General features: G+C 42.5%; 1 protein-coding gene across 2 annotated transcripts; it reads right to left on the minus strand.

Moving 5' to 3' along the window:
* Positions 1 to 8,573: 8,573 nt before the first annotated feature.
* On the minus strand, positions 8,574 to 49,886 carry LOC102922186 (pregnancy zone protein-like). Of its 2 annotated transcripts, none has more exons than XM_006987854.4 (36): positions 49,602 to 49,886; positions 46,407 to 46,590; positions 45,433 to 45,586; positions 45,240 to 45,292; positions 44,006 to 44,026; positions 43,322 to 43,490; positions 42,394 to 42,478; positions 40,696 to 40,819; positions 38,767 to 38,881; positions 38,011 to 38,120; positions 35,004 to 35,165; positions 33,041 to 33,268; positions 32,195 to 32,255; positions 31,645 to 31,787; positions 27,663 to 27,812; positions 26,393 to 26,557; positions 24,737 to 24,833; positions 22,132 to 22,279; positions 21,535 to 21,763; positions 20,846 to 20,972; positions 20,300 to 20,421; positions 20,044 to 20,095; positions 16,830 to 16,913; positions 16,165 to 16,341; positions 15,839 to 15,926; positions 15,184 to 15,340; positions 14,438 to 14,512; positions 13,976 to 14,153; positions 13,217 to 13,440; positions 12,172 to 12,390; positions 11,879 to 12,000; positions 11,406 to 11,496; positions 10,804 to 10,872; positions 10,291 to 10,393; positions 9,492 to 9,533; positions 8,574 to 8,744 (listed from the first exon to the last, which is right to left on the minus strand). In XM_006987854.4, exons 1-36 carry the CDS (start codon positions 49,682 to 49,684, stop codon positions 8,722 to 8,724), a joined length of 4,434 nt encoding a protein of 1,477 aa, XP_006987916.1. In that variant the 5' UTR covers positions 49,685 to 49,886; the 3' UTR covers positions 8,574 to 8,721. The 2 variants fall into 2 exon arrangements, with proteins under 2 accessions (XP_006987916.1, XP_076424164.1); XM_076568049.1 differs by having other exon boundaries at positions 22,132 to 22,255; positions 49,602 to 49,761.
* Between the last annotated feature and the right edge of the window lie 8,127 nt (positions 49,887 to 58,013).

Genomic DNA, 58,013 nt, shown 5'->3' on the forward strand with positions numbered 1-58,013 from the left:
ACCATGGAGCAGACAGAGATGAATGCTTGCATTCAATTGACCTTTAATTTTTTTTTTAAAGAGGCTCAACATGTTCAGGTTTTATTTATAAAGCCTTTTCCTGCTGTTGTATAGAGAGTAAAAACGTTGCTACCGTCACAGTGTAACTGGTAGGCACAGATGGCTCTCTATGCCACAGCGAGAGTCTTACATGAAAATATTTACAGTTTTTTCTTTTTCTCTTTTTAATTGGAGATGGATTCTTCTCTCATACAGTACATCCCCTACCTCAGTTTCCCTCTATTCCTCCCACTTCTCCTTTATCTCCCCTCTCTCCCAGATCCACTCCCAACATCTTTCTCTTCAGAAAGAAGCAGGCTTCCAAGAGACAGCAACCAAACATGACAAAACAAGATACAACTGGTCCCTTTCTTCCCTTTTTTTATCCAGTCTGGGACTTATGGTTTGGGGCTGTCCACATTTGGGGAGGTCTTCCCTCCTCCATTACTTCTCACTGGAACACTCTCAATCCCACCCGAGTGTATCTCCACGGGACTCTAAAGCCAGTTAAACTGACTATAAAGATTAACTATCACTCAGGTTCAAGAAAGCCACATTGCTCACTTGTGCCTATTACACCTTTGGGAGCTGGGATGCTGAAAATCACAAGGTGGGAGTGATGTCCTGTGCCTGTTTTCCTTAGGAGGTGGAAACTGGGGGAGTTCAAACCTCTGGGAAATACAATGTTGGACTTTGGCAAACTCCTCCTTCCAGAGAAGTGCACAAGACTAGTTTTTCTGGTCCTCTGTCTTGGTGGCTATCAGCTCAAGACTGCTAATCCCTGCCAATCTGTTTTCCTGGTTCAGACTCAAAGGCTGCCTAATCACTGTTGCAGACAACGATGACAACCCCATAAAAAACCTACCTTTTCTCTGTGTTGTCTTCCCACAAACTCCTCTAACTCACCTTACAAACAGTCTGACTCACTCTTTTGGACAAATCAGAAAAAGTCCAACAAAATGACAAATACATCTTTCAGGAAGCTGAGTAAAAACTTGGAGGTGTTGTGGACACTGATGGTGACCATTTGGTTGGTAGCTCCTGTCCTTATCCTTGACCTTCCCCCATAAACTCCTGCCATTCATTTCTTCCAGAGTCCAACAAATCCAACTCCCAATGGTTTCACATGTGACTATGTCCTCCTGATATGTGAGTTCAGATGCCAGTCTCTGACCCAAGGACCCTCTCCCGGCTACCCACCACCAAACAAGGAGCCCTTCTAATGCAATGCTGCCCCACTTCAGCAGGAAGCAGACCGCTTCATAACTTGCATGCTCGATAATCTTTAGGATCTCACCATTTCTATAAAATTATATATATATATATATCTGAGAATGTTAGGGAACCCGAGTCCTCCAGGTTACCAGGTCATAAGCAGAGAGGGCTACAAGAGAGCATGAACACACCCAGGCTTCACCCCTGCTGCTCAGGGATCAGAGGCAGCCTGCCTACTGTCACGTAATGCGGCTCACACATTAACCAGACCCTATTCCCTTCCCCAGACAGAGCGACCCCTGTCATGTGACCCGAGGATGCCCCATTCCCCTACCTTGGTCTGTAGCATAGGTCACATATTAACTGGGCCTGTTTCCCTTGATGCAAGCCCCTCCCCTGTGTCAACAGTAGACACCTTGCTTTGGATGCCTGGTGGTAGTCAGGCCTGTTGTTGGTACAGCTGTTGGCCAAAGGACGATTTGACACAGCTAATCTCTCTCGAGCCCCGTTTCCTTTCCCAGCCTAAATCAAACAGTAATGTTTTTGAGGAAGGGATGTTTACTCAGTTTGGGGGATCATGTGTAGAAAAGAGATACAAAAAGCGTAAATACAAAATCATTTACAAAACTGAGTAATTGATCAGAGGCGCCTGGACGATGGAGGGGCCTAGGCCACCAGACTCACTCTCCTCGGGGTGACTCTACCTGAGGTGAGGCCTCAGTGTGACTTGGAAATTCCCAAGGTGTTCACTTAGTGAAGCAGGAGGTGGCTGAGCAATGATTTCTGGGATGGGGTGGGATGGGGTGGGGTGGGGTTCGTTCTCCACACCGTGTCTGAGAATCTGTCCTTGACTCTGGGTCTCCACTGTCCCCTGACTCAGGTGATAGGCACATCTTCAGAGACTGTCCTTCCCTTGGCTTAAGGTCAGTGTACCAAGGGGCCTGCTCCCTGCTTGTACCTGAAGCAGCTGAGACACACTGACTTGATTCTCATATGATTTTGCCCAGAGTGTGGGTAAGGGAGCTGGCAAATGAGGGACTAGAGACACCCAAAGTCATCTGTCTCTCCGCTTTGAATCTCTTTTATTGGAGGCTTTATTTGAAATTACAGCCTACATCAAAGATACTTCAGCGCAGACAATACTTCCTGATGACCTGGGTTATTGCTTTTTGATTCTAATAAAGGCATTTTATGCAAACACGTGAACACAGAAGATCCTGGGGAATGCCCCAGTACCCCAAGTTCAGCTACAGCCATCAGGCCGAAACCTCCCTCCTCATCCATAGCTCCACCCACACTTTTTGAAAAGAATCCCAGAGAGTGGATTATCAAACATGCTGGTGTTTTTGATCGTCTTATCTTTGTTTATTTTCTTTTCCAGAACCAGCTTCCTTAAAGGAAAAGTGAGATAAGAGAGGGCGGCAGCGGCCGCGGGGTGGGCAGGGGGTTTACAAAAGGGAAACATGTTTTAAGGAAAAGGAGCCCAAAGACTCCAGTGTGGCTTTTATGTCGACCCCTCCGGACTCCTAGACCTTCAGTGAAATAAAGATCAGCTCGGGGCTGGGAAGTCAGTGAAGGAAGTACTCGTCTATGATGTTTTTCAGGGCCCTGTTTTTCCGATCTGAGTGGAATTTCCAGCAAAGAGACTGCCCTGAGGACAGCCTTCTCCCGCAGCTCTCCCCTGCGGCCGATTTCCTCCTGGTGGAGGGGGAGGGAGCCAGGGACGAGAAAACAGAATGGCTCTTGCGCCCTCTGCTGGCTGCCCGCTTGGATGGCCGGCAAGGCCCACAGCAGGGGTGCCGCTAGAAGAATGTTTCTCGGTCTTGCGGTTCCTCCCGGACAAATAATGGAAACACGATGTGGGGGAGGGTCCCTTCAAAGTTTTACCCCCCCCCCCATCTTATCTACAGGCCTTCAGGGCTCACGGACGGCCAGGCCTCCAGTGGGCCGCAGTGGGCCAGCACCTGTGTTAGCAAGCACAGCAGGATGGCAGGCGGGCCAGGTCTCTCGTCCACAGGAGCTGCAGCCTCTTGGGTGTTTCTGGCATTCTGGATGACAGGCACCCGTGACTCCATCATCCCTTTACGTGAAAAGTCAGTGGCAGCGGAGAGCTGTCCCTGTGGACGCACCTGCAGGACCGAAGAGCACAGGCTTTCGTCACGGGCTGTAGCACCACATGCCGTGGGTCAGGGCCACTCAGCCAGCAGGGGGTGCTGGTGACCATGTCTTCTTCCCACCCCCAGCCCTGGTTCGCTCGGACCCCTTCAGACAAGCTTTCCCCTCTGGACAGAGCAGGCCCCCCTCGTAGCTGATGAACCGCTGGGCTGGTCTTTATCAGAGACACGGTCGGTCTCTTGTTCCTGTTGGTTTATCGGACTTCAGAGTTGAGCAGGAGAGAGCTGCGGAAAGGAGGCAGCTGTGTGGACAGAGCCTGGGTGAGACTGGCCTAGCTGATCTTAGGCACCGTGGCTAACGGTGTGAAGGTCTAGACTTGACTGTACAGGCTCCATCTTAGGGAAAGGGCCACCATCTCAGATCACCTGCTGTATTCAGTTCCAGGAAGGACCTCAGGAATGTGCCATGACAACTGGAATGGATACAGAGCAGTATCCTCCTGCAGACATCCTGTCTGCGGTTTATGGCCCTTGAAGATATCTAGATAATCCTGTTGGGCAATCCAGATAATCCTGTTCAGCGGGTTGTGGTTCCCCGACAAAAGTCTAACCCAATGGTTTCAAATGTGGTTTTGTGCCCAAAGTCTAGACCAATAGTTTCAAAAAATCACCTTGCCCCATATCCCTTCTGCTCCACCTCAAGTTGCCAATTCCCGGCTTGTGGTTTTTCTCTATTAAAAACTCTCTACACCTGGGCTTGTGGCCGCTGCCACATTTCCTTCCATCTGCAGTTCGGTGGCCCAGACTGAAGCTGAATAAAAGGACCCTTTTGTGCTTGCATTGGAAACCGGCTCCTTGGTGGTCTCTGGGGGTTTCGAGAAACAGGTACAACAACAGCTTCCCATTGGGATCTCAAAGATGGCACATTCCACTGTGGAGCCACAACAGGGACATTCTACCAGCCTTGTTACACAGAGGCCTGGGACCCCAAGGCAAGAATTATTTTCCTTTTCAATACACGCCTTCTTTACAGAGACTGAGGCAGTCACAACGGGGCATTTGAACAGGTTTCCTCTGCGGTCTATTCCCTGTAGGGGACTTCACTGAGTCAGTTCATTTTCAGACAGTGAATGGCACAGGAACGTCAACGTGTTGGTTTGTGAACACAGAGGACCTGGAACTTTGCAGCACCACACTCCTGTACCCTCAGTTAGGTAGAAGGTGGCAGCTGATAACGGCCAAGGAAAAGCATTCTTGGGGGCTGGCAGGTGCCTAGGGCTCAGTGTGGTGTCTGAAGACCGTGGAGTAGTGGAGAGCCTGATACAGGCGTCTGAATCTCTTCCAGGACCATAGCTGGACTCTGTTCTTCCTAGTTCTCAAGTGTCCATGACCCCTGACATTTGAGGGCATTCCCACACCCCTCACTCACTCCAAGACTCTAGGATACAGTATATAGCTTCTCTCCTGGTCTCTGCACCTCCTTCAGGCCCCTCCAAGGCCAACAAGAAGTCGAGAAAGGAGGGCTCTGTGGGCGCTGGCCTTTCGCCCCCACATCCTTCCCTGTCAGTTGTTATCTGAGCATCCTACCTCTGCTGCTATCAGAGTCCTCGTGGCGGCAAAGCACATTCAGGCTAAGACAGAACCCACACGCCACCTGAGCGGCAGTGCCCAGCTTTCCTGTCCTTCCAGACACTGCCACTGGGTGGCGCCCGAGAGCACCACCCAGATTGCTCTACAAAAACACCCAGCTGTCCACACTTCCCAGAAATGACTCTATATCAGAAAGTCAATATTGGGCAAATGGATGTGCTTCAACTGTCCATGACCCGAGACGATACAGCAAAGCAGGGTTCCAATGTGGTTAGAGTATAAACATAACAGGGTCCATTCTGCTTATTCTTTCTTTCTCTCTTTCTTTCTCTCTCTCTCTCTCTCTCTCTCTCTCTCTCTTTCTTTCTTTCTTTCTTTCTTTCTCTCTCTCTCTCTCTCTCTCTCTCTCTCTCTCTCTCTCTCTCTCTCCCTCCCTCCCTCCCTCCCTCCCTCCCTCCCTCCCTCTCTCTCTCTCTCTCTCTCTCTCTCTCTCTCTCTCTCTCTCTCTCTTCCTTTCTTTCTTGAGGGTAGATTTCCTGAAATAGTCTAGCCACAGCAAGAACCCTTCAATGAGGCATTAGGCCCTGCTCCATCTCCCCTACTTACCCACCAGGCAGCACAGCACAGACTGTCAGGTGACCTCTTAACGCTATTTGTGTTTCTTCCTATTACGGCCTGTGCCTTTATTCCTGTTAAGTGTCTACCTACTTCACAAAACACTTTGGTTTCATAGCTGGGGTGTGGGTCAGTGTTGAGTGCTCTCCTGGTCTTCCTGAGACCCTGGGTTCAATACCCAGCATTGTAAAGGTAGTTGAGCCAACCTATAATTAAAAAATATAATATCTGAATCTGTGAAGATGGCTCATTGGGTAAAAGCACTTGCTATGCAAGCGTGAGGACCTGGGTTTGAATTCCCAGCATGCAATAAAAAAGCTGAGCATGGCTGCATGCGCCTGTAACCCTGCTGTTGGAATGAGGAGACAGGTGGCTCCTAGGAGCTCACTGGCCAGCCTACATAGCCAGCTCCTGGCTCACTGAGGGATCCTGTCACATGGGAGTCAGATAGAGACCAACAGAAGAGGATACCAATGTCTTCCTTAGGCCTCTGCTTGTGTGGTTGCACACCCACAACTTTATAGTCACATGTATGCAACACACACACACACACACACACACACACACACCACACCACACCACACACACTATGGAGTTCAAAAGCAACTCAAGAAAATTCAATGCTGTGAAACATGAAGGCTTATTTAAGAGGTGCTTTCTAGTGTTCAGTTGTAGCTAATTCTTTGGATTACAACATCAGCATTTTGCTGAATTTAGGAATTAGGTTATCATATCTTAACATAGTAATGATCTCTCCCTGGTGCCTCCTATAGATCCTGGTGAAGATACAATTTTAACATTTCCCAGATAGTCTCTCCGTCTCTAGAGACATTCCTATCAAAACTTTCATGGGGAATCTTTTATGCTTTGCTTCTATTAAGAATAAACTACACTCAGGATATAATGTATGAGAGAAGAATAAATATATAAAAAAGAATATATTGTATATCCAGGTTGAGTTTCATATATCTGTAATCCCAGCACTTGGGAGGCTGAGGCAGGAGGGTTTTGAGTTTGAGGCTAGCTTGTAATACACAGCAAGATTATGTCTCATAAAACCAAAACCAAAACCAAACCAAACCAAACCAAAACAAAACAAACCAAAACAAACCAAAACAAAACAAAACCCAAACCCCAAACTGCTCACCCTCCAAAGCCCCTCTAAGACTCCTAAATCAAGTCAAATCAAAGTATCCCCTAACAAGCACACAAACCGAGGAGCCAAGCCTATTTTGCAATTCTGGACTAGGCTGGGCTAGATGGCACTGGGGCACCACAAAAAGACTCTGCCCAGACAAATGATGTCATCAGACATTTCCAGTATCTCACTGTAGATCTATGCCGTGCCTAGTGCTCTATCACATTCTGGAAGATAGCACACGATCTACACACCAGAGTTTAAAATACGTACAGATCAGACTGAGCTCACAAATCATGAGCGACTGATCTGCTGCTACTCACTCATCTGATGCTTACAACATTGTGGAAACATCAGAGGATGAACAGACACACTCAGAACTGTCTCTCCACATTCTGGCTGGTCCATCTGTGGGGCTCTGTAGCCCATGGGTGTGGAATTCATTGGAAACAAGTGTCTATCCATGCCTCAGTCTGAGCAGCTATGGGTGATGTCACCTTAGAGTTGGGCAGTAATTTCTGGGAGTGAACATTAATGAGACAAGGTACCTGAGAACCAAAAGACAGGTCAGTCTGAAGACAAGAGAACATAGAGCAGGCAGGGCCAATGCTCAGTGCCAGATGTGGCGTCTCCTGAGGCAGAGGCCAGCTCTGTCTGAACACTGATGGGAGAACTGATGTTCTTTTGACACTGCTGCACATGCTTAGAAATGCAGAGAGCAGGGGGTGGGGTGGGGTCGGGGAGTGGGGCTAGAGGGATGGCGCAGGGGTTACTGGCTGCTCTTCCAGGGGTCCTGAGTTCAATTCCCAGCAACCACATGGTGGCTCCCAACCATCTATAATAGGATCTGATGCCCTCATGCAGGTATACATGCACAGCACTCATACATAAAATATTTTTTTTTAAAAAAGAAAAAGAAATACAGAGAGCAACACAGAACTCAAGGGTTTAGATGTAGATTCTCTAGTCACTGAACACAAAGCACCCAAGATGTGTCCTTAACCCATGAATGAGCTCCCCTGCCCCACCACACTGAGATGCTCCTCACTGAAAATGAACAAGTTGTTCCAAAGCTAGAGGAGGAGGCTGTGGAAAAAAAAAAGATATTCCAGAAGAAACCAAGACACAACTTATGGCATGGGAACAAATTCAACATAAAAATATGCAAATAAAATGGAGGCCTGTTGGTTGTCTTCATTTGTAAGCACGTTAAGTGCTCTTACGAGATAGATCAAATGAAATTACATATTGAAGTTAGAAAGTCTTTAAAATAAACTGGAAAAGAAAGACCAACCTAGTTACTCTCACTCCTGACATCACCCCTTTCTCCCTTTATCTGGAATTCTTTTAGTTTATTCACAGACACACTTGGGCAGGTGTGCAGCATGTAATATTGCGCAATGGCACCCCCGGTGTAAACACACTTTGTTAGACCGTCATTGGCCTGTTGAGCATTTGGGCTGTTTTCCAATGTTAGGAACCACGGGTTTATTTCCCCCGTGTTCTTGTGGGCTAACCAAACACTTTAAGACAATTCCACATCATAGTGTTTTCTAGCATATCTCTTTTTGTAACTTCTTTAGGTACTGTTAAAGTGCCATGGAGGAAAAAAACAAAACATATTTCAGAAAATAAATATAATGATAAAAGTACACAAAGAGCCGGGCGGTGGTGGCGCACGCCTTTAATCCCAGCACTCGGGAGGCAGAGCCAGGTGGATCTCTGTGAGTTCGAGGCCAGCCTGGGCTACCAAGTGAGTTCCAGGAAAGGCACAAAGCCACACAGAGAAACCCTGTCTCGAAAAAACCAAAAAAAAAAAAAAAAAAAAAAAAAAAAAAAAAAAGTACACAAAGAAAAGAAAATGTAGTTATAAATGTCATAACTTTATTCAATATATAAATTTTATGTGTCTCTAGTTCCCTTCCATTTATTTCCCTGCCTTTTCTTCTAACAGCTCTTGGTTCTTCATGTCTGGAGAAGTCCAATGATGAGATCTACAGGTTCCCAGTTTTAAGCATTTCTTTGTTCAGAGTCTAAACAGAAGAACAGAAATATCAAAGGAAGTAAAAAAAAAAACCTACTAAAAGAACTAATTTAATATTCAATTCTAAATCTTTAAATTTAATTATCTTTAACGAGGAAACTGCTCTCAGATTTCCTTCCAAGTTTAAAAACAGAGCCAAAGGTGCCATAGAAAGTGATTCATTGTGAAAGACCAACCCTGCAAATCAACCTAAAGGAATGTCTTCTAGATGAGCTCTCTCACGCTGTGCTCTATGGCTAATTGCAGGGACACTGAATTTAACCACCGCACATTTAAAAATGTCTTAAAAATGTGGGTGGCCACTGGGTATAGAATGTAAACATTAGTTGATTTAATTTTATGCTTTAAACATTCTTTTATATATATTTTTAATTTGAGAAATTATATGTATTTCGATTATATTATTTCCCCTCCCCCAACTCCTCCCAGATCTTCCTCCCTACCCAACTTCATGTTCATGTTCTCTCTCTCTCTCTCTCTCTCTCTCTCTCTCTCTCTCTCTCTTTTAAATTTAGTTAAAAATAAGTCACTCCCAGGTACTAGTAATTATATTTCAACAGCATATTTCTATTAAAAATTCTACAATGTGTCTGATATAGTCCAATTAATTGACAATACATTAGATTTTATATAATATAAAATGTTATATTAAAAAAACATCCTAGTATGGAGAACTCAAGTGGGTGCTCATTTATTTTCTTTAGATTGGTATTAGATTTGACTATTTATACCGTACCAGTACTGAAAGGGGCACTGTATTCTTCAATGGCGAATTCATCTAGAACACAGAAATAATTGGGCAGAAAGTAGTTAATTGTGAGTAAACCCTGTAAGCGAAGAATGAAAGCATAAATCACAGAATCAATGAAAATAAATTGTATACTGAGTTATTTTGATTGGGGCTGGAGACTAAGAGAACCAGGGCTCTGGAACAGAACGGAGGGGCGGGCTACAGGCTTGCTGTGCCTCTGTGTACCCACAAGACTCAGAAAATCCCTTCCCGTGGCTGTGATTCCCTGCTGGCATTGTGCCTTCCTCTCTGCGCCTTTCCTGAATTTAACGAGGAGACATCGTTTCATTCTGTTAACGTGGTATGCCGGCAAGTTTCAAGTTCAAAGTCGGGAACAAACGAAAGAATTTCCTGCTCTATCTAGTCTCTTCCCATTTTGTGGGGTTTATATTAAAAAAAAAATATATCAAATGGTAGGTTCTAACACATCAGTAGCAAGATGTGATTTAAAAAAAAAATTGCTATTCTCACCTTTCCAGAATAATCCAGCCTAGAGCAAGCACCTTTAAAGGGAAATTTAGGTAGAACTCTTGACCAATTGTTTCATGATGTCTCCATTAGAGTGGCCTTAAGGCTTGTGTAAGTGAACCCAAGAGATTAATAAACAAAAACATAATTATAAGTGACCATAAACTCACTTTTTCCTTCAGTAAGAGATTGTGGAGTTTTATTTTCTTTAAAATAACCTTTAATTAGACTAGGCATCATTGCCTATCAAAGCTCGGCATATCTGGGTTCCACTTACCTGTCTCGTAATAATCGTAGACTTTTATTGGCGCTGGTTTTAAGTTCTTTACTGGGATGTCTTGTTCCACTAAGAAGGAGAAACTCAGGATTTGGTTGGTTAGCTGCAGAGATGAGAGAACAGATTGGACTCAATGATTAACTTGGTCGTTGCTCACCATTTTGTTTTCTTAAGCTATGCTAAGCTGTAGGAGTGTGCTGTCTCCTGTCTTATAGCCTAGAAGAGATTGGGACGTTTTGTTCTCTATAACATAATTATCAAAAGATGAAAGAACAAAAGTTCTGTGGATGGTCAAGTGTCATAAACAGCTTTGCTGACCAGTCCTGGTCCCATTTTTTTTTTTTGTAGCTATTTGTCCGTGTGTGTGTGTGTGTGTGTGTGTGTGTGTGTGTGTGTGTGTGTGTGTGTGTGTGGTGTATGATAAAGGGGTGGTAGATACTGGTCTTTGGAATCTTGATGGTCTGGTTAAACACTGCAGCAATTCTTACAGACCCCAGAGTCACAAAGTCTTACCTTTTCAATGTAGACTAGAACATGGTTGGTGTTCACTTCAGTCCTCTGAATGTTAGGCTGGGTTTGGAGCTGTTGATAACCCAGAATTATGGAGTGAGGTAGGTTTATGCTAGGAGCAGTTTTCAGGCATTTTTTTCATATAAAAGGTTTCTCTGGAGAATCTAAACTACTGATTTTTTATTTCTTTAGGAACACTAGTCATAATGACAATATTTATTGAATCCTTTCTATTCATATGTATGTATATAGACACATATACTAGAAATTTATAAGGATATATATATATATATATGTATATATATATATGCATATATACAGGTTTTGAAAGTGTGTCCACAAACCTGATAGCTAATGACTTACTAGAATTGGGTATAGGCTAGAACTTAGGCCTCATACCCAACACACTATAGCCAGTATAAACAGTAATAAATGATGAAATCATGCTCTGGAGAGGCAGATTTGCAGGAGTAAGCGTTTTGAAAACTACATCAATAAAATCAAGTAGACAAACAGTATTGCACTGCCACCTGCAAGAGCTGGTGATAACCGTTTCCACCAACGGTTTAGTGTTCAGCCTTTGCTGCTGATGGCGTAGGGTTTACCTTTTTCACGGATGGCTTCACAGGGATGAAGCCTGATACCATCTTCACATCAACAATGACCATGTTGGAGCTGGGGCGTTCTCCAGTATAACTGTGAAGGGAACACACAGAGATAAGTCCTTCTGACAAGGTTCCATGGGATTGACTGAAGCCAGAAGTCTAACCTTCTACTCAGTTTCTCTATCTACCATATCTGTGTAGTTGTTTGGAAATCTCACCATTTTCCTCCCCTCTCTTTAGATAGATTACGTATGTATGTATTTATATGTATATGTATGCATGTATATATATATTCCTGAGATGATATATTCTCAATGCTAAGGCCTTTCAGTAAGAGTTAAGAAAAAGTCCTGGTTCACGAATACAAGATCCCATTTTTGATAAGATTAACTTTGCACAATACATTTCTTTCACAGACATTAACACATTTTCCCCATGTCTTATAAGCAGACTGGTTGCCACTTAGGATTTACCTTATGTTAATGTGAATCTGGAATGTTCTGTGATCATCAGCGTTTAGGGGGAGAGTATCAACATGAAGACTGAAGGGTGCTTTCCCGTCTGTCTTTGGAAGGATGTTGTATTTTAGAGATGTCTGAAAACAAGAGCAAAATTCTTTGTCTCAGTGCTGAAAGCAGCCCACAGCCTCTTCTAAGTAACTCAGCTCTTCACTTAACACAGATTTCCTTTTTGATTTTGCAATGAAAATGTAACCTTTGAGACGTTCTCTCCCGTGTGCCCATTCTCTGGGCCCTGGCGGCCTCACCTGGAGGTACACACATCCTGACCCTGACACTTTGGTGGCATAATTTCCTGGAAGATCTGGCAGCCTGACTTCCTGCAGCAGCAGGCGGTTGGTATTGCGAACATGGAACTCCTGAGAGAAGGTCCCTGAAGACTTGATGGTGACCAACGCTTCTTTCTGACTTCTTGTGAAAGTGGCTGCTCCATACTTGGAGAGGGCCTGGAGAGCCACCACTGTATCCTGAGGGAAAAAAGGTACAGAAATGCAGTGGATGCAGCAATAGCAGGCCGCGCTGAGTGCACAACGTCAACACCGCTTCCCTTCAGGATCATTTAGTCAAAACCACAGCTCATTAGTTTAATTTCAATACAGTTCATTCTTGCTTACTAATGGTGACCCAGTCTGTGTATTTCAGGGGGAATAAGATTTATCATTTACACAGACTACAATATATATGGAAATATGAACTGAACATATATTATTAGTAATTTATAAATTGTATAGCAATATTTGTTGTAGAAACTTGAAGTGGGGAAGAAAATGTAGGCTAAGATAGAAAAAGAAGATTAAAGATGAGAAATCAGATGATTTTTGAATAATGAAAAGTATTTATGGAGGGGGAGAGGAGCATTATGGAAGAGCTGGGATGTTTTTAGTGGTCCCAGAAATAGCAGCAAGTCCATTCCAGAAACATCATAAGGACTTGCTTAATCAGCTGGGTGCACACACATTGACTGCAGACAGGAAATGGCTCAGGCAGAATTAGAGAATTTTAGTCGGTGGATGAAAATAAGGTTTATTTTCTCATGGAAAATATTCCACAAAAATATTGCTCTGGGAAACCGACCCCTGGCGATGCTGAGGACCTGCTTTGAGGAGAGGAGAATGAGAATGGAAAGAGGACAGAGCAGTGGTCCATGTGTGAATTAGGCTGGGACTTGGTGATGGAGGAACAGAGAAAGTATGCATTAGAAATGATGACGCAGCTGTCTGATCCCTAGAATACGTTTGTGTTCATATGTGGATTAGTTGATTTATCTTTCCCTCGTAGGGTCTCTCCACAGACCTGAGTGGAGGAGAAACCCCCATGGGAGTTCTGTTGCCTGATGATCCATTTCACAATTTGGGATGCTGAAGACAGGTCCTCTGAAGATGGGGAAGGCAAAGCCGTAAGATAGGCAAGAAGCACGTAAGCTGTCATTTCCACTTCAGCAGAAGGGGCCCGCAGTTGATAGTAAGGTGTCTTCACTTCCTGAACATTCCCAGGACGTCGCCAGTGGATTGAATCCTCTTTCAAAAGGAAAGGATAAAATTTTAAGCTTAAAACATAGTTTTTAAAATCTAGCCCGTAAGTGATGATTAGTTCAGCTAATGAATTGGAACACATGAAATGAATGGATGCTTTAGAACAATCACAAGCAGACTTTTATTTATTTATTCATTCATTCATTTTTTTTTTAAATAGGTTCTCACTATCTAGACCAGGCTGGCCTTGAACTCCAACTCAGAGATCCACCTGTCTCTGCCTCCTAAGTGCTGGGATTAAGGCATGAGCCACCCTGCTTAGTAACAAGCAAATCTTTACCAAAAAGCACATCAAGCTCCCTGGTGATCTTTGGGTTCCTTTACATACTTGTGTAGCACCAGAGGTTGGATCTTATAACATCAGTAATGTGTGTGTCAATAAAATGGTTCCTGTCACTTAAGCGTTGGGTCAATGACAGTTTCTCTTGTTGTCTTTCTAGTTAAGGTAGGACAAAAGTGACTCTGCCTTTGCATCACCAGTGACTTCTACTTAGATACTCTTTGCAATAGAAGTTCCTACCTTCTTTCACAGCCTCTCTGTTTAGTGATTCAAGCAGCTCACTTCGCTTGGCTTGGTTTCCTGCCAGTGCGAAGGCATAGGCCAACAATGCCTTGGTATAGATATGACTTCCCTGGCTCTCTGAGATGGAAGCCCAGGCTGTTTCCAGGCAAAATAGAGCATTTCGGACCATGCTGTGCTATAAAAGAAAATGAAAGCCAATTTCAAAATAACAGAACCAGACTAAGGAACTACCCCCAGGCTAACCCCAGGTTGATAGCCACACTGTGACAAGCCAGCATTAGAGTGTATACCAGGGAGGAGTTTCCTTTCTTTTAAAAAGGCCTTATTCATGTCACAGTGAAATGTACCAAAATCAAAGGCTACAAAAATTGGAGTTTTCCTCAGGGGATTCTAGTGCTGTGATTTTTTTTTTTGTGCCTCCCATTTGTGAAGGAGTTATGGCAATGGGTGTGTACGTACACTGACAGCCAGTGGAATCTCCAGCAGAGCAATGGTGATGTAGGCAGAGAGTGTCACTTCATCATCCACGCCACCCTGGAAGGACAGAGGGAGAACTCTTACACACTCCAGCATTTACTGGAACGTTTAGACTCTCCTGGTTATGTCATCAGGACTGGAGAACTCTCCTTCTTTCTTTCTTTCTTTCTTTCTTTCTTTCTTTCTTTCTTTCTTTCTTTCTTTCTTTCTTTCTTTCTTTCTTTCTTTCTTTCTTTCTTTCTTTCTTTCTTTCTTTCTTTCTCTTTCTCTCTTTCTCTTTATTTATTTATTATGTACACAGAAGAGGGTGCCAGATCTCATTACAGACAGTTGTGAGCCACCGTGTGGGTGCTGGGAATTGAACTCAGGACCTCTGGAAGAGCCGCCAGTGCTCTTAACCTCTGAGCCATCTCTCCAGCCCCTCTTTTTTTCTTTTTTAAAGATTTTAAAAATCATGGGTGTATATATTGCATTCATGTTCAGTTTGTGCGTGAGTGCAGTACCCATGGAGGCCAGAAGAGGGCATTGGGTCATCTGGAGCTGTAGTTACAGGTAGTTGTGAACTGATTGGGGAGGATGCTGGGAACCAAACTGGTCCTCTGCAATAGCACTAAACACTCTTAATCACGGAGTCATCTCTCCATCCCCAAGGACTGGAGAACTCTTACAGAAGCCTTCTCTCCTACAAATCACAGCCTTCAGAGTCTAGAGGAGAATCAGGGCATTACCTTCATAGCGTTGTTGAGCAGGGATCCAGACTGCTGGAAACAACCGGTTTCCTTTTGTTTCCCCGAGAGCCAGTTGAGGGCTTTCGTGATGTGTGTCTTCTCTATAAAGATGTGTGACTGAGCTTGAGCAAAGGCCTTGAGCACAAATGCAGTGAGCCTGTTCAGCAGAAAAGAGACCGAGAAGCAGGGCCGCCTCACTTTTAAAGGTCATCATGTGTTGCCTGCAGACACTGATCTTCACAGGTCAGTGGAGGTCATTTCGGAGGGTCTTAGCTGATAGTTTGCAGTCTTTGGTCTTATAAAATATATCTCATTTGAACTGTCACAGCACCCTCGCATCAAAACTGCATTTCCCAAATGACTTCCAATTGCACATCGCTTTCTCTGCTCTCTACCTTGCCTCCTCTAAAGAGCAGCGGGAAAGCTTTCGCTATCACTGTGGACGACTGCACGTCTTGCCTTCCACCTCTATTTCTTTGTTTCTCTATTATCAGCTGTGCTGGTGGAGCGGGTGGATTTTTAGAGGTCAGTAGGGATGACATTTGGAGTTTTAAGAATAAATAAACCTTCCGGAAAAGAATCCCAGGTGTCAGAGAACAGCAATTTCCTGAAATGCCTCAGATTAGTGGAGCATGAAGACACAGTTTCATCTTACCAAGTATTTCCCTGGCTGTTGCCACCATGACCCCCAAATGTGCTGTATGAGCCATCACTGTGCTGATAGTTCAGCTGCCTCTGATACCCTGGAGAGGGAAATTCAGTTATGTATGAGCGACCTGAGACAATTATTATTATTCATTTATTTTAACCCTATCAAAGAATCATTGAGTAAGCATTTTTTACTCACATGTTTCTAAGAGTGTTGACACTACTGGGAGTCATTATTCTACAGAAGGGCATTTGATTGGGAATCACAGCAGTCATGATTATCAAGTCTTATCCAAACAGAGGGCGTTTAGGAGTTCAGGTAAAATTGCTCACCACTGATGAGGTAGCTAATGGCTTTGGACTTGATGGTCTCCGTCAACTGCTGTGTCTCGTTCAGATAGTTTAGAACATAGATGTTAGGGACAAAAAGGACCATGTTTTGTTCTCCACAGCCGTAGGGCATCTGGAGAAGATTTTGGAGGTTTTGCATTGCAGAGCCTAGGATATCGCCTGAGGAGTGAAAGGTTATTGCAAATTAGAGGAAAGTAGAGACGGTTTGTATGGAGTAGGAAAATATAGCCCAGAGGCCACACTATTAATGGAATGAAAGACAAAAAATTATACAAGAAAATGAGAAAAACAGGAAGCAGGGAAGAACCTGAATGGCAAGAGATAACATCTTTTCTGATGGGCCATAATGTCTGGGAAAACAGAACTATCATTTTTATATCTGCCAGGATACACTGTCACCCAGTGTACCTCTTGAAGAGGAGGACACAGCTCTTATTAACTGTCAGAGTTAATCAAAGCGTACTGTGTAGAACAGCATCTGGTAAACTTGCTTTCTCTCTCTTGCACAGGGCAGCCCTGGGCTTGTGGCTCCTTTCTCAGTCCAGCATCCGGTGCTCAGTGACTTCCTTAGTCTTGCATGGTGAGGTCCCATGTGTACTGGGGTCACAGGGAGGAACAGTCGTTATGGCTGGTGCTGAGAGACTTACCCAAAACAGAGTATGTAGCCCTGGCAGATCCTTTAACCACATTGGGTGGGAGGTCCAGCGACCACTGGTTAAGTAATTCAGCATCTAATGAAAGGAGATAAACTAGACGTTAGACAATTACGGTGTGGGGGGAGGGGAAGAAAGCAATGCTCCATGTTTGGCGTAAATATTTTTCCTCAACATCGTGTAGATGCAACCTTTTTGTCTCTCTTGGACCCTTAAGCAGTTTCTTGGTGCAGTTCAGTTTCTCCCAAAGCCACCACTCATCTCATGGCAAAGTTCATATTTGTTATGTATTTGTACTAACTGTCTATAGCTTTCCTTATAAGCATACATGTTACAAAGACTTCCTTCTTTTTCCTCATGGATTATATTGATTCCGTGTGTGTGTGTGTGTGTGTGTGTGTGTGTGTGTGTGTGTGTGTGTGTGTGTATGCACCCATGAGGCAGGATCTCTCACTGAATCTAGAACTTGCTGTTTTGGCTAGACTGGCTGGCCAGTGGTGCTCTGGGGTACTCTTGCCCCTGTTCCTCAGTCCCCTGGTGCTGACTGGGATTACAGGTGTACACTATCTTGCTCAGTTTTTATATGATGGCTGTGGATCCAAATTCAGGTCCTCATGCTTGCCCAGCAAGCACTTTACCTCCCTACTCAGCCATCTCCCTAGCTACAATTCCCATCATTGCTAATGTTTTTGCACAGGCTTTTACCCCACGCATATGCATTAAATATGTGGTATGTGCTGAGTTCTGTCTTCTGTGCTGTGGGTGGTGACTTTCAAAACTCATTTCCTGACGTTTTAGAGCTCTTACTTTTATTAGAAGTGTTAGGCAAACAAGTGAAGGTGTGTTTAGTGATCCTGACATTGGTGGGTAATGGAGAAAATTGAAAGAGGCTGTTTATGGGCTGAACTAGTAAAGTGGGAGGCTGGGGAGGTGACCCACCGTGGAAAGAGTCATCAATAAAGTCATCCGTGTTCAGAGACCATCAGTAAGTCATGGAGTAAGATGTACAGATACTGTCAGAAAGATACTCCAAGGAAAAATGAACCCAAAGTAAAAAGACTTTAGAGACTGAAGTGTGGTAAACATGCTCCAAGAGGAAGAAGGCTGGTGTGGCTGGCTCTCAACGAGTGAGAGACAGAGCAGCAGCCATGATGCTTAGGGGCAGGGAGGGCTTGAGGGTAAGGGTTTTAGTACTGTGGAACGCAGGAAAGCTGTGAAAGGTGTGAGCAGAGGAAGGACATGTTCTGACTGATTTGACACGTTCTTGAAGGAACCCTCTTGCTGTACAGGGACAAGAGGGGATGGTCAGGAGGTCAGTTAGAAAACTGCTGAAGGCATTTTTTTTTTTTGAGACATGGTCTTACTGTCTAGCCTAGCTTGGCCTTGAACTTGTGTTGTTCCTGTCGCATTTTCCTACTGGCTAGAGTTTCCAGCATGTGCTACCACGTGCTGCTCAGTTAGGAAGTCATTGAAACAGGCCAGCCAGAGAAGGGGCTACAGTAGAAGTAGATATGGTGAGAAGCGGGTGAATTCTGATATAACTCGAGAGTGGAGTCAGCTACATTTGTGAATGGATCGGGGTGGAGGAGACGAGAAATAACACGGTAAAGGCAGATTCAAATGTTCTCTGCCTGGCATGTGGAAGAATGAAACGGCCACAGCATGAGATGAAGGAAGTCGGGAGGAGCAGGTCTGTGGGGCCAGCAGGGCCTCCCTTTGCTGGCAGGGTAGTTCTGAGGTACCGGTTAGACCTACAAGCCTGTAAACACAGATGATGGCTAAATACAGGAATCTGAGTTCGAAAAGGAGACATGCACCAATGATGCATGTAAATTTGTGGGCTCTGGTACTTGATTGTTATTAAAGTTATGTGCCTAGGTCTGGGGAGGTGGCTTAGTCAGTGAAATGTTTGCCTTGTAACACGAGGACCTGAGTTTGATACCCAGAACCTGTGTGGGAAGAAAAAGCCAGACATGGTAGTGTGTATTTGTAATCTTAGCTCTGGGGAGGTAGAGACCGGGAGGGCCTTTGGGTTTGCTGGCTAGCTGGCTTACCTTACTTGCTAGGTTAGTGAGAGACCTTGTTTTACAAAAATAAGGTGGATAGCACCCAAGGAACAATGCCTAAGGTTGACCTTTGTCACCTATATGCACATACACGTACATATATCCTCCACAGGAACACACACACACACACACACACACACACACACACGATAGTATGTAGATGAGACTATCAAAGATATTTAGATGAACGGTCTCTAACTTATGATGGTTCCAGTCACTATAGTGTGAACGTGATGCATAGTCAGTAGAAACCAGAAGCACCTTGAATTCTGAACATTATCCTTTTCCTGGACCAGTGATATGGAATGTAACACTCTCTAGTGATGCTGGGCAGCAGCAGCTGTCCTCTGCTTTAAGCCAGGGTGGGACTATAAGGGCAAACAATTGTGTTGCTAATCTACGATGTCCCATAGGCTAGGTATATTAAATGGATATTTGACTCATAGTATTTTCAATTTGTGATGGACTCAATGGGTTGCAACCCCTTTGTAAGTTGAAGGGCATCTCTATAGGGAATGGGCGTGTAGGTAAAGCCTCACCTTGAGAAACACTCTAGATGGCACACAACTTTTTTGATGGAGATCTTTATATGATCATCCTAACAGTATCAGTCAAATAATGTTTTGGGGTCTATGTCAGCACACTAGAGATACTGTCAATCAAAGCACAAGCATGGATATATTTAAATTACTAATGTAACAGTACACCCAAACAATGCCACATGGATCCTTCAATGTCCTCAACATAGTCTGAGGAGAAGTTTTACAGGTGTAGATGTATTAGAAAGAATCCTGCCCCAGGGCAAGGCTTTTAGTTTTTATCACTAACCAGGATCTTTCTGGCAACTTTTTCACTACACCTCTTCTTTATCCTTAAAATATGACAATAATTATAATAGTAATGATAATATCCTCAATAGTATTCATCCTTTAGTCCCCTGGGGAAATTGAGCATATTTTGAGAGATCGTCATTAAGAAAGGGCTTCTCTTCATGAAATGTCTTTAGGTTTCCACGGAAAGAGCATGCAAGTTTTTGTTTTATTTTTTCTTCAGAGTAAGCCATATCTCTGAGATGGTTTTTCCACAGCTATAAATTCTACTAAATGGCTTAGCTTGAGAATTTTGTGTTTTGTTACACATACCTGATGCACATAACAGTGTGTTGAATGTTTGCTCCTTCTCAATTCCTTCAGGCTTAGCATTGAAAAAAAAAAGGTAAAATGATACATAACATAACAAATACAAGACAAAAGAAACAAACAAACAAAACCCCAAACCAATCACTTTGAAGTATTAGGAAAAAATTGAGCTGTAGACCCATGCACAATCTGGAAATGAGATACCGTCGCCCAGATTACAAACACAATGCCACACGTCAGACCCACAGTACTCACACACCTCGACTATTAAGGGCTTGACCACAGTGTCCTTCTGTACAAGGTCTGGTACTTCTGCCACCTCGTTGCCACACAATTCTGGAGACTGCAGAGCTTCTGCGGTAGCTGTGAAGTTCACCTCCCCTGGGAGATACAGTTTCGAAGGCTTTAAATGGTGATACTCAGGCCAGTGAGATGACCAGGCAGCCGAAGATGCTTGGTGCCAAGACTGACATCCCGGGTTTGATCCCTGAGACCCACATGGTAGAAACAGAGAACCAACTCCCCACACGTTCTGACCTCCACATGTGCATCGTGGTATACACACACACACACACACACACACACACACACACACACACACACACACACAGCAAATAAACATATTTGAAAATTCAGAAAAACACCGTTATACTGTGTTACATGCTTTCCCCCAGAGTACACAGTGCTTTTCTGCTTGGGTGATCAGTTTTAAATTTAAGAGGAGGAAAAGCACGCACTCGGCTCACAGCCAGAGCAAACCGTTGCGACACAAAGCCTGGCATCAGTCAACAGCTTTGCCACTCACCCAGCGACTTTGGGGTCACAGACCAGGACACAGTTTTCCTTCCATTTCCACAGATGCAGTGGGAGTCTTTGTGGTCCCCTACTGGGACTGCCAGGAAGTCAGGAGAGATCTCCAGGTCCACATGGATCTGTTCCCAAACCCAGACAGGCAGAGAGAGTCAGGAGGAATGACGAGAAGCTGAGAAGCCAGAGGCTCTGAGATGTGTCGGAATGGGTAAATCCTAGCACGTGATTTGAAGTTTAGATGTTTGCAACATAGGAATGGTGTAAATGCCTGGGATTTATTTCTCTGTGCTAACGGAGAAAGAGATGTTTCTTTAGACAGACTTTAAATACAAAGTAATTTAGTTTGGCATGGTGGCATGTTCCTATAATTCCAGCACATTGCTGGTTGAGGCAGGAAGGTGGGAATTTTTAGGTCAGCCTGGGCCTTGTGCACAGTGAGACGATCTGTCTTAAAAAAAAAAAATCCAAAAATGGAAAGAGTAGTCATGTAGAAGCCATATCTGAATTTAGGAACATTTACAAAGAGTAGTGAATGAAAACAGCGTGTCACCTCAGAGCTTTTCTCTGAGTACTTGTTCCTTTCTGAAACCAGGGCACAGCACACACAGCTCTAGAAGGGGTCTGGGGAGCCCTAGGTAACGGGGGTGATGGGGTTCACACTCACTTCCAGAGAAGTGCCCTTACCCGAATGCAGTGAGACATGTAATTGAACACTGTGGCTTTGAGGGTGAAGGCTTCTCCCCGCACCACAGAGTAGGGGAGGGTGAGTTCCAGGAAGAAGGGCTGGAAGACTTGAAGAGAGATGGTGGGCGAGAGACCAAGGCCAGTAGCTCCAGACAAGCAGAATGCGCTGGCCTTCCACTCAGTGATGGAGTCAGGGACCTTCACTGCCAGCTCACTGCCGCCCGATACGCTGGTGTGGAGGGGAAGGAGAGGACAAAAACGGAATGTGGTAACTCAGAAACCAAGTGCTGCAGATGTGGGGCTAAATATTTGATGCCTCTGTTGGGGGTCTCTAGAAGTCCTCCCCTTCCCTCCCCTCCCCTCCCTTTCCTCTCCCCATTCTCTTTCGATTTACTCAACCCCCCACCCCCTTGGGGAAGAAGACAGCTTCCAGTTTCCTGTCACTTCTGTGAACTGGGAACCACGTGAGGGGGAGAAAAGTGTTTGCTGTGAGATAAGTGAATCAGAACTGGAAGGATTGTGAATGGACGACACCGAAGTCCCAGAGCTGGACTCACACCCTCACCTACGCTGAGCCCCAGGGAGCATTCAACTCACTCCAGTGGCACCATGTCCCAGATCCAGGTTTCTGGGAAAAACTTCCGCACTGTGTCTCTGACTTGCACCTCTTGAAAATCTTCACTCATGCTGTAGCCCATTGTTCTGAAGCCTGCTCCTGCCACTGGCTCCATAGGTAAGGCTTGTACTATGTGAGGAGACAACATATGAGTTCTCACAACTGATTTTGAATGGTTGTTTGTTTCTTAAGTAGAAGAGGACCATCTCGCCAGTAGTCATTTTTTAATATTTTTTATTTATTTGTTTATTACTTCATATATTTTATACATTTGTTCTATTGCTTCATGGCATAGAGGTGAATATATTTTTCTTTCTAAAGCCAATGGAGCTTTCTCTAAGATGGCTGGTTTCCTGAAATGATAGTCATGTCTCCCACTGGCACTGGCAGTGAATACCAAAGGTCAAGAAAGGAAATTAGCTGTAGTAAGATTTCAGAAATATGACTCATTTACCAGTGAACGAGACAGAGACACAAGCCGTAAACAGTAGGATCCTAGAATGTGTGTGCTACATACCCTAGCCTTGGAAAGGGATCACAGCTCCATATGGGGCTGTGTAATCAAGTATGGATTGGAAATCAAGGTTGGAAAAACATTGGCAACAGTAAAAAGGTCTCTGAACATGTCACAAGCAAAAACTAACCCACAATCAAAGGTACAACAAATCTGAGGTGTTCTCTCAGTTTGCATCATCGATTTCGATGTAACCTTGGATCTGAGCATACAACATGTGCACTTTACACTGCCCATCACTGCTTGAAATGCCCTGGCTCAGATTCCTGACTGTTGTGTGCTATGAACTGCAGCAGTTTTATTCTCCACATAAAGGTTTCTGCTCTCATAGAACCATAATGGCTTAATTACAAAAATAAAGAGTTATAATATTTTCCTTCTAGCATATAGGCATCAGCTTAATCATTTAGAATGTCCGAGTTTTAAAAACTGCTGCTGTTTGAGTTGACTTGAGTTTGATAAAAATTGTTCAATGAATTTTAGTGTGGAATTCACGCAGAACTTCCAATAATTTCTGAAATGTCCACAAACATGCATCTACTATTTTTATTGTGTATTTATGTGAAGTGCCATTTTCAGCACTGATGAGTATAAAGTTAATATATCAACTAAGGCTGAAAAACACTGAAGATGCTTTAGATCTTATATTATCTAATATGTATCCATAATTTAATTCTTTATGCAAGATAGACAAGCATAATCATCTCATTAGCATGCAAATTTGCTTTTGTTTTTAGTAAATGGTGAATGCATAGGTGTACCAAAGAATTGCTTTAAAATAAATTTCTTTATCATTCACTGTCATTAAGTGCTGTGTGATAATACTCTTGTACACTGTAAATATTTGTCACTCCTGTTGGTTTAATAAAATGCTGATTGGCTAATAGCCAGGCAGGAAGCATAGGCTGGGTGACCAGACTAGGAAAGGCTGGGAAGAGGAGAGGTACAGATGGAGTCACCAGCCAGACACAGAGGAAGTGAGATGAGAATGTTGGACTGAGAAAAGGTACCAAGCTAGGTGGCTAAACATAGACAAGAATTATGGGTTAATTTAAGTGTAATAGCTAGTTAGTTATAAGCCCAAGAAATAGGCCAAACAGTTTAGGACTAATATAAGCCTCTGTGTGTTTATTTGGGACTGAATGGCCGCAGGACCGGCCACAGAAACTTCTGTCTACAATTAAACATTTTATATTCAAAGCTATTTGATACAGCTACATGCCAGGGTTACATTTGAAAAGAGGTTACAAGTGCACAAAGTTAACAAGTTCATTACACACCATGGCGATCAGTTATAATCTTCACTACAGCTGGTTCTCAAGACTTCACCATGTGGAACTTAAGGTGGTCATTAGTTGATGGGAAGCCAAGGAAAGGGAGAGAATTCCAGGGAAACAGCTGTGCAAATGTATTCACAAAGGTGGGAAGGCATTTTCAGAGGTTAATGAAAAGTCCCTCTAGGGTAGAATGTATATTTCAAGAGCACGCTTATCATAGTCAAGCAAATCATAAGTGTAAGTATAGAATAAAACACCATGGAAGTTAGGATAAAAACGTCTTTTAAGGCAAGACTCAGTGAGACAAAAGAAATAGACTCACAAACAGCTTCTGTGTGAGCCTAAAGATGAGCAAGGTGAAGCTCAGCCACTGAGATGGAGTGCTGGCTGTGGACTCACACCTCAGAGGCTGTCATGACTGACTTAGGTGCGGTGTCTACAGACGACAGAGGGGATATGAAGAAGTGAGATGATTGACATCTAGGATAAAAAAGCCAGTTTTGACAAGAGAAGGGAGAGGAGAGGGAAGGGGGAAGAGAGAAATAGGGAGGGGAGAGGACATGGGAGGGAGAGGAACAGTAATCTCATCTGAATTCTATTTTTGGCAGAAGATGTGACTTGTGAATATATTGCCAACTGAGTTGGGTGGAGCCTAAGATGTATATGTATATGATGTATATGTACATATATGTCTAAGCCAGTATGTATAAAACAGTCTTCACATTCCTACCCTAAGCCAGCGAAGCATCATTTTTGCTCCTATTATTCTAGCAGACAAAGAAATCACATCTTTACCTCCATAGGCCACAGGCACTCCTGGATAGGCTTGAGGCAAATAGCAAAAGTGTGGTTTGTGGATTTTGGAGTTGGTAAAAATATTTAATCCTACAGACTGGAAAGAAATATTACATGTTAAAGCATATTGGAAACTCCAGAGAGGGGATTTAAATTATTCTCAGCTAAGCTGCAGACCTCTATAGGAAGAATTATATATTTTGGTAAGATAAAAATCTAATTCACAATCTGGATATACCTAATTCTCATAGCTCAGCTTATCTGTAGTTAATCTTAAAAAATACATTCAAAGCAGGCTGATACTTCTAAAATGGATTTTATTAATAAGACCAACCATTGACAAATGGGACGTTGTGAGATTAAAAAGCTTTGCAAACCAAAGGAACCAGTCACTTGATCATGTAGGCACTATCTACAGAAGGGGAGAAAATCTTGGCTAACTGTACAGCTGACAGAGGATTAATATCTATAATATACAAATAACAAAAAACCCTAAACAATAAGAAATCAACCCAATAAGGAAACAGGTTAATCAAATGAACAAACAGACAGTTCTCAAGAGATGACATATAAGTGGTCAATAAACATATGAAACATGTTCAACTTCCCTAGCCATTAGAGAAATGGAAATCAAAACCATATTGAGATTCCATATTAGTCCAGTCAGAATGGCAGTCACAGCAGCAAATACTGATGAGGAAAAGGTCACCAGGAATCCCTTATACACTGCTGGTGGAGGGTTATCTAGTCCAGCCATGGTGGAAGTCTGGAGGCTTCTCAGTAGACTAAAAGGAGCTAGACGTTCCATATGACTGCACTACCCCTTTACCCAAAGCTCTGCAAGCCAGCCTATCCCAGAGACACTTGCATTTCAGTGTTTTTAATCACTGTTTGTAATAGCTAATTTATAGAACCAACTTAGGTGTCCAAAAACAGAGGTGGATAAGGAAACACACACACACACACACACACACACACACATGAATTTTTTAGCCAAAAAGAACAATGAAGCCATGTGAGTTGCAGGAAAATATATGCAACTGGAGATAATCATATTAAGTGAGCTAAACCAGTCTCAGAAAAAAAAATTACATGTTTTTAATGACTGTGTTCTCTTTCATTTGTGGATCCTAGACTTTATATAGATACATAAAGTTCTGTCTATATATGTTAATGAAAGTAGAAGCAAAATGGCCTGGGGGACAAAGGGGACTCATGGGAAGTGGGGGAGGGGTGAGGAAAGGGAGGGTGAAGCAATACTTGGGGAATATGATCAACCAACAACGTATACACAGATACTTTAGAAACTCTAAAGAATTTATTGTGCAAATGACTTCTATTGTCAAGAAAGTACTCATCTATTAATCCCCCCCTCTCTCTATATATATACATGCATATCTACATACATAGATATCTACATGTCTACATACACAGACATAGAGAGAAACAGTAAACCACTTGTTACTTAAGGTGCTAGAGAAATCCTGGTAGATATATATGTGTACAAATCTCAAGCCCATGCCTTTGAGATTCTTTTCTGTTGATTATTGTTTTGTTAGAGAAGGAAGGATCAGATTGCAGTGTTTAGAAGCTCCTGGATTTTACATCTCAACACAGACTTATAAATCAGCTCTGGTGAGTTTCAGGAGGGATTACCTCAAAAATGCTGTTGGCGTCGTCATCGCTCAGGTCCTGCTTCGGTATGTACACGATCCCATTGTGAGTGATTTCGGGTGCTTTGATGCAGTTTTCACTGTGCCCGTACATTGGGCCACCGTACTGAGCACCCTGGGGAGATTTCACTGGCAGCAAATTATAGACCTGCGCATTGGAGGAGAACAAAGGGACACTGTTTATTGTTCTACTGTTTAAAGAATTTTAAATGTGATAATGCTCAATATGGAATTTAACCACTGTGGTCTTATTCACCCTTGCTATGTGTATGATATAAGGGGAGAGGCAGAGAATCATAGAAAGAGACTGAACGTCAAAGATTTTAATCCTCTTGTGCACAAATACAGTATTTAAAGGGATGAAAGGATGGAGATAGAGCTCAATTGGTAGAATGCTTGTGTAACTAACAGGCATGAAGCCTTGGATTTTTTCCCCAGCACTGCATAAACCAGGCATGCTGGTGCAGGCTTGTAATCTCAGCACTTTGGAGGTGGGAGTATGAGGATAAAAAACTCAAGGTCACCCTTAGTTGTCTTATGAGTTCAATGTCAGCCTGGGACATATGAGACTCTTTCTAAAAAAAAAAAATGAAGTGAATTTATTAAAACTGATCTGATGTAGAAGAATATGAAGAAGAGGGCTAGAGGCTGTCAGTTTTCTGGTTAATGGTACAGAGGGAGGATAATGGGCATGCAGAGACAACCAGATCACTTCTGACCAGTTATCCTGGTCTCAATAGTGCTGGACCCGGCAAGAAACAGAGGATAACTCTAAAACTGGTAAAGACACCACAAAGCCAGTAAGCAGGGATGCTTCTTTGAAAATGCAAAGATGTTTTAAAGACACATTTGAAAAGAAACTGTTTTTGTCCTCTCTTAAGATCAGTAAGTGCATGATTTCAGGGAAAGCAGAAAAGTGTGGCATGTTACATAATCCTTGAGTTGTAACAGGTTAGCAAGTGGATTGGAAGAAATTTAATTTCTCTAAAACGTATCGTAGCATGCTCTCTCCATAATTAACACATTCCTACTTGTGTTTTATTATTCATAACATGAAGTTATAAGACCTATCCCAAATTATTATTCACTTAAGAAATACCAGGGTGAAATGAGATGATTCTGTAAAGCACTTTGCTCAGAGACTGTCAGGGAGTTACATCACACTTATCACTCTGAGGATCTTATCCTTTGTGGTTACGGTTTATCTTATCGCGTCAGCATTCTGTGCTGCCCAAGACCGCAGTGGGACTCACGGTCTGAGGTGAGAGCTCGGCTTCCGGCTTCAGGAGCAGCACGCTCTGGTCTACCGCACGAAGGGCGCAGAGGGACAGGGGCGTGGCTGTGACCTTCAGGTGGGCATCAGAGGCTGGGAGGCTCCGTGCTGGTGAGAAACTCAGATTCACCTGCAAAGAGCATATGATTATAGCAATATCTTAAACAAACACAAAACCCAGAGCATTACGGTCTTGACTCTCAGCTCCAGCCCATGCTGAGTTTTTCACTTCCTCTTTCTTTCTCCATCTTAGAGCATGTTTACAGCAGGGACTTTTCTAGGAACTCTCCATTCAGCATGGAAGTGTGGCTCAGGTTTACTTGATTTTCTTTCTTTCCGTAACTGGTAGAAAGTTGATGTTGATCCCACTGAAATAGAATCCAGTGTGGCATTGAGAAGGAAGACACACACCTTTGGTGGCTGACCTATCTGTGTGAGAAGAAACACCTAACTTCCTCCAGTCATGGTCACGTGATATTCTCAAGTAGGGCAGTGCTGGTGGCCACCCGGGATTTACTGGGCCATCAAAAATTAAATATCCAAAAAAATAGCCAATATGTATTTTAAGATATATGTTGGGAAATTAGCAAGTTTATAAAAATTAAAAAGCATCTGAAGGCTTAGTACAGAAGAGCAGAACAATGGGAAATTGTACAGAATTTTGTTAAGAGTTTTGATTGTGCTTAAGCTAATAGAGAGTCATGGGTGAGGGCGTTGTTGGTTTCTTCCATTGATGAAGATATTTCTTAAATTTCTTTTCCTCCTGCTTCTTTGTTTTGGCTTATTGTAGTGTGTTAGTTTTTGCTTTATTTTATTATTTTCCCTCAGAAGCCTGTTTGTTTTCTAACTCAAATGTCAGTATGCTCAGTGAAATTACTCCGGTCAGTGAATTTCCCTGCAACAAAGGGGTGGTTTGAAATCATGCTGTCGTGAGGCAAACATCTGCATATCTCAAAATCAACCTGTCATGAAAACATCACTTGTGGAGACTTCCGAGCGTTTTTTTTATTTTCTTAGAAAATTTAAGTTCATTAAAATAAGTTCATGTCTATATCAGATGAACAAGTTAGTTATTTGAGATTATGACTAAATGTAAATATTATTTGCCAAGAAATGGGCATGTTAGGAAATTGCAAAATTGCTTACTGATACAAGAACCAGAAGAGAAACTTAATGCATGTCTTGAAGGAAGCTGTACTAGGTACGATAATCAGTGTTGTTCTTTTTTTTTTTTTTTTTTTTTTTTTTGGTTTTCCGAGACAGGGTTTCTCTTGTGTAGCTTTGCGCCTTTCCTGGATCTCACTTGGTAGCCCAGGCTGGCCTCGAACTCACAGAGATCCGCCTGCCTCTGCCTCCCGAGTGCTGGGATTAAAGGCGTGCGCCACCACCGCCCGGCCAATCAGTGTTGTTCTTAATGAATAGTTACATCTAGTTGAGATTAATAGTCAAAAATTTGAGGTGAGGTCTCAAAGGAAAAGAATGATCTATACCTTGGTTATAATGGAATTATATGATGCAAAATGCCCCAAAGCCTGATGATGTGACACACAAGAACTTTTGCTTTGTGTTTTTTAGGAGAAAGGACTTGCATGGATGCAGATTAGACCACAGGGCCATCACATCTGAACTGAAAACCTCATGTACCCCTCCCATTCCACCTGAGCCACATGGAAAACCATCTCCGTGGGGTATGTGACTTCGTAGCAGAGGAAGAAGAAAACTAACATTGCCGCTGCTCATTCCAGGGACTGAGCCGTTTCCAGTCTGGACTCAAAACCATTTTTCTCTTTTTCTTTTTTTATTTGACTTATTTTTAAATAATTAATTTGAGAAAGGATCTTGCACATATCCCAGGTTGGCTTTGAACTCACTATGTACCCCAAGGATCCTGCTGGAGCCCCCAAGTGCTGGGATCAGAGGCACGCGTCCACCACGCCTGACCTGTGGTGTTTCCTCTCACTTATCTCTCCACTATGGGCAAACATTTGCAGGGCTGGCTGCCAGAAAAACAATTTAAACTAATACATATTTAATGTGTACACACTGCTTTAAAGGGAAGACGTTGTAAATAGAAAACAGTTTTTCTCTGTCCAATAAAAGACTGGAAAAAACACACTGGTTTGACTCCAGGGCCTTTCTCACTCCCTCAAGGCCTCTCCTTGCTCACCATCCCGTCTGGGGCCTAAACTGGTCACTCCACGAGACCCGTCCTGGCATTTTTGTGGCAGTCAGCGTTCTTGTGGGTGCTGCGTGAGTCTTCCTTTGTGTGATTGTCTGTGCTTTCTTTCGTCTTTGATCAACGGTACGTGAAAAGGCATTTGATCTGAAGTGACTGTAACTTTGAACAGCTTTTAGCTCCTATCAAGAATTTTTGTGGTGTTACACAGAGATTTTCCAGTGCTTTGCAGAATCAGAGGCATTTTCCAGATTTGGTTCTGAGTAGAAAGTAATTTTTTTTTCTGTCAATTATATGCTGTCAGATAGTTTCAAGTCTGGAGTGTGAAGAGATAAGACTGACTCATGGGCTAGCGACTTTTGCCCACTCCTAAAGAGGGGTGAGCCAAAGCTTAGCTCTCCCAAGGCTTCTCGTGCAACTGCACACAGCTCACAGCAGAAGACCCTAGAGGCTGATGCAGGAGGCTCACTTCATATGAAATTCACAGAAGACCCAAACAGAACCGACACTATGCTCTGACACAATGCCCAGCTTTAACAGCGTTCCTTAGATGGAAGTGAAGATTTATATAGCAATCCACACTGTCTTTTGCTTAGATCACTGCATATGTAATGCATGTATGTATGCATGTATGTATGTATGTACGCATGCATGTATGTATGTATGTAATGTGAATACAGTTGACATAGCAGAAATGCCCACTTGCTGTAAATAGACATTACCTTCCTAGTTATGGTTTTGAAAAAAAACAAAAAGTAGATGAAGCTGACAGAGCCCTTCTGGTTGATAATTCAAAGACTATGCTACCAGAATAATAAAAATTCAGCTAACCAGTGCCAATTCTGCTCAGATAAAACTTACTCATAGCTTAGTGGGACTCACACTACAGCTTTATAATTTTTAAAAATAATAAAAGATCTCATTGACAAGTTAAATTTTTTTTAAATATTTTTAAGCCTGTGTACTTTCCTGTCTATATTGAGGTGCTCACGTTAAGTCAAAACACATACTCTTCTGCAGGGAATGGGATGGAGGCATGCCGGAGGGCCAGTGGGAAAAGGCATTACACAGCTTGGTGGAACAGCATTTTCAATGGAAAATTGGTAACAAAATATTTCAAAATAATTTAAAAGTTTGAGATGGGGCCTGGAGAGATGGCTCAACAGTTAAGAGCATTGGCAGCTTTTCCAGAGGACCTGGGTTTATTTCCCAGCACCCGCATGACCACTCACAGCTACCTGTAACCTCAGTTCCAGGAGATCCCATGGCCTCTTTTGGCCTTCAGAGGTAACAAGCACGCACATGGTGCACAGACATACATCTGGGCAAGACACCATAAGCATTAAATAAAACAACAATATATATATGCACACATATACATATTTTTAAAGTTTGCTGTAAAATAGATTTTTGAAATTCACTTGAGTCTTTTAAATAAAAAAAATTCTGCCTGTGGCCACCTGCTTTGGACAGTGCCACTAGACAGTTAAGGTGTGATTTCTCTTACTAACTTGAGAGATTCCTGGGGGGGGGAGTTTAAGAGCCCCCCATGATGGCTTTAAAGTAGATATTAAGCCATTTTAATCCCACACTTGGAAGGCAGAGGCAGGTGGATATCTGTGAGTTCAAGGTCAACCTGATCTACCTAGTAAGTTCCTGGACATCTAGGGCTACATCGAGAGGCCCTATCTCAAAAAAAAAAAAAAATTAAAATAGATATTACTATTTATTGCCCACACTTATAAAGGATAGAACAAAAGGATCAGGCTTAGGCATAACCACCCACCTTATTGGCAAAGCAGTTTTCGATTTGGAGTTTCTGAGTATCGACGACAATTTCCCCATCAGGCAAAATCGCATAAATGAGCAGCTGAGCCACGGGAGCCATGCCTGGCTCCACTTGAATTGGGAAGGAAAACACCCCTTTGGCTGGAGAATGAAGAAGATTCAAGATTATGGATTAGGAGTGGAGTCTCAATTTTGTATCAGAACAGTTCTTAGAATTGTTAAGAATTTATGTTTGGATCAGTAAGAAGGATTTGCATTTTTACCACTTTGCACAGAGTGGTGCTTGGTAAATACATGCTGAACAAATGATATTTCACAGGTACAGCTTTAATTCTGTCCCCACTTAAGTAGGAAAACCCATTTAGTCTATGGCTCTGTTTCTAAAGGTTTTTATATTTTATTTTATGTGTATGAGTGTTTTGCCTTCATGCATGTCTGTGCAGCATATGTGAGCTGCCATGCACTTCCTGTAATGTGAGAGAGGCTCTAGCTTGCCCGGTGGTTGAGGGTTTGGCCAGATGAGAGAACATCAGAAAGGGGAAGATTACCTCCTTGTTCAAGTGACAACACGTGGCTTCCTGAGCTGAAGATGCTTCCCCTTGCTTTGATCTAAAGGCAGAAGGAAACTCACTCATTACCATTGGAAGTTCTGTCTATCCATCTTCAACAGACTCATGGTATATAACTACATGTTAATGCAACTCAGAAGTTATTTTTATCACTATTTTTTGCTCCTGCCATTTCCTATATGTACATATAGATGTTTTGAATAACAAGCGTATAATTTTGAGTTTTATTTTGTTCAGTATTTACTATTCCTAGGAATGTGTGAAAAGTAGATATGTATCTATTTTTAGCACCTACTGTATGTGAGGTATACAGTGGAGACAAATGTAAAATATGAGTATCCTCTGTTTGTACTCTTATTTTAAAATAAACAAAAAGCATTTTATTTTAATATAAACAAAGCTCATTCTCTGTGTGCCTGACTTTGAAATAAAGTAATTTGAATAATTCAATTTGTATAATAATTATGTGGACTACTGTTTCCAGTGTTCAGGTGAGATAACTGATACTCATTTTTGAGGATGAAGTCTAGTAAACTATCCAAGATCCCAGAACCATGAAAGGATGAAATGGAAATTATAACTATTGTAAATTTGTTACTTTTTCATAGAAATAAAGAAATGTTAGAGTCAATATTTCAGTGGTGAACAGGACAAATGATGAGCTAAAGCATAAATAATTTCATAGGAAGCAGTTTATCTTCCCATATAAAAAACAAAAACTTCAATATTAACAGTGATGTTCTATAAAACCTGTTATTCTGAGAGGAACCTAGTAAATTTGTAGTCTATACAATTAGGAAGAGATGCAGCGACTCTCATCCTTACCAGATAGTAAAAGGTTAAGTCTTTTTCATCCCCCAGGATATCTCTGTTCAAGATGTAGTGTGTCCGAATCTCCTGAGCTTGCCCACAGGCCAAAGTACCAAAAACAAGTTCAAGTTGAACATAACTCTTGCTTGGGGAAAAGATACGATTTGCAGAGTGATGTGCTTGTGTGTGAAATTCGTCAAGCCACCGGTTATCATAACACATATTGTTTTCCTTATAGACGGCCTAGAGGAAAAACAAGTTACACATTTGTATTTAGTGTCCATCTATCTGTCTACCTACCTATCTACCTACCTATCTATCTATCTATCTATCTATCTATCTATCTATCTATCTATCTATCTATCTATCTATCTATCTATCTATCTATCATCTATCATCTATCTATCTTCTATCAATCAATCAATCAATTTATCTATCTATCTATCTATCTATCTATCTATCTATCTATCTATCATCTATCCATTCATCCATCCATCCATCCATCCATCCATCCATCCATCCATCCATCCATCCATCTACCTACCTACCTACCTACCTATATGCTATCTTTCTGTAAAAAGGCTGTTCAATAACTGTTTTCCCACCTCCCTCTTAAGATTATTTAAGCTTGCTGACCTTGACCTTGATATCCTCCCTAAGCTAATTCCCTCCCGGTTTTACCCTCCTGAATGCTTAAGGGAAGTTCCTTGTCTATGTATCCTGCATAATGGATGTTAACAACTTAGATGCAAGATTGTAAAACATCTGTAGCTTCTGCCCTCCAGGGTTCTCCTATTGTGCTGTAAGCCTATATTTAAGACCTCTTCCCTCCTTCAATAAACGGCATTCGGCATTAAAAAAAAATAAAAAAATTACACGTTAACATAAAAAAGGATTATTTAAGCTTTTGTATCTCAGGTTGGCTTTAATACACACAGTCTTCTTACTTCTGTCTCCTGAGTGCTGGGAGTAAGAAATACTCACCCTGAGCCGGGCAGTGGTGGTGCACACCTTTAATCCCAGCAATCAGGAGGCAGAGGCAGGTGGATCTCCATGAGCTTGAGGCCAGCCTGGGCTACAGAGTGAGAGTTCCAGGACAGCCAGGGTTGTCTTGAAACCCCCTCTCCCAAAAAGAAAGAAAGAAAGGAAGAAGGGAGGGAGCGAGGGAGAGAGAAAGGGAGGGAAGGAGGGAGGAAGGAAGGAATGCTCACTATGTTTGCAAGGCTCATGTATATTTTTTTCTGTATAGATTTATTTCATTATTTGCATGTCAGAGCAATTATTTTCCTTTACTTATTTATTCTTTTATAATTTTATGCATATACTCTTTGATCAAGTCCTCCATCTTATTCTTTCTTATCCCATTAGCCATCCCACTAAGTCTCTTCTTCCCGAGCCTCTCTCCTATTTTTGTGAATTTTTTGTGTGTGACCCATTTGGGGGTTATTTGATTGAGTGGGGGTAATGCACCAATGGCTACTTCACTGAGGAATATGGTTCCCCTCCCCCTGAAACCTTTAACAATCAGCTCCTCCAGCAGGGTGGGGCCTTATGAGCTGCTCCCCCATCTATTATGAAGTGTTGATAGGCCCTGTTGTGTAGAAGTCTTGTGTAGGTGGCTACTGCTGTGTCTTCTTATGGTTTTATTGCTTAAGATTATTTGACTGTTCAAGCACAAACAAAAATTCTATTATGCTAAAGGAATCAGGGACAATCCAACTGGTAATAGAACTATGAAAATATTAAAAACTTCAAGCCAATACAAGGGTGATCTTTCCAGTGTTCCTGAAGGCAGACTATACTGTAAGTGTCCCTAACACAGAACTTTCTGGCCTTCATGATTGAAGTTCCCACATTGCTCAGTTTGTATTAGTTCCTATCACATTTTCTTGTCCCTAGAGTTCATGTACCTCTCACACATCCTTAAGTTGTGTAGTGACATAAGCCTTCTCAGCTTCACATTTCTATTTCCACTTACCAAGAAACCTATGGATGAAGATGTGAAGTTGGAAGTGTCAATGACAATGTTGACCAAGCCATGCTCATCAGTAGTAAACGTGAACTGGTACCTAGCTTGATCCACTCGGACAGATATGTTTTTGTTGGGCATTGGCTGATCCTTCTCGTCAACAAGAAGAAGCTAGAAACAGGAAAGCAATAGCTGGTTACAAAGGCAAGCTAGCCACCCCATCTTTCCAGTCGGTTCTGTTTATGTCTTTGTCTCTTGCTCTGTCCCTGTCCTTTACTGAAGATCTTTGCATCTGCAAATGAGACACTTTCTGAGTCTTAAACTGTGATGTTTCTTTTAAATATTCCTCATGATATCGAAAACTGATAGTTTATTTTTATTTTATTTTTTAGTTGATTTTATTTACATTTTATTTTATGTGTATGGGTGTTTGGTCTGCATGGATGTCTGTGTGCCATGTGTGTGCCTAGTGCCCTCAGAATTCAGAAGAGGGCATCAGATTCCTTGAGTTTATAGTAGCTGTGAGTTGCCATGTGGGGGCTGGAGATTGACCTGGGTCCTCTCAAAGTGCAGTTAGTGTTCTTAGCCACTGAGATATCTCTCCGGCCCCTTATTTTATTATTTTTAATTGAAAAACAATAATGCTGTACAATTTTAGAGTGCAATGCGATGTTGAGTCTTGATAACTTCATGTAATGTAGAATGATTATATCTAGTTAATGAACCTATTCATCATAGCTTATTTTTTTTTAAAAAAATAAGATAGGGTTTGTACTGGTTAGTTTTTTTGTTTTTAGATTTATTTTTTGAAATTATTTTAATTATGTGTATGTGTGTGTGTGGGGTTATATGTACATAAATGCAAGTTCTCAGAGGTCAGAGGTGTCAGATCCCCCTGGGGCTGGGGTTACAGATAGTTGTAATCTACCTTATGTGGGTGCTGGGAATTGAACTCAGGTCCTCAGGAAGACCACTGAGCCATCTCCCCAACTCCATGTGCTGGTTAGTTTTATGTCAGTGTGACACAAGCTAGAGTCCTTTTAGGAGAGGCAACCTGAACTGAGAAAATGGCTCTGACCGGTTTGGCCTGTGGGCAAGTCTGTGGTTCATTTTCTTTACTGATGATGTGGGAGGGTCTGGTCCATTGTGAGTGGGCCCACCCCTGGACAGGTGGTCCTGGGTTGCATAAAAAGGTAAACCGACCAAACCATAAGGAGCAAGCCAGTGAGCAGCATTCCTCCACAGCCTCTGCTTCTGTTCTTACCTCCAGGTTCCTGCCTTGAGTTCCTGCTCTAACTTCCCCCAGCTGGTCGGCTACCATCCTCCTTCCTATCTTGAATTTCTAGAGAACTCACATGTTTCAGTTTTCTCATGATTTACTCTCTAGCTTTGATGGCCTTGCCAACCACAATATGCTTATCAGTGTCTTTTCCAACTTGATATGAAATATTAAAATGAATGAAGAGAGTGTAAAAGTCAAATCCAGCTATAAAATTCAAAACATAAATGAGGAAATTGCTCATAAACCTAGTCCAAATTTTATTTGCTGTGAAGGCAAATTTGAGAAATGCCTAAAACCTTAGCTATTTTATATAAAAGGAAACCAGCAGTTTACGCAATTGTGTTATCTGTCCTAATGTCTACCAACCTTGCTGTGACAAAACATTGCTTTAGCACTGAAGAAGAAGTCTTTAACAGTTTTCAGTAATTAAAAATTTCATCATCTAGACAAAAGATTGTTGATATCTTTTGGATGTTAAATGTCTCCTGAAGTCTTGAACCCCAGTGTAGTGCTATAGGTAGGAGGGGCTGGGTTTGAAGTCCTTGGGTCATTGGGAGTTCGTTGTCAAAGGAGGCTGGGATCTTGGCTCTCTCTCTCTCTCTCTCTCTCTCTCTCTCTCTCTCTCTCTCTCTCTCTCTCTCTCTCTGTCATGAGAGGGAGAATTTGTCTTTCTTTATACTTCCACTGTAATGGGTGGTGCCACCACAGACACAACTCATAATGGACTGAGACTTCCAAGATTCTGGGCCCAAATAAACTTTCTACTTTTAGAAGTTAATAGTCTCAGGTATCCTGTTATAGTAATGGGAAGCTGACTAACACAATTACTTTTTGAAAATTATTTCTGTGGGAAACTGCATTAGAACATCCTCCTTTATAAAGAAGGAATCAAAGAGAACACAGCCATACAACACAGAAAAAAATGTATTATAGATTTGTGAAAGGTTGTTTAGAAGTTGTTTAAAAATTTGCTTTGTTAGCTGGGCTGTGGTGACGCATGCCTTTAATCCTAGCACTTGGGAGGAAGAGGCAGGCAGATCTCTATGAGTTTGAGGCCAGCCTGGTCTACAGAGTGAGTTCCAGGACAGGCTCCAAAGCTACACAGAGAAACCCTGTCTTGAAAAACCAAAAAAAAAAAAAAAAAAAAAAAAACCCAAAAACAAAAAAATTTTTTTTTGCTTTGTTTTCCAACATTTCACTATCTATGAGAAATGTGAAATGTTACAATTTCTTAATTCTAAATAATTGTTGTAATATATTTTGATTTTGCAATCAAAATTTTTTTTTTCTTAGAAGTCTTACGCCTGGGTTGGGGAGATGGCTCAGTGGATGAAATGCTTCTTAAGCATGCATGAGGGTTCAGATTCTCAGCACTGCATAAATGCTGAGTGACATGACAGCCTGCCTATGATTCCAGAGCCTGGGCTGTTGAGAGAGCAGATGCCTGAAGTCGGTTGGCTAGCTAGAGTTGTCAGAATTGTCAAGTTTTGAGTTCAAGTGAGAGACCCTGCCTCAATGAATAAGATGGGGAAGGCCTGAGGAAGACTCCTGACGTTAACCTTGAGCCTCCTACATGTACATGACAAGCACACCTGTATCCACATAATGCATGTATGCCTACACTCATGTAAAGATGTATACACATTTATATGTACCACCGCCACCACCACGCAAATGTATGCACATAGGAATATTTCATGCCCCTAAGTGTGATTATGGGGGAAAATATTTTACCTGCCCAAAGAAAGGTAGTCCAGGCCTGTAATGTGTATCCACTTTAGTAAATGTCAGTTTGCTTAAGGTATTTGTTATTTCACAAGATCCATAACCAGATAGTTCCATTCCTGAAAGAGAGAGAGAGAGAGAGAGAGAGAGAGAGAGAGAGAGAGAGAGAGAGAGAATTCAGTTTTGTGTATCCCAAACTCAACTTCTACCTCCACCTCAGCTCTCTTCCATTATTACAGGATGCTACAGTAATCTCTGAATAATTTTAGGAGGCATTGCATCCAATATGTTTGCATTTATCCTGTATCTTCTGTTAGCCTTATTTTAAAAAATCAGTTTATTTAGGCCATTATCAAATATATCTGAAGCTAGCCATGATTTTCAGAACCAAGTATAAGCTCCTCATTGTCTGGCTCAATTCCTTCCATTCTGAGAACGAGTGTGCTGGTGTGCTTTCCTGCTCATTGTTAATCTTTTAAAATGTTGCTCATCCTCCACAAAGTTCATCAAATTCGACCTTAAGAGCCCCCTTCTGTCTGCATTAGAATTAACTACTTCTCTTCAGATCCACTTTTCCCTTACATTCCACATTCCTTATGGGAATTAGATCACAGCTCTACACATGCACACAAACACACATATATTAAATTTATGAGATCAGTGACCTGTTATTTTCATAATATGCAGAATCTATAAAGTATTCCAAAAGGAACGGAAGTCTGATACTTTCCCACTTAATTGAAATTTATTAAGAGCCATACAGACCTGTTCCCTCCTCTTTGACTTTGGCTTCCACTTCTAATGTCATGACATAGCCCTTCTGTCTTGGCTGAAATACTTTGGTTTTTATAACTTGTCTGAAACATCCTTTATCATCTGCCTGAAGAGAAGGGGAGAGAGTTCCCAAGTTCTCTGATTTGTCATCAAAATGCCAGTTATAAGTTTACAAAAACACTTTGAGCATTCACATACCTATTTGGCAGAGTTGGCTTTTTTACTCTGGGGGCCCACCACCCAGCTCCCAAGTAAACACAGGGAGACTTATTCTTACTTATGAATGCCTGGCCTTAGCTTGGCTTGTTTCCAGCGAGCTTTTCTAATTTAACTTAAATTATCCCACTTCTCTTTAACTATGTTTTGCATCTGGGCTTTTAACCTTTCTTTATTCTATATATCTTTTTTTTCTTCTTACTCCATGTCTGGCTGTGTGGCTGTGTGGCTGTGTGGCTGTGTGGCTGTGTGGCTGTGTGGCTGTGTGGTTGATCCCTGGTGTTCTCCTCTCCTTTTTTCACTCCTTCCTCCTCTCTTCCCTAGATTTTTCCTCCTATTTATTCCCTCTGCCCACCAGCCCCACCTATTTCTTTCTCCTGCCTGGCTATTGGACATCAGCTCTTTATTAGGTGTTTTAGGCAGGCAAAGTAACACAGCTTTACAGAGTTAAACAAATGCAACATAAAAGAATGCAACGTATCTTTGCATCATTAAACAAATATTCCACGGCACAAATGAATGTAACACATCTTAAACTAATATTCCACAACAATTTGATGTGTATCCTTTCCCAACTCCAAGGATGAATGGTTTGTTAATCTCTGGGTTATTTATAGCCAGCCTTTGCCTCCCCTCTCTTCCAAAAATGGATCCTCTTTCTACTACATCAACTGTCCTAGAGTTTCCAAGTGTGCCATCATATTTTGTAATTATAGCTCTTTGCATATGTTGCTCCTCAAATGATAATATTCTACTCTCCATTCTTCTCTTGGCCAACAGTCCTTGCTTCTCAAAACTCATCTCAGGCATAACATTTTCTAAGAGGCTTCCATAGCTACCTGTAGCTCAACATTGACTATAGGATGTGTGTTTTTTAATATAATATATTTATATATACTAGTAGATATTTATTGTATATGGTAGTGGGTTTTGTCAGGACATTTTCAGAAGAGGGTGTTGGATACTCCTGGAATGAGAGTTACAGACTTACAGTCGTGAGTTGCCATGTGGGTGTTGGGAATTGAACCTAGATCCTCAGCAAGAGCAGCCAGTGCTCTTAACCACTGAGCCATCTCTCTAGGCCCACCAGTATTTTTTGAGAGAGATACTCTTTCAGCCCACACTGGCTTCGACTTCATTATATAGCCAAAGTTGACCTTGAACTCCTGTTCTTGCCATTGATTCTCAATTATTAGGATTACAGGTGTGAGCCTCCACACTCAACTACATCAAATGTTCTCAATGCGACATATTCTACTCTCAATTGTTTTCCTTAATTGTTCTCACTAACCCTCCTCTGTGACATAATAGGTCCTCTAATTGCTATTTTCTAGGTCTTCTCCTTCTGGGCCAGATGTTCATTCACTGTTCATTATTTTCCCTTTACCATTTGGAAATGACATGCTACTGGATCCTCACGCTATCCCAGCTCTTAACACCTGACCTATTCTGTGACAAAAGCCAGCTTTGAACACTTCTTTATTCTTTTAGAACTTGGCATGTTGATTGCTATTGGCAAGAAAAGTCACAGAATTGGCCAAATGCATGCAATCACAGATTCATAAGCTCCATCTCCACCTGGGCTCCTACCACAATCAGCTATCCTCACATTTCTTCCCCTACCCCAACATTTCAAATGTATCCCTAGTAGTGTTGCATTTAGCACTGTAGCTCAGGAGAAAGTAAGAACTAGTTCATACATACTTGTTTGCTGAATTCTTCACAGATGCTTTGTGAATTTCGGCCATGGCAGGTAGAGCGGTATTGTGAATACATTCTGCACACGCTAATTGTCACCAGACCGGGAACGGGCTTTCCATATGTGTATCTAGAACAATAAAATGATCATTCCAAATGCCATTGAGTGTGAATGATACAGATGACTCTTCACCCAACCCATTCACTGGTCCATTGCATTCACCTAAGGCACCTGTTTTATGACCCTGGTGTCTACACTCTAGAACAGCTTGTGACAGCAGGCTGTATCCTGACATCTAAGTGGGGATGGAAGTATACCTATAGTTCTAAGACAAAGGAGCCTATGAACCGTTTGAAAATGCCTCTAAGTGGAAAGATACTGATTTAGTATTTTTCTAAGATTCTCTTCCTCCCTCCCTCCTTCCCTGCCCCCTCCCTCCCTGCCTCCCTCCCCCTTCCTTCCTCCTTCCTCTTTCCTTCTTTCTTTTCTTTGTTTGTTTGTTTGTTTTTTTTTTTTTTGAGACAGGGTCTCATTATGTAGCCCTGGGTGGCTTGGAACTCACTGTGTAGACCAGGCTGGTGTTAACTCAGAGATCTGCCTGCCTCTGTCTCCTGAGTGCTGGGATTAAAGGCCACCACACCCAGCCTTTTCTCTCCTTTCAGTTGAGGTTTTACTATTCAGACTGTCCTGTGCACTGGAGAGATGGCTCAGCAGTTAAGAGCACCTATTGCTCTACTAGAGCACCCAGGTTTGATTTCCAGCATCCACCTGGTGGTCCAGAACTGTCTGTAGCTCTAGTTCCCGGGAATCTGATGCCCCTTTCTGGCTTTTGCAGGCATCAGGCAAGCATGTACATTGATTGACATACCTCTGGGCAAAACCCCCTACACATAAAAAAGAGTGCTTCCTGCCCTTCCAGAGGACCTGAGTTCTGTTCCCAGCACCCATGTCGGGTGCCTCACAACTCTCTGCAACTCCAGCTTCAGTGCCTCAGTGGATCTGATACCTCTGGCCTTCTTAGGCACCTACCTGCCCATGTATATGGCATATCCCCACATCCCCCACCTGCCCATGTATATGGCATATCCCCACATCCCCACCTGCCCACGTGCATGGCACATATCCACATACCCACATAATAATTAAAACCTGACTGTCTCTGCTGTCAGATTGCCAAAATTATTTTAGGTAAAAAAAAAATGAGAAAAAAATATTTATAAAGACTATATTTCTAAGTATTTTAAAATAGTGAGAAGATTATTTGGGAAAGCAGTGGCTACAAAATAAAAACAGGGTATTATTAATAAGACCCCGATGACCCAGTTTGTTTCAGCTGCGTATGATGGGAGGGCATCATGCCAGGCTGGAATTAGTTTGCTGTTTTAGAACGACCTGTGACTCATGTTGTGGTGGGGGATTCTTAACTCTTGCCTTAGATTTGTAGCTAGAATTTCTGCACGTAGGGGTCAGGGATTCTAATTTTAATTAAGCGTCTCCCATACAGCTGAACAATGCCTGAAAATCTCCCCCTAGGCTAGCTGTGAGGTTGGTGAGGTTTAGCCTCATGGCCATAGCTTCCATCTTGCATACCTCCTCTAACGCTTGCATGTGCTGAGAAGTAATGTTTCTCTAAATATTATTTAGAATACATCCTCTCAAATAGAATACGGACATCACAATAAGATGAAAACAATGTAACTCACGCGCCGCAGGCAGATACAACAAATTCCTCTTCCAGGAAAGCAATGGTCTTGGGCATTTTTACTTGCACCTCAAATTTGGGTAAAACTGTTTTGAATAGAGAAAAAAAGCAGGTGAGAGTAGGTAGGAGACCTCATAAATATTACCAGTGGATTCCTTAGAGGAATCTATGACACAGAGTCACTGGAGGAACACCAGTGTCGACACAAGGAAAGAGATGCTGTCATTCATTACTGTGAGCAGTTTGTAGAGTGCTAACTTGGTGAAGTTGGCACTGTTCTTCCCAGACTCCTCTTCTCTGTTTTTGTGCAAGATTTCAAAGGCAGGTGGATCGTCCCTGAGTCTGAAGACGACCACAGTTAGATGGAGGAACAGAGGGCCAGTGGGTTCAAATGTGTTCTCTCTCTCTCTCCTTCCCCTCCCTCCTCCTCTTCCTTCTTTCCCTTTCTCTCCCTCCCCACTCTCTCATTTTTACCAAATGCTAGCCATTGTGCCAGACACCCCCAGTTCCCCACCAGACACCTAGTTGTAGATCTACTTAATGGAGAAACATCAGAGGTGACAGCTTTTTGCAATCTTCCACTGGCTCCCATGAATCTTCCACTCTGGCAGCTGAAGATGTTCACCTTCCCCCACCCCAACTCCCTTAATGCTCTGACTAACCCATGCCCACTTCAGAACTTGTTAGTCATGTTCAATGATTTGCCATTTACCTTATTATGTGATTGTCAGAGCAGCTCTGAGGAGCTTTGAGAGTGATTTTTTTTTTTTGGCTTTCTGATATTGACTTTTACCATCCACATATGTACACACAGAGTGAGAACATACCACCCTCAACATGCACATATATGCATACACCTCACATATATACACAAAAGTAACCTAAAAGATTCCACTGTCCTAAGTGCCTGACACTTGGAGAATTCTTACCGTATTCATCCACTTTAAAGGAGTGATTTATTTTCTTGCCCGAGTCCTTCTGCACTACAACCTTGTAGTTACCTAGAGCTGGCTCATCTGACAGTGGGAAAGAGAGCTGGTGGAGTCCTACCAGTAGATCGATATTTTGCCATTGAAAAATTCGGTTCCTCTTGGGATTCTACAGTAAACAATTGAAACAGATAGTTTGATTAGAGGTCAGCTTTTCAGTTAATAATATCACTGGGAGTTGAATAAGTGGTTGTTGAATTAGTGCTAAAATTGTTAACCCGCTTTTAAAAAGAATTCCAGACTGAATACTAGACAGTGTGGTCCCTAGCTGTGAGATCCTATCAATCTTATAGCCATGGCATCCCAGATGCTTCGATCTTGTCTGATATTGGAAGCCAAGCAGGTTAGAAGGGAGACCCTGCCTATGTGTGTCAAAATAAACATCTTTTTGATATATATGTTTATCTTGGCTATATTTGAAGAGTCATGAAATCACACCACCCTAAAGAACTGCAATCCTTTGTTTAAGTTTTACTTTTCCAAAGAACTTGAGTTAGTAAAAAAAACAAAACAAAACAAAACAAAAATTTGTTTAGTCGAGGTGGCATGTAAAAGGAGAAAAGAAATTTGATGTGACTTGTAGGGCGCCCTCATTCTAACTTAGATGTACAGTTTGTTACTTACCTCAATATAAATGACAGGGAACTGAAAAGAAAAAAATAGTATGAGTGTGTGTTGGAATTTAGAAAGAGATCATCTTTTTAAAATTACAGTCTAAAGATTTTACTGAACTTAATTGCTTCTCTTTTCATACTGTCCATGATTTATTTCCTTGTTCCATACCATCTTCCTTTTTAATTAGTTCTTTGAGAATTTTGTACCATGAGTTTTGAGCATATTTACCCCTCCCACACTCCTCCCAGATCCACACCCTCTTCTCTACCCACCCAACTTCATGCCTTCCTTTTCTTTTTCACCCATCAAGTTCCACATATTCATGGGCGTCAGAGACAATCATGACATCAGGAGATAAAGCCTATAGCACAGAGGAACAAAGTCTCTGTTTTTCTCGTCTAAACTAGGAGAGGTCCCCTGTTCGATCCATAGCTTTTTACATGTTTAGTTTGGGATATAAATCTATCTCTCTCTCTCTCTCTCTCTCTCTCTCTCTCTCTCTCTCTCTCTCTCTCTCTCTCTCTCTCTCTCTCCTCTCTCTCTCTCTCTCTCTCTCTCTCTCTCTCTCTCTCTCTCTCTCTCTCTCTCTCTCTCTCTCTCTCCTCCACCCCCCGTTTTTCCAAGACAGGTTTCTACATATAGCCCTGGCTGTCCTGGAACTCGCTCTGTAGACCAGGCTGTCCTGGAACTCACAGAGATCCACCTGCCTCTGCCTCCTGAGTGTGGGACATAAATCTCTTAAGAAGTCACAGATTTCCTTTTATGACTAGCATACATCTGAGGAAACCTATATGGATGAAAGATCTGAATAATAAATATATTATTATTTCGCAAATGATATTTGCTTAAGAGAAACAAAATGCATTCCTGGAAGTGGCTGAAATCTTTTAAGAGAACATTTTCAACTGAATATCTTTTTGTTGTTATTTTTTAGACAGTATCTTACTGTGTGGTCCAGGCAGGCCAGGGCCTTGAGATCCTTCAACTCAGCTTCCTATATTCTGGGATTAGAAGCATGCATCACCAGGACCCGCTTGATTTTGAATGCTTTATCTACTTTAAGAATGCAGTTGGTGAACTGCCTGAATGCTACCACTGCATATGCTTCTGGCATGGATACTCTCGGGCAGTCTCCTGTGGTAGATTTAGGTATTTCTTTCATGAGTTTCAGGGTTTTTTTGAAAAAAATGAATCAGACTTAAATGTTTGCTTATTTGAATTCATCCACTGAAAGGAGACTCACCGTTTCATTCAATGGGTGAAAACTGATGTCCACAGAGACAACACGGAATTTCACTGAAACAGAGATTTTTTTTTCTGTGAGATGCCCCCAAGTGGGAACCCAGGACCAGAGACCCCATGACTGCAGTTCAGTCATAAAGAATACCACCCACCAGTAGCCCCACAGCTGTCCTTGCTCAGTTAGTTCCTTATACCTGTTTGTCCTGGTTTGTATATGGGTTTGTCTGTCTGGACAAAGACTAGGCTGTCTGCTTTTGTTATCTGCATTGGCTTCCTCTTTGTGAAGTTCTGGGTTGGCCCCTGTATCTGCACCGTAATGAATGCTGAGGATGATGGCAAACCTGAGATCTGCAAGACAGAAGCGTGGGAAGAGTATGCTCAGGCCCACTTCCCGAGTGCTCAGCTTTTACAGGCGTCTGGTCTCTTTGTGAATCCTTGAGAGCTGGCATGGGAATGTCAAGGACTCAGTTTCCTGTTACATCCATAGACTACTATGATTGTGTTATGTGATGTTAACAATTCACACTGAGATTGAGGGTGAAGACAATGGACCATTCTTCAGTGCAGTCAGGACAGTGAATGAGATGGTGTCTTTACATTTTCACAGCAAAGTCTTGGTATTAAAAATAATATCATATTCCACCTTCCAAGGCCAGCATCAACCATCTGTCTTACATGAGTAACTTGACTTTTAAGAATCTGTGTTCAAGGGCTGGAGAGATGACTCCGCAGTTAAGAGCACACACTGCTCTTGCAGAGGAATTATGGTGCCACATCCATGTCAGGAGGCTCCCAACTGTCCACAGCTCTAGCTCAAGGGTGCCCTCTTCTGTCCTCAGTGGTTACCTGCACTCATGTGCACATACACAGAGACACATAAAGTGAAAATAAATCTTAAAAAAGAATCTCAATACTTATATCTGTAAAAGTATAAATAGTATTTACCTTAGAAGTTCATTTTAAGGTAAAATTAAATCTTTCCTACAGCTTTGGTAAACTTTCAAGCACGCTGTTAGATCTATTTGTAAGTATCATAAAAAGAAATTTTAAGTTTACTTTGTACTCAGTTTTTCCTTAAGATATATTTTTTTTTGATGGATGAGAACATAAAGTTCAACTCGATTAATCTCTCTCTACTAGTACCACACATCCCAGGAAGGACACTGACCGTGAAAGGGCGACAGTAGAAGGAATCCTTCTCCACCGCCTGGCCTGTGAGGAGGCTTGTGATCTGGGTTTCATACTCCAGAATTATGTTGAGTGTCACAGTCTCATTCAGGTGGTGGAGGTTGACACAGGCCTTTTCAGAAACTCCTGCATAGAGCTGTGATGGGACCAGCACCACATATTGTCTGTGGAGAAGAGGATCAACCGTGAAAGATTCAAAAGACATCATTACTGTGGATTTTTCCTAGTGTATTTTATATTGCCATTAGCCATCGGTTTCAGCAAGATTGGGTTCCCCAGAGGTCACCATAAAACCCCAGATTAAACACTGATGTGATTCTCTGGTGTTCTGTAAATGTTCACCCACAGGATATTAGAGACCTTGGGCAATCAATTCAAGTTATTGTTGTGTAGCAATTTCCTCCAAAATGAAAAAAAGTTATTGCTGTGTAGCAATTTCCTCCAAATTGAAACAAACATTCCTTCTTGGAGGGAGGAGGGAAGTACACAAGACTTGGGAAGTAAATCTTAGGAGTTCAGGGGAGCTGAGGCTAACAGAATTGATGAGGTCTCTCCATGGTTACAGAAGCAGTAGGAGAGGAGAGCACTAAGGAGGCCGAGTTGCCGCTACCAGCAGAACTACCTGTAAGTCATGTAGAGAGCTCCAGGGATGCAGCTTTCATCCAGACAGAGGGGAGACTTTTGGTTATGTAGTTGTCTTTGAATTATTCATGCTCCTGTAAGCAATCCCTGACTCATATTCTTTTTTTTTTCCTTTTATTTTATTTTACAATACCATTCCGTTCTACATATCAGCCACGGATTCCCTTGTTCTCCCCCCCTCCTGAACCCCTTCCCTCCCCCCCGGCCACCCCCCATTCCCACCTCCTCCAGGGCAAAGCCTCCCCCAAGGACTGAGATCGACCTGGTAGACTCAGTCCAGGCAGGTCCAGTCTCCTCCTCTCAGATTGAGCCAAGCGTCCCTGTATAAGTCCCAGGTTTCAAACAGCTAACTCATGCAACGAGCCCAGGACCTGGTACCACTGCCTAGATGCCTCCCAAACAGATCAAGTCAATCAACTGTTTCACCTATTCAGAGGGCCTGATCCAGTTGGGGGCCCCTCAGCCTTTGGTTCATAGTTCATGTGTTTCCATTCGTTTGGCTATTTGTCCCTGTGCTTTATCCAATCTTGGTTTCAACAATTCTCACTCATATAAACCCTCCTCTTTCTCACTAATTAGACTCCCAGTGCTCCACCAGGGGCCCAGCCGTGGATGTCTGCATCCAGATTCCTCAGTCCTTGGATGGGGTTTCTGGCACAACTATTTGGCGTTTGGCCATCCCATCACCAGAGTAGGTCAGTTTTGGCTGTCTCTCGACCATTGCCAGCAGTCTATTGTGGGGGTATCTTTGTGGATTTCTGTGGGCCTCTTTAGCACTTTGTTTCTAGGTAACCCCAATAAACACATTAGTTCACCAAGTTGGACTTTGGAAGAATCACTATTTTGGTCTATTGTTGGTTTCCTATCTGGGGTGAGTAGACATTTATGCCAGGCACACCCCCCCTCCACCATCTGATGTGACAACTATTATATATTTAGAAACTCCAAATTTCCAAACCATGAACGAGTTAGTAGTTCATCACTGGAAGCCTTAAAAACCCGACTGCATGTGACCTCAGCTTCCATACGAATACCACAAGTCTTTCATCCAGGAAACGCTGGACACTAACATGTAACACATGGGGAGAAGCTGATTGCTTTTCAATCCAGTTTTAGAAGCAACCTCAGCTCTCTTCTTCCCCTCACTGTCTGGTGATGCAGGCCAAGCCAAGCTAGGTTAATCAGCAGACATCCCCCTACACTGCCAAGAGGAGAACACACCTTTCCGGGCACATCCTTGCTGTTCACCGTCAGGCACCCAAACGTGTAGCCCTCTGCAAGGTTGTGTGTTTCACATTGCTTCTCACCTCCAAAGTGTCTTTCTGTCCTGAAAATTTTTATCTCATAAAACCTATTTCTAAGCCGGGTGTTGGTGGCGGCGGCGGCGGCGGCGGCGGCGGCGGCGGCGGCGGCGGCAGTGGCGGCGGTGGCGGCGGTGGCGCACGCCTTTAATTCCCAGCACTTGGGAGGCAGAGCCAGGTGGATCTCTGTGAGTTCGAGGCCAGCCTGGTCTACAGAGTGAGATCCAGGAAAGGCGCAAAGCTACACAGAGAAACCCTGTCTCGAAACAAAACAAAACAAAACAAAACAAAACAAAACAAAACAAAACAAAACAAAACAAAACAAAACAAAACAAAACAAAACAAAACAAAACAAAACAACCTATTTCAAAAGACCTTGTCAAACTTGACAAGATCCTTCCCTATATCAGGTCCTATGAAGTCTAAGGCTTTCTTGGTGGGTGTTCTCAGAGGCCTTTGCAATGGCTGTTTCTATCTGAAGGCTCTCTATCTTTACTTCTTTCTCTCTTTTTTGTGTGCACCATATCTCTTTTTTTTTTCCATATTGTGAGATATTTCAGGAAGGGTCTGAATTTTGTTAACATGTTTTTTAAAATCTACTAGCAGCCTCTAAATGTTTTCTGAAGGCTTCAGCAAAGAGACTCACAAAGTCTCTCACCCATTTGTCTTGGGTGCCCCTCATCTTAGGGAAACAGAGACTGAGTTACTTCCCAGCACCAGGACACTGCAGGGTGTTTATGAATCGGTAAACCAGTGGTTCTCAACCTGTGGGTTGTGACCTCTTTGGGGAGGGGGTTGAATGACCATTTCACAGGGATTACATAGCATACATCTTACATAACAGATATTTACATTACAATTCATAACAGTAGCAATATTTCAGTTATGAAGTAGCAATGAAAATAATTTTATGGTTGGGGGTCACCACAACATGAAGAACTGTATTAAAGGGTCGAAGTATTAGAAAAATTGAGAACCGTTATGATAAACAGTTTATCCTTTTTTTTTCTTGGTAGGAATTCTATATTCTTATCTGGCGCTGTTTGACAAGATTACTTCCCTATATATCTCAGAGGTCTCTAGAACAGGAGTATATCTTCTACATGAGCCATAACAACTTACTGGTCCTTCCAAGTTCTTTGATAACAGATAACTGCATAGGAAACCAGGAAGGAGACAACAGGGAAGGAAGGAAGGACACAACAGAATTTTCTGAAGTAAGAATTGCTTACGGTTTTGCAGTAGCTGTGGCATCTCTGGGAAGAAGCAGAAACAGTAAAAGTGAGACCAGTGTGGGCTGCTCATTTCCCCTCATGGTGGAGAGGGCCAGGAAAGAACAGTGGGTCTGAGCCCTCAGCCCCTTGAACTCTGATCGTTGTCCAGGTCCACTGGTTTTTATTTTACCTGATGGCCAGTGAGAGTAAACTGCCAACCATTTATTTTTGTAACATATTAACTACTTCACTATTAAAAAATCAATTCCAGATAATTTCTAGGACTGTCTCTATTCTTTTACCAACTTTTTGAAGTTACCCAAATGTTTAAAAATGGTGCTTAGAAGCTGCCACTAACTCAGGTTAATACTTAGCACTTTAAACAATTTTTAAAGAAAAATAAAATAAATCACATGGTTTGATGAAATCTATCAATATGCTTGACATTTTTAAAAAAAGGACAATAAATGCAAATACATAATATCTCCTCTTGGTAATTCATGGAGCATTGCCTTTACTCAATGACATAAATGAAATTTACCTTAGAATGTCAGATAAGGTAAGTTTGGAGGTATGTGCTTCATAGTCTTTTTTAAGAAATTGAAAAAAAAGTAAAGCCAAGTTCAACTTTGGTAGTTTAATCATGACTTTGGCCTGTCATTGTTTCCTTATCTGAGGTGAATAGACGTTTGTGTCAGGCCTCCCCAGGGATAATTCTGACACTACAGGGGTGCGCGTGTCTGAGGATGCATGCAAGTGTGGAGGTCAGAGGCTGTCATCAGGAAACTTCCCTATTGCTCCCCACTTTATTTTTGAGGTAGTCATCTCTCTCTTGTCCTAGAGCTTACCCATTGGCTAGACTGGCTGGCCAGAGAGCTGCTGTGATCTTCCCATCTCTGCCTCATGGGCCTGGGACCACAGGTGCACACTTCCACACCTGGCCTTTTATGTGAATGAGCACAGGTGAATACCTCCATGGCTGGCCTTTTATGCAAATGAACACAGACTTTTGCTAATATAGCACTCCAACTTTTAGTTGACCAGAACCATGGTCTACACTTTAGCCCATTATATACACAAACAACATCTGCTAATAACCTAGATTGCAGTTCAGTACTTGTTGTTAAATTAGTTTGTCTTTTAATGAACTCCTGTATTTAAGGTAATTCTTGTACTTCTCAGTTCCAGGCTAAGCAATGAGGTTGGAGAGCTACTGTCTAAATGTAAGACATCCTCACCTTCAGTTTTTCCCATGCTCATTTACTACTGTCCTGTTCTCAGCACAAAGTAGATAGCAACTAGAAAAGGTAAAAGAGTGTTTTTAAGCAAAAAAAGGTCATTTATACATGAGTACAGCAAATCCCAGAATGAGCAAGAAGAACTAATTTCTAATGTCATTGTTTTCTCATACCAGCAATAAATTTGAGTGAAATGGGTGTTTGAAGCTTAAGACGAGCTGAAGATTCCTTGATTATAAGAGTTTACACAGCCGGGCGGTGGTGGCGCACGCCTTTAATCCCAGCACTCGGGAGGCAGAGGCAGGAGGATCTCTGTGAGTTCGAGGCCAGCCTGGGCTACCAAGTGAGTCCCAGGAAAGGCGCAAAGCTACACAGAGAAACCCTGTCTCGAAAAACCAAAAAGAAAAGAAAAAAAAAAAAAAAAAAAAGAGTTTACACAAATATTGATTTTTTTTTTTTTTTTTGGTTTTTCGAGACAGGGTTTCTCTGTGTAGTTTTGCGCCTTTCCTGGAACTCACTTGGTAGCCCAGGCTGGCCTCGATCTCACAGAGATCCACCTGCCTCTGCCTCCCGAGTGCTGGGATTAAAGGCATGTGCCACCACCACCCGGCTTAAATATTGATGTTTTAAGTTGTCTTTTTTGTAAGAAACTAGAAGGAAGGTCTTCTCTCCAGGGCACATCTAAAATACATGCGACACTGCTGGGAAGAGGGTCTTCACACACTAAAATAACTCACAAGTCGTGTCGAGGGTCAACTGTAGGACAGTGATGGCTGCACAATCATAAGATTAGCGGTCACACACAATTTCAAGGATTCTAGAAATGATGTTGAAATAGACTGAGGCCAAAGTTGACTCTGAATGGCAGATTTTTACCAGATGTCAAACACAAACCTTGAGGAGCCCATGAGATGGCTGGGCAGGTCAAGGCACCTGTGTCCAAATCTGACAACCTAAGTTTGAGCTTTAGGACCCACACGGTAAGAGATAAGTAATCCTTGAGCAGAGGCTGTGCTCTGGCCTCTGCCTGTGCGCTGTGGCATGTGTCTAACCCCACAAGATAAACAAATCAGTGTGTAGATGGTAAATCCTGTGGCATTCCAACAACTCTTACACATTCATCAAGATGAGCAAATTCATATTCTACTAACCACCGAAGTTTTAACGGCAATGACAAATTGCTTTTGTGAATAAAAAGCAAAACTGTGTCTGAATTATACCATTAAATATTTATAGCAACAAGGGTTACAGGAGTTGATGTCTTCATTGCTGATAAATTGGGTATGTTAATTAAACAACGAATATTTTAAACCATCAGAGTAAAACTACTTAAAAAAAAAAACCTGTGGAAAATATCATGACCTTTGGACATAGTCCTAACCCAGTGTCACTTCCTGAGACGTGTGTTTGCAGAGTTGGGTAACTGTGAGTGGGCTGAGAGTGCAGCTGTCCTCCCCTGTCAGTGTACACTGGAGGAGCTACCTTTTGAATTGCCGACATTTGGAGACATAAACGGAAGCTCATATGAGTACACGGTGTTACAGACATGGGTTCTAAGGAAAAAACAGAAGGGGGAACAATCATTGCCACAACTCATCCAGCACCATAACTTGGTGTGTTTTCTCCCGTTGTGAGTCTTGCTCTGGCAGAGGACGGAGTGGGAAAGTGAGAGGATTACACAATGTATTTCCACCTTGCAGCCCTCAGTGGGTGCTCCTGAGCGGAATCTGGGAGGGAGGAAGAAAGACAAACAGGACGTGAACAATGTGCTATTTTTATTTTGCAAAGACACATGCTTTGTGTCACACAGTGTCAGCATTCAGAGATCAGCTTGGGATTGTCAAGGGAGACAGGACTCATCCGTTCTGTCTTTTTGCAAGACTTCAATGACATTCCCCACCCCCTATACACATGATGAAAATGCCCTTGTAGAAAATTAATCTTCTGACTGGGGTAAGATGAAATCTCAAAGTAGTTTAGTCTGCATTTCTGTGATGGCTAAAGCTGTGGAACAGGAAAAAAATGTTTCTCAGCTATTTTTATTTCATTTTTGAGGACTTTATGTTTAGTTCCACACCACAATTTTAAATTGGGTTGTTGTTTTCTTGGTGTTTAGTTTTCTGAGTCCTTTGCATGTTCTAGATAGTAACTCCCCATCAGATACAAAGCTGGTAAAATTTTTTTCCCATTCAGTAGGTTGCTGCTTCACTCAAATAATGGTATCCTTTTCTATTCAGGAACTTTTTAGTTTCATTAGGTACCATCTATCAGTTATTGGTTTTAATGCCAGAGTCTTATTCAGGAACTCGTTTCTTGTACCAATGAGTTCGTGTATATCTCCTGTTTTCTCCTATGTTAATTAGGATTGGGGTTCCAGGTCTTATGTTGAGGTTCTTGGTCCATTGAGTTTTGTGCAGGGTAGGACATAAAGATCTAGTTTCATTTTTCTATATATAGTCATTCAGTTCGATCAGTATGATTTGTTGAAGGTGCTGTCCTTTTTTCAGTGTGTGCTGTTGGCCTCTGATAAAAATAAGGTGGCTGTAGAAGTGTGTGCTTATATTTGGGTTTGCAATTTTATTCCATTGATTAATGTGTTCATTTTTTTTTTTTTTGAGGCAGGCTTTTTTGTATAGCTTTGGTTGGAACTCACTCTATAGAACAGGCTGGCCTTGAACTCACAGAAATCCACCTGCCCCTGCTTCTGGAGTGCTGGAATTAAAGGCGTGAGCCACCACCTCCGGTCATGTGTCCATTTTTATGCTGTCTTAATTACTTCAGCTTTGCAGTATAACTTGAAATCTAGGATGGTGAAATCTTCATCAGCTTTGTTGTTCAGGGTTGTTTAGACTCTCCAGGGTTTTTGTGCTTCCATATTAAATTTAAGATTTTTAAAGAAATTTCTATGAAGAGTTGTGTTGGAATTTTGATGGGGATTGCACTTAATCTGTAGGTTGCTTTGGTGGGATGGCCATTTTCACAATATTAATTCTACTGATCTGTGATCATGGGAGGCCTTTCTTTCTTCTGATATTTTCTTCAATTACTTTTTGCATTGTGTTGTATGACATACTTTTGGGGAGACACAATAAACACATATCTCCTCATCCCAGAAAGGAGCCTGTGACAGACCAAAGTAATGAGTGCAGCAATGTCTAATTCGGTGAACCAATGATGTTTTAGTCATTCTTCTATTGCTGTGAAGGGACAATGTGGGGGCCCCCAAACAGCTTGACCACACAGCTGCCAAGACAGGCTTAGAGGCCCAGACACAGCTTCTGGCAGGCAACACCTGGACCCAGGAAAAGCCTTAAGCTGACCCAACCCAGTGGAGCCTACACCTAAGGGGAAAGACCTGACATTCCAAACATTCCATATACCCTACACAAATGTCAGCCAATCAGGGTCCTGAACCCTGGAAATCTCCTCACTCCAACCTCTGCTATGAAAAAAAAACCCACCCCACCTGAGCTCAGGGCTCTCAGCATCAGACAGAGAGATCAAGCTCAGAGCTTGAAAAATAGAGGTTCTTTGCTTTTACATATGGGATTCAGTCTCTGTGGTGGTCTTTTGGGGGTCTCTGTGATCTGGGCATGACATCACCACAACCAAGGTAACTCTTACAAAAGTAAGCATTTAATTGGGGACTTGCTTGTAGTTTCAGAAGGTTAGTCCGTTATCATGGCAGGAAACATGGCAGCAGCCATGGCAGGCAGGGTGCTGAAGAAGTAATTGAGAGCTACAACATGATCTGTAGGCAGAGACATAGACTGGGCCTACCATGGCCTTTTGATACTTCAAAGTCCACACCTAGTGACACACTTCCTCCAACAAGGCCACATCTCCTAATCCTTCTAATTTTATCAAAGAGTTCCCCTCCCTGGTGAGTAAGCATTCAAACATATGATCTTGTAGGGGCCATTCTTATCCAAACCACCATATTCTACTCCCTGGCTCCTGTAGGTTTGTAGCCATATAATTAATGCAAAAGTACATTCATTCCAATTTCAAAAGTCCCCATTATCTATCACAGTCTCAACACTGTTTAAAAGTCCAAAGCTCATAGTCTCTGAGATTCATGGCAATCTCTTAACTGTAACCCTCTGTAAAATCAAATAAAAAAGCAGATCACATGCTTCTAACATACAGTGGCACAGGATACATATTACCATTCCAAAAGGGAGAAAAGAAAACATAGTGAGGAAACATTGGGCCAAGGCAAGATCTAAAACCAGTAGGACAAACTCCAAATTCTGCATCTCCATGTCTGATGTAAAAGCGCTCTTCAGATGTCTAACTCCTTTCAGCTTTGTTGACTGCAACACACTTCTCGATCTTGGGCTGGTTCCACACCCTGTAACTCCTCTTGGCAGGTATCATATGGCACTGGCATCTCCAACATCTTGGGGTCTTCAATGAAGTCCAGGCTTCATCTTCACAGCTTCACAAAATGTTCCCTCTGGGGCTTCATGATGGGACAGCCCTGACACATGCCTGACCTCAGTGGCTTTCCTTAGCTGAGGAGGGAGATTCCACAATCCCTTTCCTGTATCATTGACTCTAAAGCCAACCACTTTGGCCAAACTCAGTAGCCCGAACTACCAAGTGCAGCTGCTTGTTGGGGCTGGAACATGGTCACCTCCTTTAATTACATTTACACCAGATCTTGTTGGTGATGGCTGTACTGACTAGTTTTATGTCAACTCGACACAAGCTAGAGTTATCTGAAAGGAGGGAACCTCAATTGAGCAAATACCTCCATAAGATATCACTACAGGGCATTTTCTTAATTAGTGATTGATGGGGGAAGGGCCCAGTCCATTGCAGGTGGTGCCATCCTTGGGCTGGTGGTCCTGAGTTCTATAAGAAAGCAGGCTGAACAAGCCAGGATGAGCAAGCCAGTAAGCAGCATCCCTCCATTGCCTCTGCATCAGCTCCTGCCTCTAGGTTCTTGTCCTGTTTGAGTTCCTGTCCTGACTTCCTTCAATGAGAAACAAGTGCTGTGGAAGTGTAAGCCAAATAAACTCTTTTCTCCCTAAGTTGCTTTGGTCATGGTGTTTCATCATAGCAATAGTAACTAACTCTAACTAAGACAGTGGTTTCCTTCATTGCTCAAGTCTTTAGTTTGCTTTCACAAGTTGGAAGCTTAGCTTGGTCTTGCTTGGAGGTCACCACTCCCTTTATTCCATTTAGCATCAGGTTTTTCTTGAAAATTTTCATCTTCTTGAGCACTGGACTTAGCTTTATTGCACTTCCTGGTGCTCCTTTTCTTCTCAAATTGTACAGCTTGTATTTCTCTTTGTCCAACTTGCTCCTTTTCATTATTATAGATCAGCATGGAAGCCATCACTAATAACCACATGACACAGTCAATATCTGGTTGTCCTGAAATATCCTTTGCCCTATCACTAATCTAAAACTCTTAAATTGAACCTCAGGCAGATTTTTTGGGGCAGGGGCAGAAAACAGCCACATTTCACCAAAATATCACAAGAACAGTCTCTAGGTCACTTACTAATATTCTTTCCCTGTGAAACCTCTTGAGCTGGGCCTGCACAGTTCAAATTACCCTCTGCACTGTCTCCCATGCTCTTACTAGGAAGGCCCATTAAGGCCCACTTAAGGCTTCCAAGCATTTTTCTAGTCCACTAGTCAGCTCCACAGTCTTCCACATTCCTCCATCAAACAGCAGGGGCAGGCCTGTCACAGCAATACCCCGTCCCTGGTTCCAAACTCTTAGTCACTAGTTTATTTCTTATAAAAGAAAGCATTTAGCTGGGGGGCTTGCTTACAGTTTCAGAGGTTTAGTTCATTATTGTCATGGCAGGGAGCGTGTCAGCACATATGACACTGAAGAATTAGTTAACAGCTACATCCTAACCCACAAGCAGAGAGAGAGAGAGAGAGATAGAGAGAGGAAGAGAGAGAGAGAGATAGGAGGGAGAGGGAGGGAGGGAGGGAGAGAGAGAGAGGAGAGAGAGGGGAGGGAGAGGGAAGGGGAGGGAGAGGGAGGAGGAGGGAGAGGGAGGGAGGAGAGAGAGAGAGAGAGAGAGAGAGAGAGAGAGAGAGAGAGAGAGAAGGAGAGAGAGGAGAGAGGGGAAGGAGAGGGAGGGAGGGAGAGGGAAGGGGAGGGAGAGGGAGGAGGAGGGAGAGAGAGAGAGAGAGAGAGAGAGAGAGAGAGAGAGAGAGAGAGAGAGAGAGAGAGAAGGAGAGAGGAGAGAGGGGAAGGGGAGGGAGAGGGAGGAGGAGGGACAGAGAGAGAGAGAGAGAGAGAGAGAGAGAGAGAGAGAGAGAGAGAGAGAGAGAGAGAAGAGAGAGAGAGAGAGATTGAGCTGGGTGGGGTATGGGCTTTTGAAAACCTTAAGGACCACTCCCGTGACATGACACACTTCCTCCAACAAAGGCCATATGTCTTAATCCTTTTAATTCTATCAAAGAGTTCCACTCCCTGGTGACAAAGCTTTTTATATGAGCCTGTAGGGGGTATTCTTATTTAAATCACCACAAATGAGTTTTTTTATTGGGGTTACTAACAGGAATATAGGTGAGGGGTTGCTTCCAGGGAGAGGGATAATTCAAAAGTAGCTGTCTCTCTAGAAAGGCCACCCTCATGGTGACAGCTCTTACAAACTGCATCCCTGGAGCTCTTTACACAGCCACAGGCACAGGGCTTAGCATCTTTTGTAGCACAAATCCTAATCGGTCATAATAAAAACCCAGGGCCTGATATCAGGGTAAATGCTGAAAGATCAGAGAGACAAAGGAACAAGCCACAGCCACCTCTCACCTCACCAACTCCTCAGCCAAAAAGAGACTGAGTTCCTGTCTCCTCCCTGCTTACATTCCCTTTCTCCATTCAGCCTCATCACTTCCTGTTTCAACCTCCTTAGTGCTGGTTTTAAAAGCATGTGTGCCTCCCAAGAACAGGGAGCAAAGGCATGGAATCCTTAGTGCTAGGATTAAAGGTGTGAGCCACCACTGCCTGGCTCTGTTTCTCTTTTAGACTGGATCAATCTTGTGTAGTTCAGAGTGGCCTTGAACTCCTGATCTTTCTGCTTCTTCCTCTCAAGTGCTGGGATTACAGGTGTGTACCACCACTGCCTGGCCTCTATGGCTAACTAGTGGCTGGTTTTGCCCTCTGATCTTCAGGCAAGCTTTATTTATTAGAGCATACACAAAATACCACCACAAT

Source organism: Peromyscus maniculatus, chromosome 3 (genome assembly GCF_049852395.1).
Source record: "Peromyscus maniculatus bairdii isolate BWxNUB_F1_BW_parent chromosome 3, HU_Pman_BW_mat_3.1, whole genome shotgun sequence".
NCBI lineage: Eukaryota > Metazoa > Chordata > Mammalia > Rodentia > Cricetidae > Peromyscus > Peromyscus maniculatus.

Excerpts from the sequence above, each read along its gene's own strand:
- LOC102922186 (XM_006987854.4), bottom strand. The coding sequence starts at position 49,684 with ATGAGGGGAAATGAGCAGCCCACACTGGTCTCACTTTTACTGTTTCTG. Across the intron at positions 45,587-46,406 it reads TCTACTGTCGCCCTTTCACG|ATCTCAGGTTTGCCATCATC; the intron begins GTCAGTGTCCTT and ends TCTGTCTTGCAG. Across the intron at positions 10,873-11,405 it reads TGAAGCCATCCGTGAAAAAG|CTCCAAACCCAGCCTAACAT; the intron begins GTAAACCCTACG and ends GGTTATCAACAG.